At 26.7% G+C, this 72089-nt stretch overlaps 2 protein-coding genes and 1 long non-coding RNA gene across 5 annotated transcripts in view; 2 read left to right on the top strand and 1 right to left on the bottom strand.

Moving 5' to 3' along the window:
* y (L-dopachrome tautomerase yellow) overlaps nt 1-3779 on the top strand; it is a 15182-nt gene extending 11403 nt beyond the window's left edge. The window contains exons 4-5 of the mRNA XM_015510550.2: nt 2056-2343; nt 2871-3779. Of these exons, the coding sequence (XP_015366036.1) occupies nt 2056-2343; nt 2871-3436 (854 nt within the window). The 3' untranslated portion in view covers nt 3437-3779. The remainder of the gene's footprint in view (nt 1-2055; nt 2344-2870) is intronic.
* A 24883-nt stretch (nt 3780-28662) lies between these two features.
* Nucleotides 28663-33911, bottom strand: LOC149056031 (uncharacterized). 3 transcript variants are annotated; one of them, XR_016191576.1, is made up of 3 exons: nt 33709-33911; nt 32995-33089; nt 28663-28993 (listed from the first exon to the last, which is right to left on the bottom strand). It is a non-coding gene; the product is annotated as an uncharacterized LOC149056031 (long non-coding RNA). The 3 variants fall into 3 exon arrangements; XR_016191577.1 differs by lacking the exon at nt 33709-33911 and adding an exon at nt 33233-33427 and having other exon boundaries at nt 32995-33160; XR_016191578.1 differs by lacking the exon at nt 28663-28993 and having other exon boundaries at nt 32919-33160.
* A 22778-nt stretch (nt 33912-56689) lies between these two features.
* Nucleotides 56690-66779, top strand: LOC107163242 (uncharacterized). Its single transcript, XM_015510552.2, has 8 exons — nt 56690-56812; nt 57133-57306; nt 57538-57740; nt 62287-62413; nt 62921-63054; nt 63147-63281; nt 64160-64231; nt 66463-66779. Exons 1-8 carry the CDS (start codon nt 56743-56745, stop codon nt 66625-66627), a joined length of 1080 nt encoding a protein of 359 aa, XP_015366038.2. The 5' UTR covers nt 56690-56742; the 3' UTR covers nt 66628-66779.
* Nucleotides 66780-72089: the final 5310 nt, after the last annotated feature.

Below are 72089 nucleotides of genomic sequence, written 5' to 3'. Positions count from 1 at the left end.
TTGAAGTGAAACTTATAGAAAACTTAGTGTTGAATTTTTTAACCTAAGATATAAATACAAACAATTTTATGAATTTTGAACTACAAAATAATTTGTAAATATTCATGGTTTTGACGAATTTATGTCAATATTTGAATTATTCTTATAATATTTTAATCACTATAAGAATAACTTATGAGGAACTCTGTATTAAATTTTCAAGTATTTTGACTGGGCCAAAAAAATTTTATTGACAATTCAAAAAATGTTTTCAGAAAAAATGAAAATTTCAGTTATCTATAAATATCTCAAAAAAAGTCAAATTATTTTGAAAATAATATTATGTAAAGAAAATGCTTATCTTAATGACTGGTAAAATTTTCAAGTATCTACGACTTATACTTTTTGAATAATAGCAAATATTTAAAATCGTTTGACGATAAATCATTATCGTTACGCTATTTCGAAAAAATTTAAAATTCAAACGCACTTAAAATTTTTCCTATAATGATGTTTCGAGTTTTCTCTATAGCTACTTGAAGAAAAACTTATGGAAAACTTAGTGTTGTATTTTTAATTCTTAGTTATGAACACAAAAAATTTTATGATTTTTCAACTTCAAAATTACTTGCAAATTTTCGCGTTTTTGACAGATTTCGTAAAAATTTGAACTATTAACGCTTATAAAAAAAAATTGTGACTAACAATTTTAATTTTTTTTAGCTACATTTAGAACAACTCATAAGGAACCTTGTATAAAATTTTCAAGTTTTTTTGGTCAACCAACATTTTTTACCGACATTTCAAAAAAAAATTCTAAAAAAAATCGAAAATTTCAGTGGTCTATAAATAACTCAAAAAAGTCAAACATTTTTGAAAATTAATCTGTATATATATAACACTAACATAAACATTTGGTGAAAATTTCAAGTATTTACAGTGATTAGTTTTTGAACTACAACCATATAAAAAAATCGATTTGGTCGAGAACTGTTTTTGCGTAAAAATTCACGTTTTTCTGTCATTTTTTTTTTTGTTTTTCTCCATTTTTTTGAAAACTGTTGGAAAATGTTTACTTTTGACCTCTATAATGCACCAAGGATATTCACTTTTACATCGGAAACCAACCCCAAAGTTTGAAATCGAAGCATTATTTCGACTAGTTATGCTGTACACAGACACAAAAAAAAACACACATCATTGTAAAATAAATACATTCATCACTCCGTTTAGAATCTAAAAATGTTAAAATTTGAAGAAGTTTTATTTTTTAAGTGTCTGATTATGAATATGATTGTATTTTATTTACTGTCAAACTATTTTTGACTCAAGTTTTAATCACTGTATTTGTTCATATTTTCAAGCATTTTTTTTACATATTTCTTTTTTTTTGGCAATTTTTAGACCACATATTATAATTTTATTTAATATCTTATGATCAATTTACACTAATTTATTGATGATGTTTGAGATGTTTGATTATTAGTGGTTTTCCACATCAAGAAAGCGAGTTATTTAGGTTGTATCACAACTATTGGTTGCATTCATTCAGTTCTCCCTTATACACGTGTCTCTTAGATACATATGTAAGAACTAAGGAATTATTAGAAAGAAAACTAGGGGACTGTAAAATAGTAGCCAAGTTACCATCCATGAACAATCATCCCTCATCTTGTTGGGAAACAAAATTGATGGCTTTTAATTAATCAGGAGGTTCGGGTTCACACCAAATAATTGGATTGTACAATTGCTTAACGGGTAGAAAATATATTTCTCACAACGAGGGAGCAAAATTTTCAAATAAGTTTTTACAATAGGGTCTGTATTTTTCTCGTATATTTCTTGAACTACGTTTTTCTGATTAAATAACAGTTTAATATATGGTAAACTTGGTATTAAATGATTGAATATACTTTGTTTTTATTAAAAAATAGTTGCATACTATATTTATAAATTTAATACAATATATGTATAGTGAATTGTTTAAAATTGGTCGAAAAAAAAATAAGATTTAAATAAAATGTATAACGGAAGTGTATTTCTAATAATATATTGTATTGAATCAATTTTAAATAGGCAACACAACAAAGCAAGTATGTCCATACGCTATCCATGTATTTGATTTAACAACAGACAAAGTCTTAAGGAAATACACCTTAAGACCAGAAGATACTAATGACCGAACATTTATTGCTAATATCGCCATTGATATTGGATCTAAAGGATGCGATGACACGTTTTTGTACGCATCTGATGAGCTTGGATACGGTTTAATATCTTACAGCTGGGAATCAAACACATCATGGAGACATACACATAGTTTTTTGATGCCCGATCCATTAGCAGGAGATTATAACATTGGAGGTAAATACTGAATATTTTATGTTTTCAAATGCTTTAACATTTTAGTTTTAGTTAAATAAATTAAATTACATTTTATTTTTTTTTTTTTTTACATTTTAACAGATTTGTATTAAAAGTTCGTTTTTTATTTAAATGCACAAACCTGTAAGATAAATGTATCATAACATTAATAGTTTTCTCACCCTACTTAAAATCTAAAATAAAATAAAAGTTTTTTTTTTTTTTGAAATACTGAAAATTTCAAACTAAAATTTATAATCATTATTTTTTTTTGTTTTTATTTTTTTTTATCAGAATCTGTGACCATAATCATCATAATATTCAATATGTATGATGTAACTATTTATAAAATGAAAATAATATTTTATTTGCCAATGATTTTCCTTTTTTTTCCTATCCATTCGTATCAAAAGGTCTAAAACGTATAACTTCAAAATATAAATATTAAAACATAAGATTCTGAAAATATTTTTCTTATTTCCATAATTGAATACATTTGTTTTTATTTGCATATTTTAAATTTCTAGGTATCAACTTCCAATGGGGAGAAGAAGGGATATTTGGTATCACGTTGTCACCAATAACTGAAAGTGGTTTCCGTTTGTTATTCTTCCACCCATTAGCCAGCAACCGTGAATTTGCCATTTCTACAGAAATTTTACGTAATTCCAAACTCACCTCAGAAGAAATATATCACGATTTCGTTGTATTACCATCCAGAGGACCTGGTGGTCACATTACTGCACATTATATGAACGACGATGGGATTCTTTTCTTCAATTTGATCGATCGAAATGCTGTAGGCTGTTGGAATTCTAGACTTCCTTATGAACCTAAAAACTTGGGAATTATAGACGTTGATGACGAAGCTTTGATCTTCCCCAGCGACGTCAAAGTAGATTCGTTGAACAATGTTTGGGTTATTTCTGATAGGATGCCTATTCATTTATTGTCTAAACTTAACTTCAACGATATCAACTTCCGTATTTTTTTCGCAACTCTTGACACAGCTTTGGCTGGCACAGTTTGTGCAACCAATATTCCTTATATTCCACACGAACGTTCAAATTATATCACATCTCAAGTTTATTAAAAAAAAATATTTCAGCATTTCAATATCCATTTTGTATAGCACACATCATAACATTAAAAATTCAATTTATAAAATAGTTGGTAGAAGATAACCTGCAAGAAATGGAAAATATTTTTTTCAGTCAACATTTTTCTACTTTTTCCTTAAATCATAGAAATTCGAAATATTAATTGTTCTTTGGACATTTTATTGTATTTCAAAACAATATTACTAATTGCGTTCAAAGTTAAATTAAAAACTTTAAATATATTTTAACCTAGTATTTCACAAAAATGTTATTATGCTTTTTGTAAATACATTTCTGTACTTAGCGTAATCAAAATTTATATATTTTTTAATTTATTTAGTTGATAAGAAAAGTTAAATTGTATATGATACAACATTTCTATATCACATTCAACACATACCTATGTACAAAAAATTTGTAATTTATTATTTATTTTGAATAAAAAAATATACACTGATCTTGTAAAATAATTGTTTTATAATTGGTTTAGTAAAAATATCAACAAATAAATATTATTAATTATTAAGCACAGAAAATAATTTCTCCAAATCAACAAAATATTTTGCATTCATTTGAGCTTTGATAATTTTAAAGAAAATTTATACTAGCCTACGATATTATATGTATTATCGCCAACTTAAAATTCAAAAACAAACTGAAGTTAATTTATATTATACATTAATGCTAATGGTAGATCAATTGTTATAATTATAAAAAATTGTATGGTACATAAAAGTTTAAAACATTAATATATTTGCTTAATATTTGTGGGATACAATAGTACACGATTTTATTAAGATTGCATTAAAACACAAATAACACTTACACAGGGTATATTTTAACGATAGTATTTTCATTTTTTAAATAAATAACTCGTAAGCATTCGACTGGAATTTCATTGTAAATACTCATCAAATAATACTCTGTATATAGACGCCTCTTCACGTTTTGAAAATTCATGAACTAGCGTCTAATTACTTTATTAAGTTCCATCATCACGTAAAAATTATCAAGTGGTTCACCTCATGTTCTATTTTACATTCTAGTAATGTACTACTTCAAAAATGTGTAACATAACAATATTTCACATGCTTACTTTAACTTTTTTATTGGTTTAAAATATTTTACTTATAATTTATTACCAAATTATTAATTGATGGGTACATATTTTCGAGAGTGGTATAGTGGTATAAAAATGTTTCCATTTAAATTCAAAATTAAACATGTTATAATAAAATAAAATATGACATAAATGGTAAAAGTATGTATTTATATTTAATTTAAATATTCATTTATTCATCATTCAAAATAATATTATAGTTTATTGAAATAAAAAATAAAAAATCATAGGAATCATAATTACATTCCAAGGTCATTGAATATTTTTTTAGTCTAAAATTGAATATATCTACTTTGTTGTATATTTCTAGACATATTGTACAATTTTCGTATGCAGAAGTTTTAAAAAATTATTTTTAATAAATGATTGTATTAATAAACAAACAAAACATCAATTAACAGTTACTGGTCATAATATTATAATATCATAGAGGAAAATGAACATTAAAGTTTATAGAAAAATTCAGAATCTAGTAAACTGGTAATTTAAATCAAATGTGATGACATAAAATTTTCTTTATAATATGTGTTGTGTAGTTATGTATACAATTGCATTCTATATTGATGTTAAACCATCAATAGCAACTAACTCAATCACTCTACGTACTTATAAAGGTGAACATCGTATATGAGCGACAATCAAGATTTGTAACACATTCACAATAGAAGAAGTTACTTGATTTATTTTGTATACCATGTTTAAAATTTCAAAAACTGTTTGACACAATCAATTTACAATGCATCTTTGATACTGGTAGTTCACTTTGCACATTACAAAAATAAAAGTCAGACAGCCAAAAAATGTTTACAGAAGAAGTCACTTAGTTACATAATGAAAAAATAAACATCATTGTAAAACCAATACACTTATCGCTTAGTATATACGAATAAGATAAAGATACTATAGACACCATTTTACCCACCTCGCTTTGATTATTTTTATAATCGAAGTTGAGAAACAAGAAATTGTGGAAAGATGTTTGTATTTTTTTAAGATTGTAAAGGAATCAATTCGTCTTCAATAAAGAAAATGCATTTATATAAGTTATTATCTTTTTCTATGAATACTTAAGAAACAATTTTATGATGAATGATAATATAATTAGTTATAGATATATATATTTTTTTTAATGTTGATGATGTACCTAACTTAAAATTAAAATGAGTTGTATCTTAGTTATTAAAATGTTTGTATTAAGGATAATAGTCATTTAAAATGGCTTAATAAAAATATAAAATAGACGTAAAATTGGCTACTTGGACCACTTTAAAAATTATTAATATTAATAATTTAATATTAATGACCAACATTTTCAAATCACCATAGCCACAGATCTTATAAACACATTCGTATAGTACTGTATGGACTTATTGTCCTCGGAAAATAAAGTTAAATATCTCAAAAACTACTAATGTGAATTTTATTTATTATTCATCCAAATTTTTAAATGAATTTTTCACTGTATAATTTGCAATTAAAAAGAGGTATTATTATTCGAAAAACAAAAGTTTTATATCAGTACAGGAAATTCCATATGTAGTACAAAAAATCTTAATCATTTTAAGATATGGTCTTAAGCTATATTTAAAATTTTTAAAAATTTCAGATTTTGAATAACTGCAATATTGAAAAAAAAAAGAGGATAAACATGCTTGGTGAATCACTATGTGCCTCTGTATATTATGTAATATACAATAAACACTGGTAAGTTTACAAACAGATTACCGAAAACTATATTCAAAAATTTTTTACCTATTTGTTAAAGTGCAATAGTTGTTACTAATTTAAAATAAAAAAAATATAATATCTTATATTTACTATTTTAACTATTTACTTTTTATTTATTTACATTATTTTATCAATAAATGTTAATTTTCTATAGAGGTTATAAATTAAAAATATACATATTAACGTGCGATATAAGTTAACAACTGTTATTAAACATTTTTTCATCAATTATAATCAACTACAGTAGCATAGTTTTGTCCTAGATTCCTCAAACGTGTCCGAAGTCACCGCATTTTACATGTTCGTTCTAAATTTCCTACTGTATTTATTTTTTAAAGTTCACAAAAATCTTGAAACTATATTGAAGCATTTTTTGACCATAAAAATATATGAACACATCATTGTACGACTTAGTTAACTTACTCTAAGAAAAAATCATTTTAATTATATAAGTGAAAACAATATTATAAACAAATATACAATAAAATATATATTTTTTTTTAACGAGCAATGAGTTTTGATGTATGTTTATAATTACGTTATATTTTTATTAACAAATTTAGCATAACTAGGCGATTTGTTTATTTTTAAAATTTTAAAATATTCTCTTTATGTTTTTTTTATACTTTATATAGGTACATAATATATTCTATATACAATAAAATGTTTGGTATATAATTATTAACAGACTTTATTTTGTTTTAAAATATACCATTTGTATACATCATGTAATACGTAGGAATAATGTTATGTGTTTATTTGTATTGCGTGAGTCAACCAATAATGTTGACAGGTTTTTATGTTCAAAAGTAACGATGTAATTTGTTTGAGGGTAGAAAATTAATTTTACTACCAAAAGGGGATTAGAAATATTATAGGTATGCAATATTTCTATATTCATGAACATGCATAATGTTACAAAACTTACTGAAAAGCTATACTAGAATATATTACATAACTCAAATAATTTACCTACCTACCAAAGTTTCGTGTTTTGTAAAAGAACTTACTGTCATCATCAAAATATGTAATTCCAATTACATAATCCACGATTACGCATGAAATTCAATAATTTTAAATTTGTTATATGTCCAAAAACTAAATAAACAGAGTAACTTAGTGATTGGTTGAAGACTGTCTAAAACCTTAATGTTACGCTTAACTAAAATAAAATGTATTTTTCACTTACAAACTATTAGACTACAAATTATATATACAATAAAATAACCATAATATTAATAACCCATCAGTTAATATTTATAGATAAAATAATAGTATTTTATATTACTTACATTATAAACTTGTTGGTTTTAATTTAATTAATAAAATTCCATCTGTGAATTTATTCTGTGTACTCACTCAATACAAATCTTAAAGTTCTTGACGCAAAGTTTAAATAATTTAAAAATAGCCAAGGGAAAGTCTTTTACGAATTTTAATAATAGTACAATCATCTAAAATTACTATGTAAAATGCAAATAGATATTTATGAGGGATTAAAACTAAAAGGGCTAGTAAGGTTTTCCAAAACAAATTATAACGTCAAATTGAGTGAGCTTGGTATGATACATTTTAACAATAATTACGACTTATCGTCCTTAACCTGTACAGAATCGGGGTGAAGCAAATTTGCAATTCAAAACTACCAACAGTGGCACTGTGTGGAGTAAGGCCTAAATATTTGGGTATACTCTTCGTCGTCACAACACCATCAGCGCCATCATAACCACCACAAGCATTCGTTATTATATAAGTTCAGTGAGTGAGTGTGTGTGTGTGTGTGTGTGTGTGTGTGTGTGTGTGTGTGTGTGTGTGTGTGTGTGTTTGGGGTCCAGTTGAAATTGTCTTGCACCTCTACCCTTCCTGCGAACAAATCGACGACAGCATAATTCCTAGGGAGCTTCTGTTTTTGCTCGACTGTCCTCGAACGCCGACCTTTCGTATTTCTATATCCTTTGTCCTTAAGGATTACCGATGACACTTTCCTAATACCATAATCGTTAGGTTAGGAAAAATCATTGGATAAACAACACATCGCTATAACGCAAGAATACAATTTTAGTTGAATAAATATTAATTTATTGAATAGTTCAATAATTAACATTTAAACTGAAACATTTAGTGTCGCAACGAATAAAACGAATCACATTAAAAAAATTTTACTAAAATACAAGTAAATGCAAATTTAATACAAAACAATAAGTTTAAATTATTTTGAATTTTAGTTAAAATAAATTAGTTTATTACAACATTTTAGGGGTACCTTGTAAAATGCAGATCCCATTCTCCACTCATTTAAATATTAAATATTTATTATAACTAATTAACTACCTATTCATTTAAAATTTGATATTAATATATTGAAATTTTTTTAAAGCTATCTTTAGAAAACGAAATTAAAAACATAATTAATATCATTCAAAGAAGTAAGCAATAAAGTAGCAATAATAAATAGTTCTTAATAGTTAATATCAATTATATTAATAAATATTTTTTTTTGCATGATAAATTCATATTATAGACTAGAATATTTCTAAAAAAATTGATACTTTTTGGATAAATAAATGTTTACCTTCAGTTCGTGGTTAGACTTCGTACAAACTACATGTACCTTATCGCGTTTCACGAGTACCGTTTTATAGCTTCCGATAGCAACATAGTACACTCACTATATCACAGGTAATATGCTCGTTACTTATACGTTATACCTTTAGCTAATATACCTAACCAGGTGAGTACAAGCCCAACATTTTTACAAAACCACCGGCTGTAAGAAGCCGCTCCATTTATCAATCACCTTAATCAAACAATGTTAAAAAACAAAAAAATAAAACATCACCTACTACTACACTCAAAACTACACCCAAACCAATTACACAAAAAATCACATCAATTCCTAAACCACTACATCAGTCCTAGACAAAACATTCACCCAACATCAACACTCCAGCCAACGCTATCAACACAGCTATCAATAAAAAATCTTTCGCTTCTACCGTTACAAACAGCTTGGTACCCAAAAAATACCAAGCATTAATCGATATAGACAACAACGTCCCACACAAATATTACATAATCGCAATCGGAAATTTAGTCCAACCGTGTAATATTATATTTGCGTCCCGTATATCATAAGGACGTTTATGCATTTTTCTATCAAGCAGCTCATTAGTAAACAATCTAATTGATAAACACGCAATTATTACAGTACAACAACAACAGTTCAAATTACGCAAATTCTTTAATTCTCATAAAAGAATGATATTATCTAAAGTATATCAAAATATATCTCCTGACATTATTGCAAACGAATTCATTAAAATAAATATACCTCTTTGCAGTCCTATAACACCTCTAAGGGCCAGTATTCAAGTCAGAGATTTTATACATATCCTAAGTTTTCGTCGACAAACGTTTATTCAACATGATGATCTTATTAAACTCCTTCCAATGATACTTTTTAATTACGAAGACACCAACTACAGGATCTTTTTATCCGATGACTCCCTAACCTGCTATTTATGAAAGGCCCAAGGTCACATTGCGTCTAATTGCTCAAAACAGATTGGTTTATTCAACAAAATGCCCCAGGTAAACAAAGTAAACAAACCATTGTAAACGCACCTTCGATATTAGACGCTTTTCCAAACACGTATATAATCCTTATAGCAGATTCTTCCACATTGAACACCGACACATCACTACTTGAAACACCCAATATCGCTTTTGAGCCGACATCACCATCAGAATGGTGGGATGGGATAGGATCATATCTTCCATCCTCTACCACATTAAGACCAACACACTTAGACTTAGAAGTTTCCCAACTCTGAAGTTGTCCCTATGGATATTATACAATCATTCGGCATTAAAAAATCTTTACCAGAATCATTTCTCTCTCACTCTGCGCCCTCTTCTCCATTAGAACCTGTTGAAGATTCAAACGTAATGCCTGTTCCCTAAAACCTGGTGATCCCCCAAAATGAAAATATCGAGAAAAAAAAGAATAAGAAAACAAAATCAGTGGCTCTAACTAAATTCCTAGATAATATCGACACATATCTAGAACCATCAAAAAAAAATTCTTTATCGATCAAAATAATTTTAAAATCGATTTCATTATCTTTAAATACATTTTCGAAATTAATCAAGACCATTTCGAACCATCTACAATCTTCAAGGAGTACAATATATCAAAAGAAGATTTATTAGACATCATTATATTAATCAAACCGAACCTACACAACAGTAGTATAAAAAACAGATTAACCCGTTTCGCAAAAACATTAAATGCGGAACCCTATGATTCTAACGAACCAGAAGCTTAATCTTTTCAATATAATACACAATATCATAATATTTTATCAAACAACAGAACCAACTTAAAAATTTAAAAAAAAAAATGTTAAATTAAAACTAAAATAAAAAAAAAAAAAAAAAAAAACGAAAATGCAACACAATAAGACAAACTATAAGATATTGCAATGAAACCTAAATTGTTTCTATAAATGAATCAGCAAATTGCAGATATTAATAAACAAATACTACCCCGAAATCGTCTGTCTTTAAGCAACAAACTTTACATGCTACAAAAAAAACACGATAAAAATGTTATACAAATTATACCAAAATAAGAGACAATGCATTCCGCGCTAGCGGAGGTACCTTCATATTCATAATTACAATTTACAACCTTTGCCTTTCAAACCAAACACTTTTCACTGAAGCAGACTTAAACATCATACAACAACTCACTCCCCCTTTCATTCTTCTAAGCGATTTCAACAGTCATAAACCAATAATTATGGGGCTGTAGTACAACAAACACAAGAGGAAAAATAATCGAATCGATCGTAGATTCTGAAAACCTAATCCACTTAACAACGGTAAACCCACTCATTTCGGAACAGCTTCTGATACACATTCAGCGATTGATTTAACATCCTTAATACCTTATCTTGCCCCTTACCTTGCATGGGATACCATATCACATGCATTTGGAAGCGATAATTTGCCTGTAATCCCTAAATTAACGAATAGAAATACAGAAGACATACAAGTAGTCAAACCAAAATTAAAACTATTCTCTGCTGATTACAATCTATTCACATCCCTCTTAGAACAAAAAATGAATATACTTGAAACTGAATATTCAAAAATAACTAATACGAGTATAAATGAAAACGTAATAGGACAAACTAATTTCTCAGGCAAAAAGCTTCCAGTTTCTTGGTGGAACTCTCAATGTAACGAATCTATTAAATTAAAAAAGACTGTTTTCAATAAATTTAAGCGCACAAAATCCCAAACTGATTTTATAGAATTCAAAAACGCAGAGCTCAAGCCAAACAAATAATTAAAGACAGTAAAACCTTCAATAAAAATCAATACTTGGTATTAGTCAGCCTTGACCTACAAAAAGCTTTCGACACTATTTGGTGGCACAAACTAATGAAATATATGAAACACTTGAATCTTAATGTAATATTATTAACATTACCATAAATTATCTCACAAATGGAATAATACAAGTATCCAATAATGGTGGTATAACAGGACGACTCCAGTAGTCCCCTGGACATACCACATGACTCAGGCGCTCACTGGCCCGGCTACTTTCAATTTTACCCTCACCGCTTCGCTAGGGCCACAAGCCCAAGGTGTGTTTACTGTCAGTGTCTCTCAGACACATCAGAACACACCTTATTCCACTGCGAGAACTGTAACGGTCTACGCACAGATATCCGCGTTGCTCTCGGGCGTCCTCCGATGGCTGCAGATGTGCCCAACATACTCTGCGGTCCCCTCTTCAAAGATCTACCGGCAGACGACAAGGAGAGGTCGACGATTCTCTGCGACGCCGAAGAAACCTTCAGATTCTTCTACAAGATGGTCTAAAACATCCTGACCACCAAGGAAGAAGAGGAGAGGGCTCGACAGGCCGCAGAAGCTGAGTGAGAGCTGCCACCACCGTACGAGCTTCTAAAGCGGCGGGCTAAGGCCAGCTTGAGAAAAATTTCTCAGCACGAGATGCCTAGGATGGCTGGCTTATGCCAGTCCGCGAAGAGGCAACGGTACGCGATGTCTAGGGTGGCGGACTTGGCCGGCCCGAGAAGAAAAATACCGGAGATATATACTATGTATATAAATAGCTGTATGAGAATACAGCGGGCCAATCCCACTTATCCCTATCCAAAGTTGCTAGATCTGTAAAGTCATAAAAGGATAGGGGTATTCGCATACACACCAGATAACTGGGGAAGGGGTATCTCCAAACTGTTATTACTACTCCTATATGTATATATTTATCTTTCTGTAAATAAACGATGCTACATGGGGGCTAAGCAATGTGAAAACAGTACTTCCTCAATGTAGTGATTTAACATAAAAAAAAAAAGAAAAAAAAGGTATCCAATAATGGAACATTATCTTCCCCTTTCATTTTTGAAAATAGCAGTCCTCGAGGTTCTCTTCTAAGCTCAACTCTCTTTCTGATGGCATTCCATCTATCATAAGTTCCACAAACAAAATCACAATGTATGCAGATGACAGCAATATATTTTGCAGCGGCAATTATTTACCAACAATTATTCAACAAATACAAAATTGTATAAACAACTTACTATCATGGAGTAAAACCTAAGACTTTACTTTCTCTCCAATCAAATCGCAATTCATCATTTTCTCTAAGAAAAACATCCCCTACAATCATTCTCAAAAATAGAAAACACAAATATTCCTCGAGTCTTCAATATAAAAATACTGGGCCAAACCTTTGACTAAAAGCTCTCGTGGTGCACACACATATCCAAAACAAAAAACCAAGTTAAATATAATAAAAACACTAAGTAACCTCGAATGGGAAGCAGAAAGCAAAACACAACAGCGAATACACAACTCAATAATTTTCTCAGCACTAGAATACGACTCAATACTATATGCAGGAGCAACTTCAACTACAATCAAGACATTAGACCCTATTCAAAATACAGCCCTAAGATTGTCAATTGGTGCTTTCAAAAGTAGCCAGTTCTCAGCATTATAAACATCACACGTTCAAAATCACTCGAAAAAAATAAGAATAAAACATACATTAGAAAACTCTTCGAGAACAATAATAGCTACAAAAAATCCGATCAGTGCAATATTAAGAAACTCAATTGACCAATATCAAAATAATGATCTAAACAACCTTGGAACTTGGACAGCCATTTACAACTATGACTTTAATATTATTTTTACAAACCAACTCAACCTTCAAGGATCACCGAAAATCCTCTCATCTAATTCAATCTAACTTCATACAAAAAAAAAATTGGCTCCAACATTTACAAACCAAACTTCTTAGATCTAAAAAACAGCCTTCCATCACATCACGAAATTTATTTAGATGCATCCATAAACATAGAAGGAACTTCAATCGCATTAATTCAGCCAAACTCTCAAACAGCACTTCAGATCCCAGCTTACAACTCCATTTACACAACAGATTATATAGCTCTTTTAAAAGCCACATAATTAGCCACCACCTCAGATAGTCAATGTACAATAATCTCTCAGTGCTCTCAAAAACTTAGTAAATCCCAAAAAAGACGACCTTATTTGCACCCAAATATTGAACATTCTATTTATAACCAAAAAAGATATCAGATACATATGGGTACTTGGACACAACAGTATAGGTACCAGGTAATGAAATCGCAGACGAAATAGCCAAAAGAGCAACCAAAGAACAAAGCGAATTCCAGAATATTACAACCCATTTCGACACAAAACATCAAATAAACGCTAACCTCGATCAAACATGTCTTCGAGAATGGAAATCAATACAAAATAACAAATTAAGAGAAATTAAATTCTCCACCCTCTTTTGGATGCACGATATGTCACTCCCACGCAGACATCAAGTCATCATCGACAGACTATGAATTGGCCACACATACATTCATGAGCATTTAATGAACAAAAAGGAACAACGGATATGCACTTCATGTATCACCGCGATCACAGTAAAACATATTTTAACTGAATGCCTCCTCACAAGAATCGCCATCAGACACAAACTGATGCTCCCTAACAATATGTGTGAAATACTTGCACCAAATGAAGAGAGAACATCATTACTATTAGAATACATTTTTAAATATGTTATAATATATTAAAATTGAATTAATCAAACATAATAAAACCTCTGTGAAGATACTTGATTTATCATTCTTCATGGGCGGATAATTCGTTTAAAATATCGCACCAAATATGTTTATCGATTTCTTATATTTATTTATGAGATCTATATAATAGTTTAATTTATATGGTAATTTTTTTAATCTAATGATTTAATTTAGATATATTATTACATGTAAATAATTGAAAAACATTTTATTGAGTCAATAGCATAATAGGTAATATATATAATAGTAATATACTAATATATATTTAAAAAAATAAGTACATTTTAATGACACGGTTAAATAATGCTACGAAAATTTTGAAAGATAATATCATATAAGTCTTATATGCTATTACTTTATTCAATTAATTTTAAAATACACACTAATAGTTGTTTAAAATATTGTATACATTTTCATTTAAAAACCTATTTTTTTTTTTCAATATATTCAACTTTTCTTATATTGCTGTCACAAACTATAAGAATGGTCTGATTACAAGGTATCATGCGAAGGTATCAGATTAGAAACCTCGTAATTTATTATGAGGAAATACGTCTAGAAATAACAGTAGGTACTTAACTTATATAGTTTTCACTGGTGTATCTTTATTGCATTCATTAATAGGATTAAGTTAGCTGGAAATAATTTATTCTTTTGAATCAGAAAGACAGTACATTTAAAGATGTGAAACTATATTTTAGCAATGGCGATATATGTGTTATACACTAACACCTTATGCATAATAGACCATCACCAAAATAGATATTAGAGAAAATGTCACCAGGAAATGTATCTATCCATTAATTAAACCACAATGGATAGCATGAAAGAGACACATGGTGAACTACTAAAGGCAATCCGAATACAACAATAGCGCTATATTAAATGAGGATATATATATTCACACACGTGTGTGTGTGTGTCACTTACCATACATGTTTATTGTGTATATATATAAATAAATATACATACATACCACTACAGTACTATATATATAATAATATATTATACTACGTGCATGGTACTACATAGTAACTACATAGTATTATATGTGTATAATAGTATCCATCTCCATATACGCATAGCGATCGCTGTTAATAATCAACACAATATTATCGAACAACTGTAACAACAATTATATATATATATATATTAAATCATAAATTACATACCATATTTATTGTTTTAGCAGTATACTAATATGTTACATAAATTATAATAGCTATCTAACTTTCTAAAAACAAAGACAAAAGAATTTGTATAATCAAAATGAATTACAAAAGGCTATGAAAAGACGGTAGAGTGACCTTATAATTACCAAAACACTAAAATATATTACAATTTTTTATTACTATTAACTTAAATATATTAATTTACCAACGTATCATACAATATTACGAATAACTTAAATGGTACAAATAACTTAAATCAGACTATATATTTTGAAAATTGAATCGTGTATAGAAAATATTAATGCAGACAATGACTAAAAGTTTCAAGTAATTACGATTAATATATGTTTAATAGATGTTAAATTTACTACAATTATAAAACTAAAATCTATCTATTAAATATTAAATTTCGCAAATATGTAAGCATCAAATTCCTGATATAAAAAAAAATTTACTATATAAATCTTCAAAATTTTTTAATTTCTATAAGAACTGATTATGTCTACCTTGATTTACATTTATAAACTTCAATTAGGAAAAATAAATAATCAAACATGGGTGCTATAAATAACATAATTTATGGAGTGTATCTTTCTTAAACATGTGAAATATATTGTTGGGTGCATATTCCCACTCCCCGCTGTTTGTTATTACCAGGGCTGTGAATTTAATGCACTTAAAAACTATTAAATATGCATGCATATATGCACTAAAATCTGACAAAATATGCACTAAAATTTCCTAAAATATGCAAAAAAAACTACAAAAATTAAACTTTTATTTTTATTTTTTTCATTGGTATAATTTTTTTATCAATTTTAGTTTAAATATTAGTATTTTTACTTCTTGGTATGAGTTTATGAGTTATTGATCTTAACTAGTCTTGGTCTTCGTCGAGTTGATATCAGTAAATTAATTTAATCTCGACTTCAATAGTACAATAGTCAATAATATTACACGTTATATACCCGAGTAAAAATAGAATAATTCCGATAAAACTATAAAAGTTATAGTTTATACTATAAGATTGACCAATACCTAGGTCTTGTATAATTATTAAAAATATTATGTGCAATCATTATGGAAATGAAAACGACACACTTTACGATTCGACCATTTAAAGTCTTATTTCTAGTCACTGTTGTTATCACTCAAATAGCATATTTCCCATATTGTATCCGTGTGCTGTTTCAATTTTTTCATAATAATTTGGGAGCCTTAAAAATATTGTGACCACCCAAAGGAGCCACGTGCTGAAAAAGTTTGAATACCTCTGGTCTATAATATATCCTAGAAAGATAATAGATAAACCGTTTCCACTCAGAATCGTTTTTCGTATACCTACGTCCTACAATGATATAATATCATTGAATTCAAATTTAATTCCATCCATTATAGTACCCACTTGTAACCTACTGTACAGCAGAGCAATATCCACTCTTTTTTTTATGAAGATTCAAAATATTTACTATTTTTTTGATATATAGTCATTATACTTGTATACTTACTACTGACGTTCTACATTAACACATTAGTTACGTGAGCAGAATTTTACTTATTATTAATCATTGTTTTTTTTTTTTTGCATCTTACTGTGCTGGCATTGTCCATGAAAAATGCATCAAAAATACGCCCACATGTTTACTTGTGTAAATTAAACGTAAACAAAACATCTGCAGCGTTGCACATTACCTTAACACATTTTAGAATTAGTCGACAATGGATACACATTAAGGGTTGTAGGATTTTATTTTTATTAATAGCTATTCACATAATTAAACTACCATAACCATTCTCATATTTACAAGATTAAGTTGGTAATAAGAGTACCTACGTATATGCAAATATAGTTTCGTGTATTTCGTGTAAATGTGCAGGTAAGCACAATAGTAATAAATAATAATTTATTTACCTACAGCTTATGCCGTATAATAATATAATAAATAATAAGTCAATAAAGATTGCTTGTGCAATCAATAAGTTAGGATTTCAATGTTTTATTTTTTAATTTATTTAGTTAATTTATTTTTAAATTCTAAGCAAAAATAATTTACGGAATTATATTTATACTTCGTTTTAGTTCATTATACCACCTACAATCAATACTTTTTCTGAACGAAATGTGAAATTATCTTATGAACAAATTACATTAATTTAAGAAACCCAACTTAGTATCGTAAATATATAATCAATGTTTATAAAATATTGTTTCTTTTTCTGCACATTTTATTATTAAAAGTTTTAGACGAGTTCTAAATTAAGATATGCATTTGTCAACAGCTTTTACTTTCGAATCGGAGTTTAAAATCAAAATTAATACTTATACACAAAGGGTTACTCTACATAAGAGTAAAAATAATAATATAATTGTTATTACATTTATTTCCAAAACTCCAAATCATTCTAAATGAATATCAAGTTATTTATTAAAATTTATTAATAGCAAAAATAAATTATAAATAGGTATATAATATATACTTTATTTTAGTTAATATATAATATTGACTAAAACAGAAATGTATATATTTATAAAATACTAAGAATACATTATGTTTATTGGTTAGTTAGATTTATAATCGTAATTGCAGTTATAAGTGATTAGGAATGAAGATTAATTTATATGTATACTTTAGTCACTTAAGCCTATTGTGCCCCAAAGGTACGGATTGTTTAATTCAAATAAAATAAAAAAATTAGATTTATAATAATTAACTTAACCAATGTTACATTTTGCAGGCTAATGACCACTGATGTCAAATACTTAATTCTTAAGAGGACGCTACAACTGCATGTGCTATCTCCAACTTACAAATGCATAACATGTGCACATTTTAAGCTCAGCCGATCACATTTAGCTCCGTTAGTTTAAAATTTAGAGTGAGTTGACTTCATATAAAAATTAAAGGTAACATTATTATGGAGGGCTTATGGCGAGTTATGAGTATTATAAAATTTTAAATTGTTTGTATATCTTAAAATATTTATAACTCGCTTTAAAATTAAAATATAATAAAATGTCTATAAGAAGCATTCCTTAATGTTGTTACCTTTAATTTTTGTAAGAGGTCAACTCTCTCTAAATTTTAAACTAACGGAGCTAAATATGATCTGCTGAGCGTCAAATTTGATATGGTATGCACTTGTAAGACGGAGACAACACATGCGAGTGTTGCGTCATCTTAATAAAATAATAATGATAATTTTACATTTTACACGAGTAGTTTTCCACGGCTTCACTAATAAATATCTAAAAAAACAAATAATTTGACAAATCGTAACAATTAGCAACTAAATAAATCTATTAGAATTAATTTTTTTGAAACACTGTGCCTTCATAAGAGGTAACTTAAAAATGTAAACCATTTATAAATTCATGATTTATGATCAAAATCATAACAATGTAATATGTGTTACGTGGTTACCTCCAAATATTCATTTTATACTAGTATCCTATAATAGATGTTTAACATATGTGAATATATTTATATTTGACTGATCTGCTGGTCGCCAATAAAATTTAATTTTCCTACACATAAGAAGTATGACCATTGATATTCTATAACCATTATCCGTAAATTAATAAACAATAAAATGCAAAACAACATAATAAGAAATGAAATAAACCCGTATATAAATAAAGGTAAAATAAACTATTTTTAATAGTATTTTTTTAAATGGGGAAACAATAATGATTTGGACGATAGAAAATTCAAAATATACATTCAGCATTTTACGTCTGTTGATATATTTGATTCATAGTCCATACTTAAAAATCTAAATTAGCACACATCTTAAAATGTATTACTTACTAATATTTAAGACCTGAATTCTTCATTCAAGTTTAACAACGTTTTCAAATTAAAATTGGAAGTACCTAATTAAAACGCAAAAATTGAAAATATTATTTATACATAATATATTATAAGTTGCTCGTTTCATATTACAATATCTACAGACTTATCACTTATAAATAAATCCTTTATAAAAGTTATAAAATGAATCATTAAAAAAATATATTTATTAAAATTACATTTTTTTATATCAATGAAATTCTATAAACTATAATTGTAATTAAAGCGAATATATTATTTACATAGTTTTAACTAAAAGAGTTAACTGTATTTATAATTGTACGCTTTCAAATGCAAGTATTATTTATTACATATAAATATTGAAATATGGCGCACAATAAATACAACATAATATACATAGTACATAGGTGGGACTTCTCATACAAAACATTTCTTCTTTTAGAATATCAATAACAGCTGTAGATTGTTTCCACGGATTGCAGTTAAATTACTAAATAACGAGGCACTCGATCGTCACATCATTGGGTATATTATATAAGTAGTAGGTACTAAACTTAATTTTTAAATTTTATTCGTACAAATTTAGAAGAAAATATTAATATGCCACACAATATACAATATACTCTATTACAATGTATATTATACATTATACATATTGAATAATTAAATACCTATAGGTAACGAGAATGACCTAAGTATGTTATGTTAGCTTATGGTGTACTTATTTTATTTCATAGTATAAAATAATTTCATATAAATATTATAAATCTATAATATTAAATATTTTGATAATTTTAATCAGTAATCGAACAGTTAACTCATATTTTATCAAGCAAGGTATAGAATAACACATAATAATACGTATTATAGTCAATCCACAATATTACTATTCTAGACGCGTTTACGATCAAACGTTTTGTCATAGCACATCATAGTTTTGAGAAACACAACACGCTTACGAACCCTATTCTAAAATACACACACGAATATACGAACGCATGTATGGATTAAACGTTCCGTATAAACGACACACATCAGAAGTAAAGGGGATGATGTTTCACAACCATTTATTTAAGATAATCAAAAACAATATTGTCTCATCGTTTAACCAATTAAAATTAAACATACATCTTCTATGCTGGTTCATTCCGCACACTTATTAGTTATTACTGTGCAAAAAAGTATTTTCTGTACGTTCTTATATTAAGTTCACCAGGTTATTCGTATATTTAGTGCTGCTATAGGATTAACTTGTTATTTAAACTCTTAAAATTTACTTATTTCTTTGTTTCACTATCAAACTCATTATTATATACATACAACATACTTATTACTTGCAATCATTCATTTGCATAACATGATCTCGAGTAGCCAGTGTTTATGTTAAAGAATTATTATAATTAATTAAGTTAATTTTAATTACATAAGTAGAATTATCATAGTATAGTGCTCGCAGATTAAGTTAGGACAACGTAGCATGAATAATAATAAATAAACAACTTGAACTTACAGACATTAATAAAATTCAGTATCTACTATTAAGTTATATCAGTACATATATGAATTGAATACATTTAAATTGCAATCGTTCTTGAATAATTGGTCACGGCAATAATGTTAAAAGTACTTATATTCTTAACTGTGAAATTCATCAGTCGCTAATGGGTTGTGCAAGTGTATCAAAGAATCTTACAGTTTGAATGCGTAATGAAGCAACTGTAGTGTTCAAATGTCAGGATATTTTTGAATTTCAATCAGTTCTAAAAAGGTTACACGATCTAGTCAGAAAACCTTACTGTTATAATAAATAAGATTAAAATATACAAGTTAAGTTTTATTCTCAAATATTAAAGGTTATGTCAACTTTGCATACAAATTAGTATTTTATTAATATTGATTAGCTACAGAATACATAGAATACAATTGATTGATGGATTTTTATAATATGTAAATTTTGATTTTAAATTGTTTGAAGATTCTGAAAAGGGCGTTTCTAACGAGCTAGGAAACATTTTAATATTTTAGATTGAAAAAATTGAATTTATTTATATATTGTGTTTTGGTGCAGTTGTGCCGAATGGAGGCAACATACTGAGTATCTAGTAACTATCTTAGAAATTGTTTGTAAAGAAGTAGGAAGCATTTACCACTTAGAACAGAGGTTTGTCGATTAATTATGGGATACATAATTTTAAGTCGTTGATAAGCTTGTTGTAGCTTTAATGAAATTATATACTACATACCCACTACACGTACTTTATACACATAATTATGAACAGTAGTTGAATAATAATAATATACGCACACACGCCTAGAACAAAGAAAAATAAATCACAACTATACCCCAAACAATTAAACATACGTGGATACTCGTATTATGCACTTACCAGTTGCCTGTTACACCTGCATTATTATACTGTATTTTATCGATTAACGCGTGCTACACAATACAAGCCAGAGCTGTTTGACTATGCGACATCTTACAAGAGAATCACAACCACAATACGTCTAAGTTTCTGACGCGTTGTCCCTTATAATTTGTATGACATAGATTATTGGCTCTCATGTACTAACCGCGTTTTATGTAATTTTCTCCTTATTTTAATAAATAGCTTCATAGATACTCTTATTCACTCTATTTCTGTGTAATTTTATTCTGTATACTACATTATTACAATATTCCAAAACAAACATGGTTCAATAATGAGAAGTGTATTAATTTGCATGTGTTTTTGAAACTATTATAGAAACTTTATTCACTAACAACCGATAGCAGAATAGTACTTTTTTTATTAGTAATCTGCATTCCATACGTGAATAATATAATTGTCGATGTAGATGCGTCCCTATCCATGTGAATATTTGTTTACTAAAATAGCAATTAATATATTTTATGTTTTGCGTAATTAACCTAATAACCTCTAAACGAAATAACTTTTCACATAATACGAGTACATGCTTTCTTTATGTGTTTCAATTTATTCACTAAATACGGAATATAGTTTTGAAACAGTATTTAGACACTTAGATTAGTTAAATTTACCTATTCTTTCTCTTTCATTTGTATATATTTGAGTTCTTGTTGTATGATAAAAACTTTATTCATTTCAATGATAAATATATAACACTCATTAAATTTTTTAATAATAAGGTATCAACATAAAATTACGGTTTCATCTAATGAATCAAAATTAAAATCTACCTTATTTTAGTCCAACTTAGTACTATTATAATTAATTATTTGCTTCTTTTGCAAATTATTCTTATATTTGAAAATTACAAGTATTTTCTCTCCGTCTCATCTTGTCACTATTTATACAAGTATACAATGATAACAACCACAGATATACAGGATGCGTTCCAAACTTGCTCAACTAAATATAAACATCCCTAATTTAGTTCCTGCCTTAATAATATTAACTTTCAATATTAAATGCAATCAGAAATTTACACGTCTTTAGTTTTGTATAATTGATAAATTGAATTACATTTTTTTTAAATCTTTGTATACAAACGGCCTCACTTCTGCAAATAATTTCTCATAATACATCAAATTAAAATCAAATAACAATATTTTAGAGCTATTGTTCAATTGATTGAGTAAAAAAAAAATTCACTTAAACGTTTTATTATAATCATAGTTATAGAAACCTTATTTATTAATTAAGAATCAAATAATATAGTCATAACAAATTTTACACAATTATAACTATTCATCACATTAAATTATAAAATTAATGATATACCTATGTATATATTGTTGCTAAATGTATATTTACTAAGAACAAATACTAAAAAAACATACATTGTTACTAAAAATGTAAATAGAGTTTATATTTTACACTGATTATTGTATTCTTAAATATCCAGACTCCAAAGTACCTTTAACAATATTAAATCTCAAATGCTTCTTTTATGACTATTTTCTTTATTATAGTAGGTGTACTACTGTAATATTAACAAGCTTATTTTGTGTTCTAATTAATACAACAACTAAGTTTATTTAACTTATCAAATTATAATCATAATTTATAGTATATTATTTTAATTAATTCAACGTCAAAACCTTCTCTGCATTAAATTTAAAATAAAAATATATATACATACATACGAGTACATATATTTATATATGTATATGTATATATTTTTTTTTTAATTGAAAATTAATATTCATTGATTTTTATGTTAGGTAGGTAAAATATGTTTGTGTTTATGTTTCTGATGGTACCTACTGTGTACATATAATATTTTTATAACTAATTTAAAATATGTACTATAATATTATATACACGATCCTTTAATATATATTTATATATGTGTTTAATAATACAAAAAATTCCGTTAAAGAACATTCTACAACATCGGTTTACTTAATAAACATTTCATCGAGCAGACTTAAAATTACAAATTAAAGGTCAATAAAATACAACAATTATATGATGTAGTCACGTTTCGCATCTCTCACCTTTCTATAGAATTGTGTTGTAGAAATCATTGTAATTGGAAAATGTGTCTGTGACAGTGTAAGCTGTAAGGTTCAATTACATTATTGTCAGCATTTTCAAATTTTGAATACCTAGGTAAACGAGAAGAAATTTATAGAAACAGATTTTCAAATCGTAATATCAAATTTAAATTAAATAAAATACTGCAAGTGTAATATTGTTACAATTCGCCAACATAGATTTTATTAATAATACAGTTCTAGTATGTAATTTCTACACATCTATAATGTAACAGATAAAACTGACTTTTAGAATAAATTTTGTTTAAATTTATATATTTTTTGTTCTTTAAGTGAGGGTCGCTTGTCGCTACATGTATAATACATTTTTATTATGTTTATTTTTAGTCCTGAAAACAAAAAAAATTTAATAAAAAAAATGTTTGAATAAATTCAAAATAGTATATTTATAAATCTGATTATAAGAACAAGTTTGATGGTAAAAAGATTTATCGAAGCTGAGTAGTCTATTTTTTAGAATATTATTTCAATATTTTTTCGGTTAAATTAATTTGGAATATAATAACTATTTAAAAAAATATGGTTTTTGAGAATTTGTTGACATGAGTATATTTCTTAAATTATCTACTTATCATATTATAATATTAACAATTATTATCATATATTTAATCAGCGTAATTTTTTTTTTTTTTTTGACAGGTCTTTTTGATACACCTTGTATATGAAATTTAAACGTCTAAATTTAATAGTAAGACATAAGAACATTTTAGTCATATCAAAATAATACAGTATTATATAATATATTGCACTTAAAAAAACATTACATGTTAAAGTTTTTCGCAAATATTATAAAATGTATTATGTTCAGTTCATCAAAATATAACGCCCTATTATATGATATACAATATTATAGTATGAAAACATATAGGTGCTTAAAGACTTGAAGTATAGAAAATAATTTATATAAATATAAATGGAATAAAATTTATTTCATTTTTATAATAAACTAAATAGTTTCCATGTTAAAAAAAAAAATAAAAAATAAAATGTTAGAACATCAATTATTGATTTGAAATAAAAAAGATATAAAATTGGATGTATTTCTTTTGTTATTTTTTTTTCTCATCAGCTGTACATCTGAAGATGGATGAACCAAAATTATTTTTTTGATTTAATCGGTGAACTATGGATTTCCATTGTTAGAGTACCTATTGGTTTTTCATAACTCGACAATTTAATTTAATTTTTGAACTATTTGACAATATATATATATATATATATTAAAATTATAATATAAGTAAAGTATTTTATTATTTAAAAAAAATATTATTGAGTTATCTAGGATTAAATTAAATTTATAGTGAAAAATATCAGAGTGTTAACGTATTAAAGTTATTTTATTTATCACTATAACTTATTAAAAACAATTTATTTTGGATTTTATGTTTTTAATCAAATTCTATAGGCTCTGTACATTATGATGGCTATGTCAATTTTAATTGTGTACCTAATAATCAGTAATTAATTCGAATATTCAACAAAACTAAATGCCAATATACATAATATATTATTATGTCTACTTGTATACAACTAATAAATTGGAATCCCAATTATTGTTGAATTGATTTATTGTCTATTTAACATTAATTGTATTTTCAAAATATTTGCAACAATTTTGATGATTTTTATTAACTGAAAGTAAAATGTATATAATATAATAATTTAATATACATGTATTATTTATAAATTATAAATACAATAAATTAGAAATTAGAACCAAATTTTTAAAACTTGAATCTACCAGATACAATTTAATGTTATATTTAGATAACTTTGTTTATTAATTAATGTTTGGAAATAATAAATTAATATCTTTAAAAAAAAAAATAACTATAAGAAGGATCTACCATAAATCTAATTATGATAACGTTTTTTATACAAGATTTTCATTACGCACCTAGCCACATGGGATTTCTTATATTTAGTCAAAGCACAGTAAATTAGTTACAAATTAATAATAAACTGATAAGTATTTATTTTAAAGTAAGCTCATATATTTTTTTTATTTTTTTTTTTTGTCATATTATTATAATATTAACATACGATGTTATTTGTTTTTTTACAGTATCGATTAAAAATATATTATGCGTTTACTTTGATACATAATCGTACTATATTACCATAAATTACTGATCATATAATTTATATCTCTAAATGACACCCACTGATTGTCTGTATATTTTTTAAAATTATACTACCTAGATATAATAACAACCCAACTCACATTCCGGTTACTATAGATAAAATGCGATTTAAAAAAAAAATGTAGCTACCGATTCAGTTGTAAACCCGACCAAGTAATAAATTGTGCGTTAGCGTTTTATTTATTCACGTGCAAAAATATAAACTAATGGTATGGGTTTTCAATGTTTTCATTATTGAACAGCCCCAGAGCAAAAACGGTTATGAATTTTGTTTTTCATCACGTCCGGCCGTGTCTTATCGAAGTGGCCTTCCTAGGTGATAGACGACGACCCCAGCCGTAAATAATTAATCATACAGGATAGGTCAAAAACCATTCAATTCCCCATACCTCTATCCTTGTTACAGACCATTATATCCACGAATGGCTGAGGGGAGGAAATAGCACCCGGGGCCATTTGTGCCACACGCAATCGAGTCCTTTCAAAAACCTTGGACTGGGTAAGGGTTTCTCATCGGTAACGGAGTCAGTACAAATATAAGTGTGTATAATAAAAATAAATCGGTACCAGCAGCTTGTTCCGGTTAACCGGATTCTCTTCATCCGGTCTCCCCGCATCTCTTACCTTGTTTCGCCGGCATATCCTGTATTTATTTTCTCACATGTTATGTTTCTCAAGAGGACATTGTTATCTTATCAGCTAAACAAGTTTGTAGTTTTTCATTTTCTGTCAAGGCCAGACTAATAATACATTTTTCCTTTTTTAACTGTGTAACATTGGAATTATTGAATGACTTTATAAACTTTTGCTGCAATTCGTCACACATTTTGGTATGTCTCTAATATTCGAAAACTACTCGATAATTAATCAGTTTTTTGTACAATATTAAAATATTTTTGATTTCAAAAATGTTTTTAATATTAAAATAAAATAATTTGATAACAATAAAAATACTAAAAATATTGAGTGCTACGATATTTTTTGATATTTAAACATTATGAATATAATAATTAATGATTAAAATTTATTTTTAAAATACGAGGTCAATTTAATAATTTATATATTTTTTTTATATAAGTAAATTTTCATTTTTATTACATTTGTAATAATGTTAATCTAACAGCAACACGAATAGATACTATTAGATAGAAAATTAATTCCGAAGAAATATTGAATATTAAAAATAATGACATTACTAAAATGTAATAAAATATTTTGTAATATTTAAAAATTGCGTATTACCAACTTCTTTTTATAAACTAAATCTTTTTCACATAGGTAATCAAATTATTGTAATTTGGTGAAAAGTTAGATTAGGTAAAAATAAAATACCTTTTTAGTTTTTACTATTATTTTTTTTTCTCAATCATAAAGGAAAAAATGTCTACAGTCCAAACATATATTACAGAAGGATAATATAGCTTTGCCCATCGTCATAACAAATGTAAATTAATTCCGGTTTAGCAGTGATTGAAGATCGGTCTTCATGGTGTTCTAGCTGGTACTGTGCAGTCCCCAAGGAGCCATATGGACGGTCCATCTTGTTTGCAGGTAAAAACTAGCACATCGTGGTTACTGCTCGTATATATTCTGCTTTAATGCCAAAGCTCATTATTTTTTCCAGTCAGTTATTATTATCATCACACGTATTGTTTTTGAAGTACATATAGTAGTTAACTAGTGTGGTAAGGGGATGTAAGTATATGGATGGAAGACAAAGAAAGAAGTATACGAAATAAATAAATATATTATTTATACAATACGCCACCCATCACTAGTTATATATATATGAAACGACTAAGCTTGTTCCTGGTAATGATATAGGTCAGTTTTTTATTATTATAATTATATTTAATGATTTTTATATGTATGTTTCTGATCTGGTGAACACATTTTAAACCATAATAAATTATTGTTGATTATTATATTTAAGTTCCATGTAGCACGTGTTCACATACTACGACTCTTTGGTTTAGATTCTAAGATATCTTCAAAAATATAAAGTTTTAATTCGTATTTTCCTATCCATACTGTTCTAGTTTGCGATTTTTATACAAATTATAAATTGTACTCATAGGACATATACATTTATAATGAGGGACGTATGTAGACTACAAACTGTGGGGTGGCTAATCCCTAATTAGAACATAATTAGGTAATAAATGTAACTAACTTCGAGTAAAAAAAAAAAATATTTAATTAGAAATTGACAAAACTAATTAGAAATTATTACAACTCAAAATAAAAATAACACATTTTTCAAAGCATATTATAGGTATATATTTTCTATAATTCTTCAAATTTGAAAATTAACAACAAGATTGGGAGTTTTCACACTTCTTAATTCATACAAAACATAGTTGCAGTATATTATAATTTATAACTATTTATTCAACTATTCGATTAACGAGTATCTTAATAGATCTCAACAGTTATTATAAAAATTTAAATATAAAGTAAAGATTTATGTTTTTTTTTTTAGAATAAAGTTTGATATTAATCCTATATCTAATATATATATATATATATATATATATATCAAACGATAATAGTTGTTTTAGTTATACCTACGCGGTCATCGTAGACATTCTGACTAATTGCATATTGATCGACGTGTACGTCGTCCAAGTTTTGACCGTTTAATAGAAAGAATTATTCAAATAAATAAATCTCCTAAAATTATGATACTATCCAAAAACATAAAATAAAATAACTTTCCTAAAATGTTCGTCCGTGAAAAACTTACCAGACAATAACGAGCAATTTCAAAAAAAATTGGATCCAAATCAGCCCAGTTTTCTCAACTGAAGAATAACTATACATATTTGAGATAATTCTATTTTAGTATCTAGTACTATAATATGCAACCAATAGCAACCTTAAACAAAAAAAAAAAATTCACGCGTAAGCTACATTTTAGCAAGGTACCAGATTATAAGTATTGAAAAAATTAATAATAAGCTATCTCTAAGTATCAAGGAATCTAGGTATATATTTTTATTGGAAATGGCTTAGAAGTTTTTGAATCTATTAGATTCGGGTAAAACCACATGGGTTAAAAATTAGTATCTAAATATTAAAATTTTAAGTTAATATTATTATTAATAACATTATATCCGATCGATTAAATTCTATAACCCGTGGAAACCAAGTACATAGAAAAAAAAATACTTATTTATACTATTTTACTAATTTTACTAAATTAACTATAATACTATGCAACCATTTACGCCTATACAAAATCCTATTGAAAAAAGGCATTTCAGTTTTTCCCGAATTTTTCAAAACTTTTTTCTGTAATAACCTCATTAGAAATATTATGAAGATTAAAAAAAAATTAGCCAAATTGGTCTAGCTGTTCTCAATTGATGCGTTAACCAACGAACAGTTTTTTATTTGTATGATATATATTATGTTGTAGGTACATAAAAGACTCACGCCATTATCCACTATATCCATGTATGTAGAATATAGACTAAATAATACAAATACAACTATAATTAGGTACAGAGTGTCACGGAGGGTACTCTGTGTTTATAAATATATATTGAAGATTACGATGAAAGTGAAATCGATCATTTATCTTAATAAGGCCATGATTATTGCTTTCCAAGTACATATCGAAAACTAATACTATTATTCTAATAAACGTAGGTAATTAAACATTTAAATTTGTTAGCTTGTTTCATTTCATAACAATTTATCATTTATCATTTGAACCTCTAATTTATATTAGACAATAATATATAAATATATCACATTGGTAATTCTGTCCCCCAATTCTTCATCCCAGTAATTACCAACCTGTGATAGATATTTTCAGTGCTCGATATTTTACTCTTGTTTAATTTATTTATGAGCGAAAATTCTAAAATATGTAATATAAATATTATTATATATTATATCTCATTAACTTGTCATTTGTATTCTATGAACAAATATATCTCCTAATTATCAAATCTGAAATCATGTTTAAACTACGAGTATGACTAACAATTTACAAGATATTAAATTATTAAAAATATCAAATCAAACTCTTAGTATAATCCATTCATTAGAGTTTTTTGTTTATTTATATTTATGTAACATATTCTTAAAAACATGAAAAATAAAACTGTATAATAAGTTGCAGCCAAATAAATAATTATTGAAATCATAATGGTTCCCTAATAGTCATATTTTAACTGATATTTGCAACATATTCAAAGTATTTAATGTTATGGATGTCTGATTCACAGATAGCGGTAGAAAATGTCCTATAGCCCATAGGTTTATCTGTTTATGACCCTTTAAACGAGAGGCAGAAACACACCAGTAACACAGTAACACAAAATATACGGTTAGTATTTATGCACTGGTCGTTTACACAGAAAAGGAACTTTTGGAAATATACCAATATGACCTTCCCTTGACTAAAATTAAACACCATAATATGAATAATCGATGTGACCCGATTCGGTGATGCATCGTTATTTTATCATATTATGTAAAATAATTCTGATTATTTTAGTGAAATAGTTTGCTTTACACTTAGTGCACAAGACGTGTACTATCAGCACTATGTCATACAGCTGGTACCCTTACTATTTACAATGATTAATACTTATGCTATAGAAATAAATTGAGGTTCAATTACTACTATGAAAAGTTTATTATTATGATCAGCATATTATATGAAACGTAAATAAAATCAGTATAAGATAGGTACTATATATAATATAATAATAATATAATAATATACGAGTATAATATAATAGCCTATTATTTTTAATACGCATTTACAAAACATTATAAATACATAAAAACAAAAAAACTCTTGGATTATATTATTTCTGGCACTTTTTGGTTTTTCACTAATGCAGCATTTTAAAAATCATGACTGTTAACAAGCTCACAAATTACACTACAGTCGTTTTTATTCATAAATGATCTCCAAAACTAATCCTTGAATAAAAAAAAAATTTGGTCTTCTTCGTTATCCCTGATAATCCACCATGCCAACTCAAACGCGAATGGAAATCGTGATTTAAAAAACTGACTTGCCAATGAGTGATTTCTTTTTCACGTCAAACGTGTCATATAAAAATTAGATACCTATCAAAATTATTGCTTATTGCACTAAAACTATATTATGTTAGTGGGCACACCTTTTATATTTTAATAAAAAAAATATAGTCGATTACCTTTAGTAGTATACATATTATTATTATTGCATAATATAATATATTCGAGGTTTAACATAACTGTTATACGATGCGAGCCAATAAGGACAGCCGATTCATGCGAAAAACAAGATAAATGGTTTGCACGTGATATGGTTATTACTACATTTTGGATTTAACCATTGACGCATTCACATGGTTTTCGGCAACACAAACTACTTCCGTCATTAATTCGATCCACCTTTTATTACATGCACACATATTTATTTTTTCGTGATTTAAATCTGTGCCTCTACTATTCCGGAATTTAAGCCTGTAATCGTTTCCGTCAACGTTTCCTCTATTTCGGGACCTCGTTGTTTCATTTCCGAAATCGATTGGGATTTGGGGTCACGCCACGGTCACAAATATATTATAATGGATTTATGAATATCACAGTGACGCTTATTCACAAATGTCCACGAACACTACGTGGTACTCCACAATATTTTACGTACCTATATATTATTATTTATTATAATATATAGACATTATGCGCATAAAGTTGTTTGAAAATGAGGTTAAATAAACCAATATTTATATAATCGCTAATCTTTTAACTGATGGCGAAAAATTTAATTTTCAAAAAAACCTACACATTTGTTTATTTGTATTGAATAAGTATTGTTGACGTTCTAAATTGATTAAATAATAGATTCGCCGCAATATAGGTACACTATGTTAATATGTTAAATAATATTATATATCATATGCGTGAATATACATAACATAATATGGATGCATATAAGCATATTAAATACACGTATGCGATATACCTACCCACGTTTTAACAGACGATGACGTAAACTGTAAACATAATTAGTTATTCAGTCATTTACAACTAATCTGTGAAGTAAAACTGTATGGAATACACTCAGATCAATATATACAAGGGAATATAGCACAATAAAACACGTTGTCATGGAATGCCCTTTTTTCACTGCAAATTAATCCGCGACTAGAATTCTATTCCTAAGCCCCAAAGAAACAATAACTTGAATATTGACTTTCTTTAATATTATGTTTCATCTATCAATTATATAATAACCAGTTGTTAAAATATTATATCATAAATTGTTGTTATTAATTTATAAGTAAATATAAATAATAACATAGGTACCAATGTTAACATAGAACAATGTAAATAGGTTTTGTGGTATAAAATATAGCCTTAAGTCAATCTAAATATTTTGAAAATTGTATTATGTATAGAAAATAATAACATATGTAATGGTAAAAATTTCAAGTCTATCTGTTCAATATTTTTTTAAATTAAAACAAAATAACCATAATTGTTACTGAAAAATTGTTAAATAATTATAATGATAAATAATTATAATGAAATTGTTAATACATTTTTAATATTATATTTTGTAAGATAGTCTCATCTGCTTATTAATTTAATAATTTAATATATTACCTATATCTTTAGATAACACATTTTTATTACCAATTATATCATAAAAATAAATTTAAAATTATGCCCTAATTGCTTAGTATACTATATTTAATATTTGATTTTAATCGATACAAATCTAAAAAAAACAATAAAAAAACAAACATTGGTTTAGATATAGAGTTTTGGGAACCGTGAAGAAGTAATTACAAGAAAGCTTCACTGATTATTTAAAATACATACAAACATACATACGCATAGATACAAAATATATCAACGTACATAATATCCGGTGTATCAAACACATAGTCCAAGATTTCCCGCTGTATGTCATCGCAAGAAACATCCTCAACCAACCTCCATCGATGGAGAAAGCACTAAGAGAATACAATGGTTACTTAATACATAGCTTCTTTAAATACATTGACATCAACACCATAATCCAATACTGTAAAAAATTCTCACTATTAACAACTTTACTGTATTATAAATATTATATAAAAGTGTAAAAACTACTAACCCATAATCATGTAATTCCCAACTATAACTTAATTGTATATAACAATGTAAACCTACCACAGGCTAATGGCCTTGTTGTTGAAACCTTATTATCGATAAAAAAAAAAATAAATAAATAATACAATTTCTTAACTACTCTATAGGAAAGAAAATATACATAGATAGCTCTTGATTGAGTTAAGAATACAATAATTCGATGTTTGTATAAACATTTTTAAATACATTTATAACATTTTCCTATAAATTAAAATATAATTTTTCAATATTTCACAACACTAATATAATATATGACTCATTACCATTATCTGATTGAATTATTGTAGTTCCTACATTGAAACTAGTGCATTGTGAAAACCATAACTTTTTTATTTATATTGCTGTTTTATTAGAAGAATAAATATATTTTTTAATCAATATGAAATCATAGAGAATACAAAATATTTAAATATTTTAGTATAATGAACATCTAGAACTCACATAAAAAAGTAGAAGTAATATATTTGTCTCATAAAAGGGTGCATGTAGATTATATGTAAATAAAAACTGTTTTAATTTGTCTCTTGCCCTCGAATTTCACCATTACGGCGTATATATGCTCTAATGACTGGCAGTCGTATTCAATATGTAATCAACACTCATTATTAAGAGGCAACTCGAATGATACACTTAACACTGTTAGAATACGTCATCCGACGCGCTGTAATGACGTTACAAATAAAATGTTATAAAACAATTTTTTTTAATCACATGCCAATGGTTGGCTTACAAAATCAATAGATATAATACAAGTCACTAAGCATTTTTTAAGTACCATGTGTAAATTATTATTATTATATATACAACATAATAATGTACTTAACAACATAAATTGTACTTATGTTAGAGAACCTGACCGGATAACAGGATATAGCTTCCATTGTATAATTGCATCGTATCTATACTCGCTTTCCGGGTTTATTTTTTAATCATTCTCTTAATCTCTCTTTAGTTCTAAGTTCCAACCAATACTATTAAAAAACATATTTTCCCCATCCTGATAACAAAGTAAACTAGACCGTCATCCCAACAGCACAAACTATTAAACAGTTGATAAGGTAAACATAACAGCTTAAGGTAATTAGAACAATAAGTTAAACAAAATAACTTACCGATCTTAAATTAAACCACACAAGAAATAGAACGATATTGAACCACGGGATAGTAATATTTTAATACACTGATTTTAATATATATATACAGCCTACACAGTTAAAATGTATTAATACTACCTGACAAATTATAACAATAACACTTATTGTCGTTGATGTAGTTAAATCTATATACTATACCTAAACAGTATACACATCTTAGCTCATAGATAATAAGCAATTCATAAGTTGCCACATATTACACATATACAATACACACCCAGCAATAATTAAAAATAATTCCTAATAAATTTTAAATCATGTTTGATGTAAAAAAATAATTTTTATGTATAACTTAACTTTGACTAATTTTCCAGGGCTGTGTAAATATAATGCACAACTTATTTTAAATACATTGATAATAACAAAAAAATATTTATAAAATACTTTAAAATTTAAGAATAACGATTTTAAAAGATATAATCATCAAATTGTCATCAAATTTTAATAATTGTTTATATGTATACTGTATTTAGTACCTATACAATCAATAATTGTTCATTTTTTTTTTTTTACCACAAACCAACTTTTTATGAATACAAAGAAAACAAAAGATTACTACATATAATATAAAATATTTAAAAAAATTATATAATAATATGTGAAATTCCAAAAATATAAAATAAAATTTTAATAACCTAAAATGTAGATATATGATTTAAAAAATCATCACTTAAAAATCTACATCTCATAATAATAGAGGACAAAATCAGTTACACCAAACCAAATGCTCTTAACTCAGATGTTTAAAACAGCAAATAGTATGTGTCCATTATATTTATTAATATATTTGAAGCGCTATCTAGTTTTACATTTATGTTTGTCGTCCCAAATAAAATATATATATATGTTTTCTAGCAACAAATTTGAACCAATGACAGTGCTTTAATATGACTTTAATTTAGCTGTTGCTTAGTATCGTATTTTTAATCGGTTAGAAATCCCTTTATAAAAATTAATAATAGTGAATAAATAATGATTAATATAAAATAAAATTATATTTGGGACGTTGGGAAACTTAATATCAAATATTTATAACTTATTTTTGTTACTATTCTATTTTAATTTTAATTTGTATACATTGTATTCAGAAGTGCTTATAATAATATTCAGAGTATTATATTCAACGCTTAGTTTATATTTATTATAAAAAAAAAAAATTTAAGTGATTATTTAAATTAATTAGACTGTTAAGTTTCTATATTTAAACAACAAAAAAGAGTCAAAATTATTGAATTATTGAATTATACTAATGCTTGATGCTACATAATTAAATTAATTAAATCTTAATCTATTTGGTTGGTAATATTTTAAAATTAGTAGTAGTTTTAGTGGTTATATTGTGGATACAATAATATTGCTCACATACTATACAATTATACTGAATTCCGCTAGAGCTCATATTTATATAAAACTATAAAACTATCCACCGATGCTACTATAAATGACATTATGGAAGAATGGAAGATATATCATGTATGTAACTTTTATAGATGAGTATAAAATATTAATATAAGGTGAATGAAAGTTAAAAGTTAATAATCTAACGATAACATTCAAGAGGCGTCGCGCGTCGGGGCGATTAATGATTATTGCAGAATAACAGTAATTCTGTGTTTATATTGTAAAATCGTGTTATTATAGATAAAAGCTCCTGCCTATCATAAAATTAAATACGTAAGATCCAAGACCTAATTCATGCTTAGGACAGAGTTACTTTCCTATTCACCAAATTATGATTATTAACAGTTCAATTTTATGGCACTGAAAAAATTCTCAGATTTGATTTAATGGCTAATACAAATTTATATTGTATGCATACATATTATATTTATATATTTAAATGTATGGGTACCATTATTCTCTGTAGTAGTAAAATGATGGTTTAATATAGAATTTTAACTTTAAACTATAAAGAACCTATATTTCAAGCATAGGCGTGTCTAGACCTTTGACGCAGAGGGTGCCCAAGGACGTACCCAAGGAGCTAATGGGCCCTAGCCCCCTTTTTTGAATATTTTTTCTTAATAATTCATGGTGCCACTTGCAATTTCAGAAGGTGCAGGTGCATACCCTGCACCCCTTGTGGACATTCCTATAATTTCAAGTATTATTATGAAAACATATAATTTGAGTTTTTGTATTCCCTGGAACGATTGCGTTCCCATAACACTTTAGGAATCACCAGGAATTTCATGGAACTAGTGTCTGCTCTTATCTTGGTTAAACAGTGGAGAAATAAATGCAATGTAAATTTTCTTCAATCATTAGCAATATTCAATGGTATTTATTGAAAGTATAAATTGTGATGGTAGTTGAGTGGTTATATATATGCGTTAAGGTTTTTTACCTTGACTTTGTCCGTTAGTTGATGTTATGTAGTCAATATTCTCTTGAACTGCATTGAGTAATATTATCTACGTATAAATACAAATTTTACATTAGGTAGGGAAGATAAAAAAAATATGTCATGGTAGAAGGTAAAAAACATCAGAGTTTGATTTGCAGTAACAAGTTTTAGCACTTATATAGTTACATAGGTACTTACATGTGAACACGATCCATTAAAGTTTCTTCATGGTTACTATTGGCTCTTATTTTTCCAGTTACTTAAAATATATAATAAATAAATAATATGGTTTGAGACAGTATAACGTATAACTACTATTGTTGATAAAATTATAAAGTTTCTAAAACTAATAAGTATGATAACATTAATATGTGAATAAAGAAATTTACTCTTCTTAGCTATGAGTTTTTGACTTATATGATTAAACAACTTTACTTAACCCTTTTTTTTATTTTAAGCATATGCATAATTGATTGTTATACAGTTAAATATTCAGTGTATAAGCTTAACTTGGAAAAATAGACATAAATTATTATTTTTTTTTCATCAATTCTATTAGGTTAGATTAATAGGTAACCTACCTATACTTAACATTAAATAAAGGACATTTTTAAATAGGTACCTGCTATTTTCATAATTATAATATTAATATATACATGTTTGTTTTTTTGTATTATTTGACTACCTATCATTTATAACTAATTTAGATAGCATAAGTATTAATAGATTTCAATGATTTCATTTCATGTTATAATCGATAACAACAAAGGTCAACAAAATTACATCTGATAATAAATAATGCTGATAAAGACCAAAAAGCTATCTCCATCATGAGTCGTGATTTTTAATTTGGACACGTGAACTGCTTACAATCCCAGCTAGCAAACAGTTTTTTACACAGTACTATAGGTACTTCGTGTCAATTCTTGGAACTCGATATAAAATAATAAAATATATGAAAACCGTTTTCGTAGGTACTAAAGCTATACATAATTTATTTTACCTGTTATAAATATTTAATTATTTTACTTTAGTTTTTCTCATAATCACAAATAATAATCAATAAAATAATAATCTCATAAATCCACTAAAATATTATTGTACCAAGTAAGTCTCATTTCGCATCTACGCGGGGTTGTTCGATTTACATTGTTATAGTTTGAACACGCCGTGCCGTCGCATGATAAGATTACAGTTTTAGTTTTTTAATATATGATTTATAATCTTATAAAATAGGTATACTTTACGTAAATACAAATTAATAATTAAAAATCCACGTATCATATAATATTTTCTATAAATCATGTGCTTAAACATGTAACTATAATAATATATCGTACAATACTCTCGTATTGTAACAAAGCTGTTAACTTTAACTGGCCATCACAGGTACACCACCCGTGGAAAAAAATTTTTTGAGTGGGAAAGGGCATAAAGAAATTGCACAATTTTGTATGGTTATAAATTATAATATAATCTAAAACTGTATTATAAATTATTGTTAAATACTTAAAACATGAATAATATACTACATTGATAAGTGATATCAAAAACTTTTGAACACGATTATAATTAATGAAAATTAAAAATATTTATTATTTACATTATTTAAGCTGGACAATGAACTTACATTATGACATCAAAAAACTTCTCGATGAAGGGGAGGGGGCAAGAGGAGCATTCCCCTCACAGATACGCCACTGGACCATCATGTGTGCTCAACCCAAATGGATAGTTTTTGTGATCACCGTTGAACACGAATAATATTAAAAGAAAGAGTTTTTTGGCAGATTTTCACCCTTAGAAAATAATGCAATTATAACACGAACACATCACACATTAAAACATAATCCAGTTACCTCGACAATAATGTAAAGATTTCTTACTCTAATATAATTTAATTCAATTCAATTCAATTCAATGTCACACACCACACAGTACACACGTCTGACTATTGTATTATCTATTTTTAGGAAACTTGTAAACCAAACAGTTTTATTATAAACTCGTTTCACAGCTTAAAATGTATTGTTTAAAATGCAAATCCAAGATATTATAGTCCATGTGTAAGTATATATAAATTGCATATAAAGTATAGGGTATATCTCTGTATATAGAATTTTTAGATATACAGGGTGTAACAGATAGAACTGACTTTTAGAATAACTTTTGTTTCTAATTAATATTTTTTTTTTAATTTTTTTTTTGTTTATTACTAAGAGACCCTTGCGCTACAAGTACAATATAAAAAAAAATTTCATTTTTTTAATAGTACAAATAAAAAAATTTAAATTTGATTAAACTTTTGTTGGAAAAATTCAAAATAGCCAATTTGTAAATTTAATTAAAAGAAATATTTTGATGGTAAAAATATTTATCTAAATCAATTAGTTTATTTTTTAGAATTTTTTTAAATATCAATATTTTTTTGCATAAATTACTTTGGAGCGTTATAACTTCTTTCAAATATTATTTTCAATATTAATTCTGAAATGAGTATATTTCTTAAATTAGTTATTAATTATATAATTTTCACAATTTTTGCTGTACATTTAATTAGCATAATTTTTTTTTTTTTGTCAGTTCTATCTGATACACCCTGTATATGGATATATATATATATATATATACTATATACCAGATACTATATACTATATCATATAGTATCTACTCACTACTTACTATATTATTATATATTTATAATATAATAGTATACACTTAAGTCATTAAGACATCAAGTCTACCAGTTAATGTAGGCTTTTATAATCTATACAATGGTTTCTAGTAGAAAATTTAATCTATTTTGAATTATTTATTTTTTAGATATTAATGTGATGTTTATAGAGAAATAAAGTTTTCGATTTTTTCTACGTTTTTGCGATTGATGTAGAATACAATTTTTTTTCAAAGTTTGAAAATTTAATACATCATTGAAATGAGTTCTTTTTGTAGCAATTAAAATAAAAAGTTTTGAGGAGCATATATTTTTTATTATAAAAATTTCATTTGAAGTTCACATTTTTATAACATTGGATATTCAAACAAAATATTATAACGATTTAACCAAAAAATTATTTTTCTTTTGATAATATTCGAAATATAAAAGCTTGTAAGGATCAAATAATATTTAATATCTTCATCTAAACAGAATACAGTTTTAAAATTTTTAGATTAATTTTAAGCCATTTATAAGAAAATTTTTACATAAAGAGAGATAAAAAGAGAGTATAATGTATAATATATTGTTCTTAAATTATATGTATACACTGCAGTGCGTATGAATTGTGGCAACGATAGTAGTTTATCATAAATTCATATGCAAGAAAGTAACAGTTTGTTGTTTAAGAGTAATCGTTGGACGTCGGACGCGGTGGTGTCAGTACGATGCAGGAAAAAATAGAGCAGTATTATGCCACACACCATATGTCTAGCATGACTCGAACCCCAGTTTTACCCATACGCAGCTGTCAATCATGATGGGTGTGTGTCTTATAATGGTGGTTGATAAATTTGTAGACGGATCAGTAAAGTGCTTGAATATAGTACTTGCTACTATCGTGGGACGTTCCATACTCCCGTAATAAAAAAAAATCGCAACGTGGTCACGACGAGGCGCTAGTGGTCCATACTCCATGGTGAACAGAACGTGCGATCGCTGTGGGTCTGTACTATCCCCTGCTATTGTCAACAAGGGTGGGTTTTATCACTCACCAATGAGGAGAGGGCTAATAAATTGAGCAACAAGAATTTACGTAGCTGTATTTTAAATCAATACACAATTTTAATTCACATAATATATTTGTACTCATAAGTAAATCACTTTTTTTTTTTTTAAATAATATTTCTTTTACAATAACAACATATTTTAAATAGTTATATTGCTATAAATTTTCATCCGACAACATTTAACCATCTATAAAGTATATGCACATGAAAGTAGTAACAAAAATGAACTTTTTATTTAAAAATTATTTATATTACATTATTAATAATGAAGCGATCTTTTTGTATTATTTTACAGAGCCATTCAGATCATTTAAATGCCCATGAATATTTACTAACCATATTCATCAATGACAATATTTTATGATGTCAATTAATTATTGAATCAAATATAATTGATCGAAAGCTTATTTATTCTATTGAAGTATTCTTACAAATAATCAAGTAGTTTACTAGTTATTAGTTTATGTTAGGTATGTTCAAAACTACCTACCATACTTAATGCGTGTACCTACTCAAATCAAACTAAATTATTTATATATTTTGTATGTAAATTGTATTAAAATGAATTAATAATATTAAATGTTCGATACAAACCAGCACTTATTGGAAAATATAAATTTACATTTTTATTTGGAAGATTAATTTTTGTTTTTAATTAAATACTTACAAAATAAAAATAAATGCATATGTTTGCTTACGTTAAGAATTCTGTTATAAACTCAATTTTTTCATTTTATTATTTAAAAAAAAACTGTATTGTAAAAAAAAGAACTAATTACTTAAATTCTAAACCAATTCAGTATTGTTTGTATTATTCTACAACGGTTAAATATATTTGTTTTATGTTTAAAACCGAAGGGAAGAAGAATGTATTTTATTAGAATAACTAGTGCCTTAATAGCACGAAATATTAATTCTAGCCATAGCAATAAATCGAGTATACTACGTTCTACTATACAATAAAGTTGATAATTTAAATTCATAATTTTACAATTTTTTCTATAGTTTTTAAAGCCTAAGAAAATTAAAAAAATACTAAAAAAATATCATAAAATAGCATTCAAAATATTTTTTCGAATCTGATGATTGATGATTTTTTTCATGAATTCTCAACATATTACTATCCTAATCAAAGGAATATAAAATGAGACTTGTGCATCAGTACAATACTATAAAGAATTATCCAGATTTTTCGCCCTGTGTATTAAAAGAGCAATAAATTTAAACTCGACTTGAGCCAATTAGTTAATACATGGACGTGACAACATTCGTTTATATACCTAATCTACATAATGGTATTATACCAATTTTACAGTTTTTATATAGATAGATATTAACAAGTATAGTCATAATTACAATTTAAATTAAATTCTTTGTTGTACACTCACTGATGGATTAAAGTAGTTATGTCTTATGACTATATGTACTTATCATAAAAATGAATTTTAATTAGCTAGTTGAATTAAAATGAATCTTAACTATTATTCACCTTATGATTATAGGTAAATGTAAATGTTGAAATAGGTAAATGACTTTAAATTTGATACGAATTTGTTAATATACTTGTAGTATGTGAATAACAAATTATAGATAAAATTATTTTATATTTAATAAAAAAGTAAAATAAAATAACTTTATAAATTACATACCTATCCACACTGAATTCAATTGAAAAATACAAATTCAGTTATTTCATGAACCAGAAAATCCCTTGAACAGAAGTGCATTTTACAAAAGTATATTCTGGATAGTTAATTTAGATTTTACACTATTAATAAGCCAATTAACTTAATTTTGGATACCAAAAAATAACTTATATCAGATTAGATTATAAAAAATAACTCTGTAAACTATGAATAAATGACTATAGTAGATAATGTATATCTAATCTATTCTTTATTTCAATTTATGTTATAAAATTACATAACTTGGCTTAAACTAATTTATAACCTCTATTATTGCATTGTTTCTGTTTTAAGTTTTTAGTATTTTCAAACCCAATAAGTCAAATATGTAGAAATATTTTAAAATTGTAAGTCATGAAACACTGGAATTTTATTTTTTATTTTTTACTCAAAAAATATCGGTGTTTTACTACAGGTCTTATATAGTTATATAACTACTAATGATGTTGAAAAATTATTTTTAGATAGGAAATACATTTACCAAATAAATGTCAGTTGAGAAGAAAAAAGGCATGAGAATTAGTTTTAAATGAGAAAAATTACATTAAACTAGTTTGTTTGTCTTTCAAGCAGCACTCCCAATCCCTAGGAGTGAAGTATCTAATTTTATTACAAACCTCGAGTCTAAACTACATACTTACAACTTTAGAATTTACTATTGTGCAAGAAAATAAAAATGTATTGTATGTATTTGGAATGTTGGCAACAGAATGGAAGTGTTAATAAAATTTGAACATCAATATTGAAATTTTTGAAATTAGAGTGGTAGGTACCTAGAATTAGAAAAAATTTAGTAATTACCTATTTATTCAGACTACAGTGCTGGACGAAATAAAAATATATTTTGGTACATTGATGTACAATGACGAAAATTCTTTGTGTGCGTATTATATTAAATAATGAATTACCCCCGCTAATCTCTGACTGTGACTCTCTATGATTTTCAACACCGTTTATATTGCTCACCGGCCAAACAATTCACTAAAAAAAAATTAAAATCCTACATCACGTGAATCTTCTGCTGCACCTGTGCGCACACCTATATAGTCGATACATTATCTATGTCTGGAATATCTTGAAGTATATAGATCATAAATCTGGAAGTTGAAATCAATTTGTTAACGGAATCCATTCTTAAATCTAATATTAAATACCTATCTAGGTACTTGTTACTATGTGCTGATGATAAAATATAGATTTACAAAATACTATGATTACGTAAGTATAAAGATATACACTGATGGATCAAAATTACATAAAAATTAAATTTCGCCATAATAGCAGAAGACTTATAATTAACATTTTTCATAACATATCAAATGTCTACTCAATTAATCAAAACTATTGGCATCCTCCGAACTTTAAAGTTATGTAATAAAATATATTTGAGCAAACAGCTACCTACAAATTTCTCTTTACAAGCAATATTCTCTGTACATAGTTATTGCATTATACCTACTATGCAAATATAATATATCTAATTATTAATATTAATATGTCTCAACATAAAATGTAATTAATGTATATATTTATTTTATTTTCTATATTTTTTTAAATCACTGTTTATTGCACTGGTTCTTAAAATTACCTGACAAGTTCACAAAATGGGTAGCAAAAATCGGATATAAATACCAAAAAAATGAACTACATAGAAAATAATCAACGCTTTATTTTGTCATCGATACTTCTGATCACTTGGTGTTATCGAATATTAATTAATTTATAATCTTAAAAAAATACTCATCCATACTTATGTAACAAATATACTCTTTTCAATTTTTTTGGTACTACCAACCCAATCTATCAACAGAGTAGCATCAAGAACAAAAGCAAGTAAAGATTCGACTACAGAATTTATTATAACTATTACAATTAAAAATTGTATACCTCTTGGTTTGGATTAGATTTAAAAATTCTTTTATCAATATTATTTTGTTAAATATATAATTATTGCCACGCAATGTCATTAATTTTGCATTGCATTAAAATATGTGTAATCAAATAGATACATAAAATACTAATACAACCATATTTTAATTGTCTTAAAATCACTAACCAACGATCATAAATTTCAAAGGTCTTTCATAATTATATATCAATTAAAATTGTTATTCTTATTATACTTTATACTAGCCAGTGTTGCACTCTATATTCCTCGAACAAGCACGGATTTGTATTATTCTTCAACCCTGCGCCACATAGATATAAAACTTTACAAATAAAGTATAAACGTGTTTCTACTCGAGGAAATAGTACAGATTTTACAATCATAACACATTTTAACAACAATTAAATTTATTCTACATGGTTATAATTTATTTAGGTATATGAGTTACAATGTAAAGTTGGATTTAGGGAGTTTAACACAGTCCTAACTTTGTACTCAATATAAGTAAATGCAAATTTTGGCCTATAATTGTTTTTATAATTACGTATTGTTTTTAGAGATTTCGTTGTTTAATGGTCTTAAATTAATACAATTACGATTTATTGTATTCTTAATTGAATGTTATGTGAATAACATCCATGTAAGAACCTACAGTTTTGTACTCGTATTCCTAGCATAATTTTAAGCTAACATTATAATATCCTTATTTATTTTTAATTTAAAAATAATTTTATTTCAATTACACGATAAATATTTCAAATTTATAGATTTTTAACAAAAAATATTTTAAATTATTTGTAAGATATATTAGTAATAATAATGACTTAATGTTTTTAAGATTATTTTTAAAACACTCATTTTTTTCCATACAGTATCATTTTGTTAATAATTTATTAAATTTAACAATAGTATCTACATATAATAAAAATCTTGACATTATGTAATATAAAAGGAAAACTCATCTTTATGGGTAAACGAGAAACCCTCCAGAGAATACAATCATGTTGTCACATCATTTATCATTATTGCATTGACTTTAGTACCTACCTATATAATATGCATGATGTTAAGGTTGATAAACGTTAGTAAAATAATATTTTCTTAAATACCAAATAAACTCAATTAATTGACAGAATATTGAATAAAAATATTACATACTATAGCTTGGTTATAGTTTCAAAAAAATAAATGTATATGAATATTACATTTCTTAAATATTTTTTCACGGACTAAGACCTTTTTACATTAATATGTATAGTTTATAATTATGTACATATGTCAATAACTAAGAATTGTGTTCAATGACCACAATATTCAAAAAATTATATAAATTAATTATTATACAAATTTAAAATTTGGGTCCACATTGGCGTTTGGCATTTATTGCCTTATTGGTTTGTTTTTCAATTATTATTATATGCTTTGTTCAAAATATTTTACTACAGTCGCTATATTAATATACTTTTTCATGCTCTAACAACTACACAGAATATATTAATCAGATTTAAAATATTTAATTATATTGGATTAAACATTAGATTGAATATTTAATTTAGAGTTTATTATATTAAAAAAAAAAAAACATTATTTCATTGCTTTGAATACTTAAACTCGTATTGTGTGTCCTGTTAGAATTAACTTTACCAACACGTTTTTATATAAATGGGAAATAATAATTCAAAATAGTTTGGAAATAATATTTCTTATGATTGCCTTAAGTTATAAATGAATCTCTCCGATTATATGCATGTTTAGATGTTTATAATAACCTGATACGAGGGGAAATGATCCCTATAGGTACTAAGGTGATAAATGTATCTACTATGTTCGATTGGTTAGACTTAAGCAAAATACATTCCATGAGTATCGTCGATTACCGTTCTTAGGTTCGCAATCTTTACGACTGAATACGTAGGCAAAAGGGGAATCGTGAATACCGAAAACAAAAAGGCAATGATATGGAAATATTATAACAGATAACGAGTGCGGAAGATACGTCCTGTACGTACGCCGCCTTTGTTGTAAATCTAAATCTCTCAGAATACTCCTTACACTCCAACAATGCTTGTGTTTATTATTTTTCTCCATGAAACACATTTTCTTTTTACATTTTTTTCTAAAGTTGTATGCTACTTTATAATTTTTATTTACCTACATAATCTTGTATCTATGGAGAATGTAAGTTTGAAAATCATATTAAGATAAATGGTATCGGTTTTATACACTCGGATATTCGTGTTATTTATGCATGTAACAGCATAATCATAATTTGTTATGTATTAAATAATTATATTTATATACTACGTAATAAATGTTATGTATAATATACTACAACTACACTTCAATAATGTTTTAAAATAAAATAATTACCAACAATACATGTACTAAAAAATAATAATATAGCATGCCATAAATTATAATGGTTATTATAGGCTTTTAAATTATTTATCTTAGAAATTCAAGCGTATAAAAAGCTACTACAAGCAATAAACAGCATTTTATCGATATTAAAAGAATTTATCTAACACTTCAGTTTTATTAATTTTTTTTTTTTTTAGATGTATCATTGATTAATTATTTGATATAAATTATAAGTTACAATATTGTGTCATAAACTATTTTAACTAATACCCATTTCCAATTACTTACCATAATACAAACATCAGTTCATTATAAATTTGAAACTAAATATAACTTTTCATAATTAAATTTAAATTAAATTATAAAATCATAAACATATTTTTAATATATCGTAATTTTATTTTATTATAATTGTTTTGGTAGAAAATGTTATGCTAAAACACAATAACCTAATTACGTTTAATTTTTATCACAACAATTATATAATCTGGAATTGTTTTGTTATTTTCTGTTATATAAAATTTCATGATGCTACTATTACCTATCTCACACCACTTCCACTTAGGTAGATAGGATATCTGGTGGTTTATAATGTTAAAATGTTGTCAATAATAATTATGATCTGTTGATACGAAAAGATTTGGTAGAAAACTTTATAAGTTTAAAATACGTCAAAAATGACAAAAATCCATAACTCAGGATTTTTTTATTTACTATTCTCTGTAATTTTTTCTTTCTTATTTGTATCATTATTATACCGATGTATCAATATGTCGCTATGACATATCAATCATAAATGACTTTGATTAAAAATGGAAACTGAAAAAAAAATATGCATTGCCTTCAATATGTCAAAAATAACCACAAAAGAATGTAATGATTTTTATGAAATATATCAGATGATAAATTTAAGGTCGCTTAAAAATAATTTTCAAAAATGTAGTTACAACATTGGCTATATTTACACAACTTAGTATAACATATTCATTTCTATACACAACTTACCTACAACTAAAGACAATATCCGTTGAACTAAGTAGGTTGCGACTAACATACAATACCACTAATTACATTTACAAATACATATACATACCACTAATTGTATTGCAAAAATTAATTTAATGACTGCAATATCCAACAGTAAGTTTGGTATATTTATTTTTATTAATCACTAACCAAAAAATATCAATAAAATGCAATTTTAATATAATAATACAATTTCATAATCTTTTACCTTGTAACAGCGGTTGCCATAATTTATTTTGAATTCTGATTGAACAATAAATTTCCAAAAAATTTGTTATTTTTTATCGAAGTCTATACACAAGTACCTATAACTATAAAAAACATGTCTGAAAATTCTAAAATTTAGCAACTTTCTCGCTTATACTAATTAATTATTTATTGAATAATTCCATGGACATAGAATTTTCAATTTAAATTCTACAACATTTAAACCCAATTAAAATCAAAGGGATTCTGTTTTTCTTCATTTGATGCTATTTAATCATACAATGTCTATGCTAAAAGTTCGGAATTCTAAACTCTAATTTTTTTGTACCAAAATATATATTATTGCTTATCATATTGAGTATCAACACTTGATTCTATACCCATATATTAAACAGTAATTTACACAATAAATTATATTATTTATCGTCACATAACAATAGCGCATATCAGGTATTATTTTTTCAATAATTTTCTGATGAAATAATTATAAATTTTATGGTCAACTGTACAAGCACATCTGTTTAATTATTTGATCCCATGAGTAAGATTTATTTGCTTTTAAAATGAATATACGATGGAGTTAATGTAAAACATTGATGTTATATGGAGTGTAAACAAAGTAATTTCAGTAGGTATATACAATATAATAGTATGCGAAACGAATCATTAAAACCTAAAAAGGTACTTTCAAAACGTAGTTTAATAATTATTACTATAGTTTTAAACGATTTCGTAATTTAAAAACAAAATATAAATTTAATAGCTCTATAATGATATTTAGTTAAATCTTATTAATTTATAAATAAATAAAATAAAACCCCATTTGCATGTACCTAATATAATTTTATTTATTTTTCATATTTTCATGTGGAGTTGACTACTTACTTGTTTTTTTTTTTTAAAGTTATTTATATATTACATGTTATTATGTATGAATGAAACATGTGTCATAAAGACTAGTGAAGTACCAGTACATTGGTACCATATCATAATTTAACAAGTTATAATTTATGTCACAATATCCCAATATAAACATTAAAAAGCCATTTAAAATAAATTACTTCATGAATGGTTTAGAAATACAAATGATCGGAAACTTAACACAAAATTTTTCAAACTAAAAGCTTTGTGTACAATTCAATCTCAGTTAAACAATAATTTCATCTTTCGTTTTTAAAATTTATAACAAGAAAAATAATAAAATTCCATCTACCTACTGTAATATTATAGAATTAGACTTTTTGTGGTTTCGTGCTGTTTCCTACATGAGTTGTCTTTGTCTATCTTTCCTTGTTTTCCTTGTTGGCTATGAGTCTAGGATAGTCCCAAATTGAAAATTATAATTTTATCGATGAAATTCTTTTAACATTTTTGATAGTCGTCCTTATACACAGAAAATTACAATCTCGCCATTAGAATCACTTACAATGTCAATATGTATGCTATATTGAAAAAAATAAATATTCTAACGTCTAAATTTTCCACCACTAAATACATTATTTATGACTAGGGCCTGGAATTATATGCACTTAAAAATTATGAAATATGCATGCATATGTGCACTGATTTTCATTCAAATATGCACTTAAAAAATTCAAAAATATGTGAACGAAAATGTATTTTAATTAAATTTATTTAGTTTAAAAATGTATATAATTCGTTTTATAATTAATAAGGTATATTAATATAATATTAGATTTTATATAATTTAATTGTATTTTGTATGATATATTCAATAGTATGTTGCATTTTGAACATTCACTCATCTAAATAAAAATGCATGAACAAAAATCAAACAAAACAAATTTAGTATATTTTTATAATATTTAAAAATTAAAATTTTTTTCTTTTCACATCCACGGGTTTTAGACATGACATAGCATTAAGTATTAATAATTAATAACATAGTAGGTACTATTTTTTCATAAATATCCATTTTATTTAAGAAAAATGCCAAAATATGCATAAAAATTTAAAATTTTCCAAATATGCAACATTTAATTATGCATACCAACACATTAGGTTAAGATTCAACTTTGTATTTTACCTAGCTATTTTTTAATTTAATAAATAAAAATATGCAGCACCGTGCATGACTTTACAAACTTTATTTTGACTTAATATTTGATAATTAATCACCGAGAAAAATATCACAATATTAACCAATTTTTTAAAACAATCTGAGATGGCCTGATTTTGACTTTTGTCCGAAATAATATGACTTTGGTATAAAAATTTAACAAGCAAGGGAAATTGAGTTTAACAATATTAACTAGGTGATTAGACATGATCTGTGTTCTATGCATACTGTCGCCTGATTTTTAAATCACTGGCTTAGAGTATTCTTTCATATTACAATAATAGTTAAATTTGAATTTAAACTAATGAAATAACTGATAACAATAATGTTTTCTTATTCAAACCCTTGATACATCCCACACGAGGTGAACATTCTCTTTCATACAATTCCAAAACTCCAAAATTAACATAATCGATGTGTTCGCTGGCTTAAATAATATACAAGAGGTAATGGAATAAAAGCATTAAGGTGGACCAACTGTGTTTCTACTACATTTATCAATTTAATTGTTTTAATTCAAATATCAGGCAAACTACAAATAATTTAGTGAATTGAAATTATTTAATTATATTTTTGACGTATTATAATACTATGTGATTATTATTTATTTTTTATTTTAACAGTAGATGTGATATTATGATAATAGTAACCTACATAGCATTTTCATTTTAAGAAATGGATGTATTTGTATCGGTGTATTATAATTTTCTAAAAGTTTTCTGTGACAACAAGATAGATTACTTTTACACAGTCCCAATAAAGATTTTAATGAACGACACTTGGTGTGTATGTATTAAGTTAAGAAAAGTCTAACACCAGCTACCTACTATACCAATATCCGTATTTGGTTAGCGACCAACGATAACATACGTAAACGTAAACATTTTACAATATGTTAAAGAGTTTAGACTGTAATGAATAATGAAATTATTTTTGGGTGTGTTAATATAGTAGATCAATAGATAAACGCACTTAACACAATTTATTTTTTTAAATGTTTAATAAACATTTTATTATTGTACTTAGAATAAAGTTCACATATTTTTTGATGTTCTTTTTTTTGGGGGAATAACAGTCAAAAAATTTAAGTATTTAAGTAGCTGTGCTGATGGGAAATTGTGTATTTATAGTATTTATACATGCCATCTTTTTAATATCATTATTGTTTTTATGAGCACTTAAAATTTAAAACACCTTCTTATAAGCGCTCTATAATGGTGAACGAAACTCAGTACTGTTTCATAAAAGTAATAATTTATTATTGTATTCAAATTCAGTAACAAAATATAATATATTTTAGTTAATAACGATGAAGTGAATAAATCAAAATTCAGTTTTTGATAAATTCTTCTATTTGCGATATTCTCATTTTTCAAAATTTTTAAAAGTATTAGTAATTTTACTTTTTGCCCCTATCTAAAGTATCGACCAGATTTAATTTTCTACTAAAAAAAACTTTTAAAATTGAACCATATTATTGTTAATAAAAATGTATAGTTCCCACTAACAAATATGTTTTATCATTTAAATATCAATACCTCATGGTTCATTGCTCAACTCATTTACTTTTTGTGGGACCTTATTTTAATTTTAAAAACAACTTAAGTATGAATTTATATTATATAAAATTGATTAAAAGAAAATATTTTCAAGTCGTTAACTATAGTGAATTCCAAATTTAAATACAATTATGAAATGGCTTAAATTTGTTTGCCATAACCTTGTGGTTATAATTTATAACTTATATCTTAACAGATGACCAAATCATCGTATAAGTACTTTGAAACTTAAAGGTGTCTTGAGATATCTATATTTATTTCAGAACTATTGTATCAATAATATAACTTGTTAAATAATAATTTATTATATATAATATAATTTATTCATCTTAATTATTTCAAAATATTATATTGAATCATTTAAAGCACTATAATATTATTTTTAATATCGATATGAATAAGGCAATAAAGAATAGTAGTTTAAGAACTAAACATAGGTAATTTAATCATCGCTGATCTTGAAATAAGCCAATTTCACTAATATATAATTAGAAAATATTTATTTCAATACAATATATTTATTTTTTAAGCTAGTAAAAACTTTTATAATTATTAAACTATTGTTTATATTAGTTTATCTTAATAAAACGATGTTATTGGATTGCACAATAGATTATAATCTTAGAAATTAAATTTATCGTTTGTATACATACAATGAGTGAAACAAATGGAAAAGTTTACTGGACTACAAAGTCATAAATTACAAATTAGAATTTTGGTTTCTTTAATTCATCGATCGATGTCAACAGAAACTTTGAGCTCTTTGTATTTCGATGGGTTTAGTAGAAAAGAATTAACGATGTTAGGATACATGCCTCTTTGTCATTGATTTCGAATTAATAGGTTATACACAATGCATACACACTTACATATACACACATACACACCTCCATATACGCCCTTTTGCGGGTTTAGAGTTTCGACGGGTTGCCGTGGCACAAAACGGTGTTAACAACACAATTGGCCAAGTTTGGCCATTTGAACTTTTCACGATAGATAGTTTTGACTAAAACGAACGCATTGGTGGAGGTAGTGGTGGTGAAACACCGTCAGAAATTCTTTGAGCAACAATATCTTGCACGTATCGGATATAATAATACATTTTGGATACAAATATAGATTTACATTGTCACCGTTTAATAATATATTAAATATAGTTAAATGATATATTTCACTATAATATGTTTCGTTAAATGTAAGTTCATACCATATGTTCGTACATCGACGATTCAGGAATAAGCAGGTTCATATAACAATAATAATACATTAATAAATTAAATAACTTGATGAGTAAAAAATGATTTACAAAAATAATATATTATTTTAAATGCTATAACAAGTATAAAAACCAGTATTATTTTTATTAATAAGTTCATCTTATTATTTGATAATTTTTAATATAATTATATTTGACTTCAGAAATCTTTGAAAAACGTGAGATAAGTTATTACAAATACAAATTGAAAAAAAATTAAATCATATAAATAGAGTACATACGTAATTATAACTGATAATTGATAAGAAAAAATGTACTCGTATTCTTATTCTTAGAAGATAGTACCCTAGCTAATTGGCTGACTGAATGAATTTACGGATGGATTCGCATGACATGCAATTGGAGAAGCATCTAGGAATGTGAAATAGTACTTTAAGTAAGTTGGATGAGAAGGAACTCTAAAATTAATTAATTATAAAAGGGTTAATGAATCGGTTGCTCTAGATAATAGACTACTTTAGAATTTTTGGTTAGCATTAAGTCGGTGGTTAGCCAGTGAAAGAAAATTAAGTTAGTTGGCGATAGATTGTAATCAGAATGAGAACGCTGATTGGTTTTAGATTAAAACAACAGTTTATCTTTATTGAAAATATATGTGATGTTGATGACATTCAATTATACACAAGATTTTATTTTATATCACCGATTTGATTCACAATTAAAAAAACATAAAACAAGGAACGGATGAATAGTAAAATTTATAATATTGAATAACTCAAAATTGCATGGTTTCCTTTTTTCCCAAACCTCGAGATCAGTTATATCGATTGCCGATGGTTTCGCGGTGATCACGGCTCTCCTAGGTGATATATCCCGAATGATTGGGACGATGAGTTGACACGTTGTAATATCGCTGTGGGCCGCGTTCTGATAAACTTCGAGTCTGTCAACTGATCAGCGTCGTGGCCAACAACGGAGAGTTCCCGTGGAAAACAAAGGTAGTCGCGGTAAGGTCTGTTGCGAGAAGACGTCACTCTTGTTTCTATTACTTTTATGGTGTGATGTGCGTAAACAGATGCTATAATTAAATAGAGTGACTAGAAGGACATGTTTAAAAAATACGTTCAGTATGCCGAATAGCTAGAAGTGTGACAGTATGATATGGGTTAACATATCGTGAAAATTATAAGCATATAGGTATAGTTAACTTAAAATCAAAAAATTAATTGGAAACACGGTGAAATCTCGTAATAATTGATCTGATCTAATGTTTGCAAAAACATCTCGGATGATGGAAAATACGAGTAAGATCTTGCTGTTTCGCCAGTGAATACTGGGAAGGTTATGAGTTCTGCTTACTTTACTTTGCTTTTGAAAGGGATGGCTTTGACGTCAACTATACCAGGCTTGCATATCTACTAGTGGATGAAAGTTCAAAGGTGGTTATTGTTTGTTTATTGGTTTACCTATTTGCATTGGTATGGTTTAATTAATTGTATGGTAATTGGAAAGGGGCGGGTATTGCCTAGTAGTCGGATATGGTCATGGTCTGAGAAGGAGCTTTTATAGAACATTAATTTTGATTGGGATTGAATAGAGGTTTGGGTGGAGTTTTTGACAAAAGTGGTCATACTCGTTTTTGTACGTATATCTATGGTTTAAACGAATTCGATACGCCTCCTATGTAAAAGACTGATGAAAAAGGCCCAAGAAGAGCCATCGTGAGTAAGAACGGGAGATACTTAGAGTTTGAGTATGTACATTTTGAAGTCAATAGGAAGGGGTAAGTACGGTTAAGTATGGGGTAGGGTATACCACGAGTGCGGGTTGCCTTGTTTATGTTATTTTGGACATTTTGTCCGAAGGTGAGTTTGTGCCTTATTGTAACGACGAGATATTTAGCTTGTTTGGCCCAGTTTACAGTGTTATTGTCAAGTAGGTAGTAGTGGTGGCATATGTATAGTTTTAGAGCTACCATGTAGGAACAGTTAGTTGGGTTTATATATTTTATACGTCAACCAAGTGATCGCCAGGTTAAGTGAGTGTTGTAGTTAAACGGTCGTACGTTTAAAATGTTTGTCTAAAAACATTGTATAGTTAGCGAACAGTGAAAATTCTGCTTTAGAAGTCATCGGTATGTCGTTGATGTAAACCAAGTAAAGTGTTGAGGAAGGCAGGATCCTTGAGGGGACTCTGCGAGGCTCTTTCTGGTGAACGAGAATGAATCATCGATTTTAATGATGAAAGTGCAGTCAGTAAAAATAGATTCGATGATTTTAACGATTTTAGTCGGAATGTTAAAAGTTCAACTTGGACGTTATTAGATATTCACAGAAAAATTAACTGTTTTAGTTAACTTACTGTAATCTAAAAATATATCTATATTGTGGACTAAAGATACAATAGAAAAAATTGAACTCATTACCAATTATATTAAACAATTTATTAAGTTGGGGAATATAATTATTGTTTATAAGATATATTACTGTATTATATTTAAGCATATTATAACAGTTAAATTTCTTGTAGCGCCAAGGATGTTAAAATTGTATATCCTATGGAATAACCTGGCTATTACTAAACCAGATCAAGGGCACAACCTTCAGATGAGAAATTCCTAACCTAAATTGAAAAGACGAAACCACTATAAATCACCTAAGAATTTGGATAATTCACATACTTCTCTTGTTAAAAGATGAATAATCCATGGACAGATTTGAAGAAAAAAACCCTTATAAAAACACATCTTTGGAAAACTACTTCTAAGGTAGAGGAATCTAAGAGAGTTGTTTATTGATTGTATAATTCATCTGTAAAATGAGTTATAATATGGAATTTACACATAAACTATATAAATATCTAATAGCTATTAAATTTATAATTCATCTAAATATTTTGAAAATTGTATTGAGTATGTAAAATAACCTAATATTAAAAATTACAAACTATACATTATTATACCTACATAACTATAATATATTGTTGTTGAAGTTGAACATTTAAGAATAATATGCATGCTTCAAAAAATTTAAAGGTCATGTTAAAAAATTACAAAAGAATTACAAACATAAAAAGGAAACACAGAACATTATTAATTATTACCTATTTATGACAACTTTGAAAACGTGTCTGTTATTAAAATAATTAAACATTTTGATTAGAATTTTTAGATGATGATCTCATAAATTGTTAGACATATCTTATAAAAAAATCGTAAATTTATGTATCTAAATTAAAAAAGTGGGTAAGTTGTATTTGTCGCTCTGCTGTGTAGTAGGTTACAAATGGGTTACTGTAATGGATGGAATAAAATTTGAATCCAATGATATTATATCATTGTATACGAAAAACGATTCTGAGTGGAGACGGTTTATCTGTCTAAGATATATTATAGATTATTAAGAAACATTTTATGAATTTCTAGCATATAATAATTTGCGAATTTGCGTGATTTTTACGTATGTTGTCAAAATTTGAATGCTTATAAAAAAAAAAAAAAAATGGTAACTATATATTTCTTTTATTTTTCAACTGCTGTTGTAAAAATATATTAGGGGCCTTGTATTAAATTTTCAAATCTTGGATATAAAAAGAAAAACTTTTATGAATTTCTATCTAACATTCGGTGAAAATTTCATGTATCAATGATCATTTATTTTGAAGTTACATCAAAAACCAAAATAGATTGTGTCGAAAACTGATTGTGCATAAAATTTCCCGTTTTCCCCTTAATATTTAGTTTGTTTATCCTGATTATATTTAGAAAAATATTGAGAACTTTTTACTTTTGACCCCCTAAAGTAACAACTAAATTCATTTTCTGATCAAACGAAGTACTGACTGAAGTCGAAAATCGAAGCACTTTTACTGCCCAAAACGTGATGACCGACACAAAAAAAAAATAAAAAACACACATCATGGTAAAATCAATACATTTCTCGCTCCGCTCAGAATTTATTACAATTTTTTAACATAATATTATATGGCTTATATTATATGGGTTAATATTTACTCACGTTCAATTTTATATTTTAATGTACAGTTTTTTCTAAATAAATGTGCCTACATCACAGATGTTCTGTTTTTTTTTCAATTTACTTTGGTAGGCAAACAATCATTAAATAATTAATTAAAATAATTACCTTTGTTTAAAATATTATTTTTTGCAAGAGTATTCAGTTGCTACCGATTTTAGTAGAAACATAATATCTCGAAAATTTCATACGATGATTAAAATGAAAATTATAAGAGGACTCGTCTTGGTTATATTTTTTTATACTCCATTAAATGCACTAGGTAATTGAACTATTATTATTTTAAAAAAACTATATATTTTTAATTGAGTTGTTGTTTAGTACATGAATTGAAAGTATAAAATTTGTTAAGCAAAGAAATAAATGTATTTATTTTATATTTGTGTTTTTCATTCAATCTTCAACTCTAATATATTTTCTGATAAGAAGTTGAGATTAGTTAATATTTTGAGAGATATTATGAAGTACACTTAACCTCTACTATACAACATAGTTGTTACCAACTTACTAACTTATTTTAAATATTAAAAATAATTTTATTTAACTTTATTATTTATTGTATTTTTTATGTATGTTACTAAGATTTCTCAGGCGAAAAAAATCCGGTGATTTGCACTATAGCTGGAAGTAGTTATCCAAGTACTTATGTATTCAATATAAGTGAACTCCCAGAACGTTGTAATATAATTACAGTAGGTCAATATTCGTTTGACCTTGATGATGGTACCAATCTCTTTGTAATGGAATCAGATAAAAGTAATTATAAACAACTTAAAAGCGCATATCTGAAGTTTAGTACTTATTTGTTATTTGGGAAGATACGAAGTCCTACTCATCTTATATGAGAGGTGATTCGCTTAAAAATTTAGATTCTGTTCATTAAAAAAATATAACTATTTTTTATATTCGATTATTAGCTAAAAGAAATTAAGTCACCTTTTAATTCATTTTACGATACCTAAAATTCAATATTTTTAATGTTTAAAGGTATAATAAAAACCTTAGTAAGAGCTAAAAAACCTACATACATACACATTGGATTTGAGAGTGTTGGCTGTGATTGGACCACAATATTTGATCCTTCGAATGAAATTGAATTTAAAAAGAATACATTTGATCCATTTATTAATTTCATAAGTAAATTTGATATTAGTGGTATTATCATCAACTGTCCACCAATATATTATAATGTGAGTAAAATATTAAATTTTTTTTTTATTAATTCGTTGTTTTAAAACTCAAATAATACAATGACATATGATTTTTGCTATAAAAATTCTTAAATTTTCTACTTTAACGTAAATATTTTTTAATGAAATTAAATAGGTAAGCGGACACTTTGTACGGTGAAAATAATTTGATAAATCGATCGCGGACACTTTGTACGGTATAAATAAACCGGGAAATATAGTTTATATAAGATAAAATCAAACTGTTCAAAACTTAAGATCGCGAATCCTAATCGCTATCAGTATGAGACAAGAGTTTGGTGACACAGTACAATATAACATACAAGATGACTTAAATAATAAATAAAATAAAATAATAACAAATGCACAATTACTTGAAATAATATGCAATACTTTTAATTTTTTTTTTTAATTCATGAATAAAGTTATTATCATAACTCTAATTTTTATTTTTATTTTTATTATTATTATTTATACTTGTAAAACTGTAAACTGCATGTGTATTATTATAATTACCTGAAATACTACAAACTGTCCGCCGTATACATTTTATTACTATTTGCAATACTACAAACTGTTCGCCATAATTGACTGTTGTTACTACCTAAAATAGTACAAACTGTCCGCTGTTTTCATTTTTTTTAGATGACCGTACAAAGTGTACCTAACCTTTTTTCCCGAATGCGTTTTTCTCGATAGTTATTATTCCCGAAATAAAAAAAAGCGGGTAAGTCGTGGATGTCAATCTGCTGTACAGTATAGGATACAAGTGGGTTACTATAATGGATGGAATTAAATTTGAATCCAATGATATTATATCATTGTATACGAAAAACGATTCTGAGCGAAGACGGTTTATCTCCAGGGTATATTATTATAGATTATTAAAAATTTTCAAATCTTAGATTTAAAAAGAAAATTTTTTATGAATTTCTAGTTTGAAATAATTTGCAAATTTTCGTGATTTTCATGATTTTAACATATGTTGTCAAAATCCAAACTTTGAATGCTTGTAAAAAAAATTGTGACTACGCATTTCTTTTATTTTTCAATTGCTATTGTAAAAATATGATAGGAGCCATGTATTAAATTTTCAAATCTTAGATATAAAAGGAAAATTTTTTATGAATTTCTAGCATAAAATAATTTATGAATTTTCATGATTTTTATGTATGTTGTCAAAATTCAAACTTTAAATCCTAGTAAAAAAAAAATTGTGACATTCAGTGAAAGATTCAAGTATCTGCGGTCATTTGTTTTAGACTTATAGAGTTACACCAAAATAAGAAAATCTCTAAATGTGAAATCCAGTGAAAATCCAATGTTGTAAAAATTTAAATTTCAAATGCTCATAAAAATTTAATTTGAATTTCCGGTGGACTTTTATTTGTGATAAAAATTGACAAACTTTTAAGGAATCTTGTATTAAATTTTCAAATCTTAGATTTAAAAGGAAAATTTTTTATGAATTTCTAGCTTAAAATAATTTGTGAATTTTCGTGATTTTTACATAATATGATGTCAAAAGTCAAACTTTGAATGCTTATAAAAAAAAAATTGTGACTATGAATTTCTTTTATTTTTCAACTGCTATTGTAACAATATGTTAAGAGCCTTGTATTAAATCTTCAATATTTTCTACTCAAAAAATAAATTTTTATCGATATTAATTTTTAAAAAAACTTATAATGATCAAAAATTTCAAATGCCAATGAATAGATCAACTTAAGTCAAACATTTTTGAAAATTGCATGGTAGATAGAATATATTTATATAAACATTCGGCGAAAATTTCATGTATCTCTGGTCGTTCATTTTAAAATTACATCAAAAACCAAAATCGATTTTGTCGAAAAATGAGTGTGCGTAAAATGTCTTGTTTTTCCCTTAAATTTTAGTTTGTTTTTCTCGATTATTTAGAAAAGTATTTAGAATTTTTCAGTTTAAACTCCCCAATGTACCAACAAGATTCACTTTCTGATCGAATAAGGTACTGAAGTCAAAAATTGAAGCACTTTTACTGCCCCAAAACGAGATGACAGACCCCAAAAAAAAATATTCATGGTTTTGACGATTTTCACTGTTAGCGATTTCCTTATTTTGGTGTAACTCGAAAACAAATGACTGCAGATACTTGAAATTTTGACTGAATGTTTATATAGGTATTTTCTATATTTGAAAAAATTTTCATTTTAGGAATATTTAACTTGAAATCTCACACAGCGTGGTGGTGCTCAAGGGTGTGGCTATTGTGTACACCTGAATTATTTTTTTTAGGTACCAAAAAATTAGTTAAAAAATACTATTCACTTAAGTCTTTTCAATCTCATTGCTGGGATATAGAATTATTATCACATTTTAATAAATTTAAATTTTCCATTTTTTTTTTTTTTGTTTTTGGCATAGAGTTTACCTACTTTTATGCAAAAAAAAATTGTTTAAACAATAGTTAGGTAATAAAAAGTACCTGGACGGGTGGCACTTCTGAGTGCCTATCCATAAACACTATCTTCTGTTATTAACTTTAAATACTAATTGTATTGTAGAAATTTTAAATAAAATGTTAAGTAAAATTTAAAAAAAAAATTGTTGTTTGTGTGTATTTTATTTATGAATTTAAACAGTATAAAGGGATGGGAGGGTATAAAAATAGTGTCTATGCTGCTACATAATTCCACGCAGGCGTGCATTACATATGCCTTACACAGACACACATAATACAATCATATATTTATAAATAATAATTCATATCATTGGTATAAGCTTATAAATCAATACCAACATACCGAAGAATGGTGTAAATAATTGCATGGTATAATAATAGCTATTAGTCTAAATATTTCGAAAATTACATTGTATATGAAATATGATACCTAATAATAATAATGAAATATATTAAGTATCTATGGTTAATATTTTTTAAATAATAACAAAAATATTCCAATGTTAAATCGTCATTATGTTTGAATATCTAATATCGTCAATATATTTTGAACTCCAAACACTCGAACTTTTTATTGATTTAATCATGATGTGTGTTTTAGATTCTGAGCGGAGCGATGAATGTATTAATTTTACCATGATGTGTGTGTTTTTTTTTTGTTTTTTTGTGTCTGTCATCACGTTTTGGGGCAGTAAAAGTGCTTTGATTTTTGACTTCAGTACCTCGTTCGAGCAGAAAGTGAATCTAGTTGGTACTTTGGGGGGTCAAAAGTGAAAACTTCTTAATACTTTTCTAAATAATAGAGAAAACAGACTAAAAATTAAGGGAAAAACAATACATTTTACGCACACTCATTTTTCGACAAAATCGATTTTGGTTTTTGATGTAATTTTAAAATGAACGACCAGAGATACATGAAATTTTCGCCGAATGTTTATATAAATATATTCTATATCTACCATGCAATTTTCAAAAATGTTTGACTTAAGTTGATCTATTCATTGGCATTTGAAATTTTCGATCATTATTAGTTTTTTTTTAAATTAATATCGATAAAAATTTATTTTTTGAGTAGAAAATATTGAAGATTTAATACAAGGCTCTTAACATATTGTTACAATAGCAGTTGAAAAATAAAAGAAATTCATAGTCACAATTTCTTTTTATAAGCATTCAAATTTTGAATTTTGACAAAATACGTAATAATCACAAAAATTCGCAAATTGTTTTAAGCTAGAAATTCATAAAAAATTTTCTTTTTAAATCTAAGATTTAAAAATTTGATGCAAGATGCCTTACAAATTTGTCAATCTTTATCACAAACAAAATGTCCACCAGAAATTCAAATTAAATTTTTATTAGCATTTGAATTTTAAATATTGACAAAAATTCGTCAAAACCATGAATATTTGCAAATTATTTTGTAGTTCAAAATTCATAATATTGTTTGTACTTATATCTAAGGTTATAAAGTTTAACACTATGTTTTCCAAAAGTTTTTCTTCAAATAGCTTTAGAGAAAATTTGAAGCGTTATTATAGGAAAAATCAAAAATGTTTTGAGCGTTTGAGTTTTAAATTTTTATGAAATCGCGTAATGATAACGATTTATCCTCAAACCAGGTATTCGTATATCTATGATAATATAAGGTATTATGAATTATGATAACTACATGCAATGTTTTTGGAAAAATTGATTAACCATACAAAATGCGTCTTAATTGAAAAATAAAATATTTGTTTCAAAATAGAGTATATGGCAATGTTTAAATATAATATATCCTAGACTGACAAATCATCTCCGTTCAGAATCGTTTTTCATATAGAATGATACCTATCATTGCATTCAAATTTAATCCCATCCATTACAGTAACCTACCGTACAGCAGAGCAACATCCACGTCTTACCCGCTTTTTTTTTTTAATCGTATTTTAGAAAGTATAATTATAAAATAGTTTATTTTGATCATTATATTACATAAAATAAACGTTAACAAAACGTTTTATTCTTATTTTTTCGAACATTTTTATTAATAGAATGTTATATACTCAAAAACTATGTATTTCTAAGTTCTAACTTTCTTACTTAACTGTATCTAACTAGATGTACATAGAGGGTTTTTCAAAAAATGTGAGTTCATTTGTGACTAAAGTTAAAAATATAACACAAAACTTAAAAGTTGGTTTCTTCATACCTGGTTTTTACTATGAAAGTTTTACAAATGAAACGCGTAAGTACATTATATTAAATTTATATTTCAGTGGCTTGGTGTGTCGCGTCCGTACGCTTAATCTGCGGAAATGCACTGAGCGTACGTGCCGGCCACAGTTGCTAGCTTGCGGACGGGTGACCGACCAGGATTTTTAGCAACATGTCCTTGCCACACATACACAAACACGTATTACAACCCTACCAACTCAAAAACCTACAAACAAAAATATACAAAAATAACCCCCACCGTTCCATCCCACACCCAATTGCTTATGTTGCCGTGGATTCCACCCTGAAAAAAAATTATATTTCAAAAAGGGCAATAAATACCTAAATTATGTTATTTTCATTTTTGTTCTATATATTTATATAAAATTGTATCTTTTCAATTCTTTTATCTAAAATAATCCTTTATATCTTCAATTAATACGTGTAACTAGTAAGTAAATTATATTTTTATTGTAAATTTAAACTTTGCACTAAAATTTGTAAATTATGTACCTATATTTCGATTATGTTCTTCAAGTTTTTGATTTTACAATAACAAATAAAGTTTTGGATTTTTACGTCATTGAATGGGGAATAAACAATTGTACAAATGATACTTTGAAAACTGGTTTCTCTCCAATAAAATCCACTAATCCGGATTTGATAACTGTTGTACGTACCTATTCTTGAAAAAATTTTAATATATCAACACATTATTATGTCAATTTAAAAAGAAAAATCATCTAAGCATTTTTTTTTTTCAGGAACAAGTTACTAGTGGTATAAATAAGTCAACTATGGATAAATCTAAAATCTATGCTAAGATACTAATAGCTCCAATTATTCCTTTATATCTTCTTTCCAAAAACGATGACTATTATGTTATAACGTACACTAAAGTATGATTTATATTATTATAATACATATATATTTAATAGTAGCCAGTAAATAAACTTTTCAGGTTAGGTTAGGTTAAACAAAAAATGATTGAAATGGTTACACGATAATCTTATTTTGCTATACAAACAAACTGTGCCAAATTTTCTCAATCCGTGCACATCATAAAACCATTTATTCTATTTTCGCTAAAAATAGTAATGATGCAGAGAAATGTATTTAAAAAGCTACATATTAAAATAAAACCAATTCCAAATTTACTTTTTAAATGTTATTTTAACATAATTTTGAAGTTAATTTAAAACATAATTTTTTATAAAAATATTAGGTATTTTTACTTTTTGGATGAAGGTACAAAATTAACTATACATGATAATAGCATTTAAAGTTTAGAATCTTGAGATAAATGAATAAGTGGACCATCATATTTTAAAGTTCACTAGTGCCACTCCACTCCGCTAATCTAGATTCAAATATGACATACAAATTACCAAGAAAAATTCATAGAAATCTACAATTTGTATTAAAGTTATTAAATTATCAAAGCTTTTATATAAACGCAAATTTACAAAGCATCATATTAATTTAAACAATATATTATAAGTAAACCATAATGTTAGATACTTCTACGTCAAAATTGAAAATACATTTAATTCGATAAACATAAAATAAATATTACGCGATTTGTTCTATTTCGTATAAAAGGTTAATATGTTAATTTAAGCACCACAGGTTAAAGTTTTTTTTTATTGATTTTTTTTTTTTTTTTGTGAAACAGTTTTTCAGCATAGGTTGTAATTATAAATAACTTCTTTTTTTTTAGATTTTACTATCTATTTTTTAGTTTACTCTAAAAATCATTACCTTGTTTTGATTACAGTATTGTAACAATACCGATCCATTCAAGCCATCTGAATTGTGTATTACCCCTTCAATACTTTCATATCAACAAGTAATTATATAAAAATCACATTGTGCACACGAAGTCTTGGTTAGTTACTTAATTATTTGACAGAATCATATCATAATTGTAATGAAAGCCGTTAGTACATACGTACAAAGGATAAACTACAGAAGAATAAAAAAAATAATATGTATAGGTATAAAACAAGGTGTGATAAATGAAAATAGACAGTTTTGATGAAAAGAAAACCTTATAAAAACAAGATGTGATTTTGATTTGGTAAAAAACTTACTACGGTTTACATTAGAGGATTAGAAGCGTTGATTTTCTGTTTTTGTCTAACACACGTACAACATAGGATTTTAGATGTACCTATTCTATTTCCAATGTACCGATTGATATAATAAAGCGATATGAAAACAGATTTGAATTCTGAACAAAAAAATGGAATTTGTCGTCAAGTCTTCCTGAGATCGAATTTCGCACATTTTTATTTTTTATTTTAATATTTTTTTAATTACTCTTTTTTAATGTATCGTTTTTAGAATTGTGAAGGATAATATCAAAAATGAGAGAAAATCAATGTCAAAAAGACTTGATGACTAATTCAAATCTGTCTACATATTTCTTATCATTTCATTATATCAATCGGTACGTTGGAAATAGAACACGTCTATAATCCTATGTTGTACGTGCGTTAGATAAACACAGAAAATCACCGCTTCCAATCCCCTTAGCAAATTGTGATTAAAAAAATATGATGGTACTTTTAAAAACCAACTTAATGACACTCGTTATGCATATAGGCGAATAGCAAAGCCAATCTTTGGCCCGCTTTCAGAAAAAGTTCATCTTTAGTGATAACACTCACCAATATGTTCTCGATGTACATAAATCTTTATATATTTAGCTTATTCGAAAAACATAATAAAAACTAGCATTTTATTTTGAGACAAAAATTTGAACGACAAGTAGTAAGATGACCTAGTAGAATAAGTGAAAAAAAAGAAACTCAGTGGAATTATCTTCATCCAATTCTTTAAAATAGCAACACTTTCTTGTTAGGAACTGTCAAATAATACTAAATCAGGTGACAACCTTTGACTACTTACGTTTTTCCAGCCCCCACCACCCATTTCGAATTTCAATAATATTTTTGGCTAAAATTTAGCATGTAATTATCGTGAATTAGCGTGACTGGTTTTGTAATTTGCTTGGTAAAAGGTCAAACTTAAAAATAAAAACATGATGAGGTGGGGGGCTATAGAAACTTTCTACAACCTCCCTCATCTGAATTTTAAACTTTAAGGTCTTTTTTCAACGCCAATATTTAGCGTGAAATTGGCATGAATTTGCATGACCTATTTTGGAGCCCATTATTCAAAACTCCGATAACTAGGAGCGTTACCATTTTTTTTCTATTCCCCCCCTCCACCACCAAATGACAAGTAAACCACCACCTTGTTTTCATTTTTAAGCATGACCTTGTACCAAGCAAATTTCAAAACCAGTCACACTAATTCACGCTAATTACACGCTAAATATATAGCCAAAAATATATTCCAAATTCGAAATAGGTGTGGGGCTGGAGAAACGTACGTATTTTGACCATTAAGTTTGAATGAAAATATTTATTGCCAAAATAAGCTGTTACTAATACACGTTGATTTTTATCCATTTAAAGTATAACCATGATTACAACATTTTGAGTGGTGAATTTATCACACAAGTTAAAAAATTATAGAAACGTTGTATTACACTAATAAAAGAATTGTCATTTCATGTACGAGGGACATAAATGTATCTCAAAATGAATGTCATAATAATTTCTTTTCATAGAATTTTGGAAACTTCTCAGCGATGAATTAAATACTGTTACTACCGTGATGGGTGAACACGGGTGAATATGAATACAAAATGTCATCTTTTTAATATAGCATAATATATTATTTACACACTCAACCGCATGCTAGACGGTGTTTCATCTGGAATTATCAATTATCTACCGTTTTGAATGGTTCTGATCAGTCCCGAACACTTGCATTATAATTTAATAAATAATGAAGTATTAAAAATTACCTAGACCAGAAACCTACTCGTGGGTAAATTTTCATTTAAATGTTCTTAAAATAAGAGTCTCGTCAAATATTTTAATATTAAAATATCATTTTTCAAGAACACGAATTTGTTTCAGAGTTTTATGTACCGCTCCACATATTAGGGGATAGTGTTTGACTATTGTTATACATTTTGTTTTATTATTATTTTGTTTCTTTTAGGGAGCTTATGCAAAAACAGTATATGTAGGAATTGTCCTAGAACAGCTTGATACAGATGATTACGAGGGTCAATGTCAATGTGAGAAATTTCCAGTTACAAACCTAATTATTGATGGATGGACAGGAAAAACTTTTGAAACATGTCCAAAATTAGATCGAAGTTGAACGATTTTAATTTAAATATTAAAAAAAAATAAAATAGAATGATTTACACTATATATTTTTAACAGGTATTCATCAATATTCTCACGAAATTCTCATACAAATATAAGTGTTTAATTTTATAAATATAATAATATATCCAACTACAAACATTATTACGTGTATTTTGGTTCAAAAATTATAGTTTTTTAAACACATTGGGTTATATAAAATTTATTATTTTACATGTATGATAATGCATAAGTGTAACGTTAGTGTTTTAATATAGGATATTAGGTTCTACATAATACTACAGAAAAAATTTCTGAAGTAAAAAAAAGTCAATCAATATTAATTTTAATTCATTCTGTAAACAATGTTGTAATAACGGCAAGCTATTCAATATTTTCCTCTACAAGAAAAATCTTTGAATCATGAATATGTTTTTGTTGATAAGTAATTGAAAACCGCACTAATAATCAACCACAAACAAAAAATCATGCATCAAGCCCAAAAATATAGTTATGTAATAATTAAAATTATTTATAAGTATGTATGGGATATACGTATAGATTTGTAAATAGGGAGAGAGTTTTAATGAACAATTATAGAAATATTACAAAAAATATATTTTTATGAGATTAGTATTTAGATTTTTTTCATTTTATAAATTTACATTATTTAGTTTTTATCAACATATTATGGATAGTATTTGTTTTAAATAATATTTTTTTTTATACATTGGGTTATATCAAATATTAAAAATCTATTAGAATAGAAATTTAAGATTTATATAATACTAAGTAGTGAGCAAAATTCTTGAGAAGCAGAAAAAAGTCAATCAATAGTAGTTGCAGTTCATTCTGTAACCAATATTACAAGTACTATTCACGTGCTATTCGATATTTTTCTCTAAAAAGAAAATCTATCAATCATAAATATGTTTTTCAATAAGTAATCATGTCAACGAAAACCTTATTAAAAATCGGTCAGTAACAAAAAAATCACGTATTCAGCCCAAAAACATAGTTATGTTAAAATTAAAATGATGTATAGGTATAGGTTAGTTTGGAGGGAGGGGGAATTAACTAGTAGTGTCATATTTAAAAATAATTGTGTATGTTTGTATTCAGATTTTTCTCATCGATACTGTTATAAACAAACATAATACGATATTTGTCAACATATGAAAAAAATTAAATAATTATTATAATATGAGGATTAAAAAACGAAGATACAACCATCAATTTAATCTTTTTTTCTTAAAATCAATCTATTAGCTATACCTATAACAATACGCCAATTAAAAATAAAATCAATGCATATTTCGTACAAACTAAAACATTAAAATTATATTACTCTACATTAATTTTTAATACAGTATCATTATAAAAAGTATTGATTTTTTATGTGCATCATAACCATCTCTGTGAGTCCATCTTTGCGCTTATAAAGCAGAATTTATTGAAAAATTATATTAAATTCCCCGTGTCTTCCTATTTGTACCTAAATAGAGGAGATCTTTTTTTATTTAACTGACCAAGTAATTTGTGCTCAGGCCACCACTGCAGCGGAACGTATTTGAGTTGTCTAACTTTATTCTGTAGCGTTCACAGTAACACAATTTCGAATTTTTTATTGGGAAACTTGTTTACCACACCAAACCAAACATCTTGCAGCGTTAACAGCATCACTCACAAAGTCATATCAGATCAACTACTAGGATCGCAGTGATTACGACGTCACACACTCACACCAAAGTATCAGATCAATTATCAGGATTTGATGAAGGTCCACTAAAGATCTCACTGAATTCGCTAATTGATCAATTTATTTTATTTTCTGCTTTCTGCTTTGTATATTTAATTTTTTTTTTTTTTAATGTAAATATATATAATATAATATATCGTTATTGAGGTAAGCTTAAGTCGCACGTGTTGTTCCTATCAGGGATAATTTTACTTTAACAAAAAACATGTATTATTCCAATGACCGAGACCGACCATTACGCCAGAAAAGGCCGAATGTTATGTCAATGTTGTTAGCTCTGAGCACTAATTACATTGGAGTGATGGTTGATTACTACTAAGTGCCAGGCTCACTAATAACAGCAATAGTAATGTTATGACAAAGGACTAAGAAAATGTAATGGACTGGAAACGTGCAGCGGTGCAGCTTATTAGTGGCCTCAAAATTAAGTATGCAAATATCTATGCAACTTAAATAAAACCATTGATAGCTGTGAAAATATTTAACAGTGTTGATAATAACATAGGAACTTTTTTCGGGCCATCCCCTGTCACCTGCGCAACATATCATTTCAGTCCATCATATCTTAGTCTATGCCATACACTCTATGAGCACAACCATGCGAGGGGCGTGACTGCGTGAGAGTCTCCATAATTGCGGCCGTTTTATGTTAAATATCTTATTAAATTATATATCATGTGTTCCTTTAAGTGAATACAGATTTTTTTTAATGGAAAGCTGTACAGATCAGTATTTTCTTCGGTGAGAGCAAGACGGGGGGATGTTGTGTTTTTTAAGATTTTCAGTGCTTTAGCATATTTTGGACATCTACTTACAATATAGTCGATCGATAGATTCACGTAGCAGGCGTTGCATACTGGAGCAAGTCTTTTGGTGATGAAGCAGGAGTGGGTGAGGTGTGTGGTCTATTCTGGCTCGGATTATAACTACCTTGTCTCTTCGTTTTAAGTTACAGAGCAAATTTAATTTTTTATGAAATTCTTGATGTTCGTTAGTTTATTTGAGAGGGGAACGTTGGTCCAGTTTTTCTACCATGTATCTAAAATTTTGAGGTTAATGGTGTATCGAGTGACTGAAGATGTAGTAAAGTTTAATTTTAAGGCATTGCGAGGAAATTTAGCTTTTTATATACTACTTGTGTACTGCTGTTTGGAAGCCAAAATTTGCACTTCTCGTTTTGCAGTGTTCAATAATTGTATTTCTGTTGTTGAGTAAGTTAGCAGAAAGAGGACAATAGAGTATATTACTGGATATAATATGATTAGGAAAACTTTTAATTCTTGATATATAATTGAGTATATGACTATAACGTCTTAGTCCAAGAGAGAGTTCACTAGCATTGCATGAGATACTATCTACCGAGCTACTCCTAAAAGCCCCAGTAGCCAAACGTATAGTACCAAAGTCGATTACTAAGAGAATAAGAGATATTTTGTAGGTTCTGAGGAGGCTTTTTATCTCAGATCCTCACTTATTGTTCCCGAGTATTTTTATAATTTTCAATCTTGATAGACATTTTGCTTTGAGTTTTTTTAAGTGAAGGTTATTTGCCATCAAACGTGAGACCTAGAATTCGGAAATTTCTGGAGAATGTTATGCCAAAGAGGTGTTCATGAAAGTTGTTAGTAGTAAAGGATCGTTTTTCCTTATATTGAAAATTATATATTGAGTTTTAGAGGGAGGAAACAAAAAACCCGATTCCAATACTATTTGGTGAGGGCTTTCAATGACAATTGAAGAAATTAATATTAGTTTTGATTTGAAAATCACTGCAATAAATATTACAGTGATCGGTGAAAAGAATGTATTTTACCAGCTTAGGAAGAATTTTACAAATATAACTCATGGCTACAAGGAAAGAGTCACACTAAGTGTAGATCCTTAGGGTAACACTGTTATTTGTTTTATATACCTATAACTGAACATTTTTTTTTCTATGTTTTCTTTATTTTATTATTCATATTTTCTTTTTTTTTTTTACTAAATAAACTCTTTATCAATATTTCAGGTTCATCACAATCCAGCCAATATACCCTTATATTTAACTTGACGTATGATAAATAAAATTAATTCACAGCCCTTAAATATTGACAATGAGGGCCTTATTTTATCAAATCCTAGGTTAAAAGATAACCTTGAATGCATTTAATTCTTCTTAAGTCAATGTTATTAACGCAGCATATCAGTGGTTATCTTGAATATCTAGTTTTTTGAAAAACACAGTTATAAATCTTGTCATGCAAATGTTGGCAATAGTCATGTAAACCCATGTTAATTATATGATAATTGCTTGTAAAAAAAAAATATATATATATGAAATATTTAAGAAGGTAGTACTAGTGAGACATACGTTCAAATATGTTTAGATGGATGAGATGTGGTTAGTGAGCAGGATAAGAGACGATTCAATTTCGGTATAGAATATTATTGTGAAGTTAGATAACTGAAGAAAGGTGGTGGCCAAATATGTTAAGATGTCCCTTTTACCGACTGCCCAGTGCCCATTCTCTTTCAGCTTTTCCATATAATGCACAGAAGACTAGAGACAAAGGATTTTTCTTGGTTTGTCAAAGTACATCTCCGCCAAACTGTGTACGCCGACAACAGCGACCAGTCAGCAGTCTGCCGCTGCCGACTAACTACTACTACTTCTGGCAGACAACATCACCACAGATCAGTGACCGTCGTCGCCACTGATCCACTGACTAGGATACTACATAAAAGTGCGTATCACCAGTCACTCAATGGGTTACGCCTTTAAAAGTGTAACAGTAATGAGTAATGTATTACAACATATTTTCATATCAATACACCACCTCTATACTCTTCTATGATCTGATAGTATGCATACTTATGTTGGTAGTGTGAGTTAAATGAAAACTTTTATTAAAGATGTTTGTAATCCTGTATATTATCCTTATTTTAATTGTACGCCCGCAAAGAGTATCAGAAACTAAAAATAAAAATAAAATATTGAATTTAAACATTCAACACTTGTAAAATACAAATTTAAATAAATTTAACAAGATACAAAACCCAATAAGAGTAACGTTTTGTTACATAGTGAGTTATTACTAATTAATAATATTACAGAGTCTACATCACTATTTAGAGACTGTTTATTATATTTTAATTATAAATACATCAAGATAATTTGGCTATATTTAACTATAGGTGGTGAAAGAAGAACGTGTATTTAATGACTTTGACAATATTTTCACAAGAATTAATCACATGGCTGTCATACTCTTTGCTTATTATATTTCTATACCATCAAAACAATACTCACATCAAGTATATGAGGAATCACGTTTATATAAATATTGTAAGAAAAACTGATGTTAAACTTTGTGTTAACATTTTAAATCACAGGTATACATATAAAAATTGTACCTAAACATAGTTTGAAAATAACACTCAAAGTACCAACCTACAGTACAAGATCCAATTTTCTATCAAAAATCACTCTCGGGGTTGAAAATATGCATGTATTTTTACTATTACAGTAGTTAGTTAGATACAATAATAAAAATAAAATACATATTATCGCAAAATCTATATAGTCATTCAATGAATCACACAGAATTAAATATTTAAAGTAAAAAAATAAAAACTACACACTCATTACTTTGATTATAATTATTTTAATATTAGTGATAATATTGATAACGTGATTTAAATCGAAAAAATTGTACATTTTAATTAGATGCATGTGA

The sequence above is a fragment of the Diuraphis noxia genome, unplaced genomic scaffold (assembly GCF_037042655.1).
Source record: "Diuraphis noxia isolate RWA-SAM2 unplaced genomic scaffold, SU_Dnox_SAM2 contig0004, whole genome shotgun sequence".
Classification (NCBI taxonomy): domain Eukaryota; kingdom Metazoa; phylum Arthropoda; class Insecta; order Hemiptera; family Aphididae; genus Diuraphis; species Diuraphis noxia.
Note: the sequence above shows the minus strand (reverse complement) of the source record. Positions and strands in the feature narration are given on the sequence as shown.

What these genes read in the sequence shown, in the direction of transcription:
- LOC107163242 (XM_015510552.2), top strand. Translation starts at nt 56,743, where the DNA reads ATGATTAAAATGAAAATTATAAGAGGACTCGTCTTGGTTATATTTTTT. An exon ending in TACTCCATTAAATGCACTAG is followed by an intron (nt 56,813 to 57,132) that starts GTAATTGAACTA and finishes TATGTTACTAAG; the next exon opens with ATTTCTCAGGCGAAAAAAAT. An exon ending in CAATACTTTCATATCAACAA is followed by an intron (nt 64,232 to 66,462) that starts GTAATTATATAA and finishes TGTTTCTTTTAG; the next exon opens with GGAGCTTATGCAAAAACAGT.